General features: G+C 44.5%; 2 protein-coding genes across 2 annotated transcripts; both read right to left on the reverse strand.

Moving 5' to 3' along the window:
• Positions 1 to 3136: 3136 nt before the first annotated feature.
• On the reverse strand, positions 3137 to 22148 carry LOC121304307 (zinc finger protein 501-like). The gene is made up of 3 exons (XM_041235368.1): positions 22116 to 22148; positions 18392 to 18881; positions 3137 to 5434 (listed from the first exon to the last, which is right to left on the reverse strand). The coding sequence occupies exons 2-3, from the start codon at positions 18834 to 18836 to the stop codon at positions 4392 to 4394; spliced, it is 1488 nt and encodes a 495-aa protein (XP_041091302.1). The 5' UTR covers positions 18837 to 18881; positions 22116 to 22148; the 3' UTR covers positions 3137 to 4391.
• Positions 22149 to 47406: 25258 nt separating this feature from the next.
• LOC121304297 (butyrophilin subfamily 1 member A1-like) lies at positions 47407 to 69407 on the reverse strand. Its single transcript, XM_041235353.1, has 11 exons — positions 69372 to 69407; positions 62177 to 62253; positions 61631 to 61978; positions 59072 to 59353; positions 58187 to 58294; positions 58059 to 58085; positions 57910 to 57936; positions 55272 to 55301; positions 55123 to 55149; positions 54109 to 54693; positions 47407 to 49483 (listed from the first exon to the last, which is right to left on the reverse strand). The coding sequence occupies exons 2-11, from the start codon at positions 62247 to 62249 to the stop codon at positions 48933 to 48935; spliced, it is 2058 nt and encodes a 685-aa protein (XP_041091287.1). The 5' UTR covers positions 62250 to 62253; positions 69372 to 69407; the 3' UTR covers positions 47407 to 48932.
• Between the last annotated feature and the right edge of the window lie 2682 nt (positions 69408 to 72089).

Raw genomic sequence — 72089 nt, forward strand, 5'->3', positions numbered from 1 at the left:
TACAATTGAAGGAAGAATGGATGGAGCAAAATACAGGAAAATACTGCAAGAGAATCTGCTTCAGTCCACTAAAAAACTGAAGCTTGGGAGGAAATTCACCTTTCAGCAGGACAATGATCCCAAGCACAAGGCCAAAGCAACATTTGAGTGTCTCAAGAACAAAAAGGTGAATGTCCTACAGTGGCCCAGTCAAAGTCCTGATCTCAATCCCATTGAGAATCTGTGGCACTATTTGAAAATTGCGGTCCACAAGTGTCGTCCAACCAACCTGAACAACCTGGAGCAAATCTGCCAAGAAGAATGGGCCAAAATCACTCGACACTGTGTGCAAAGCTGGTACATACTTACCCCAAAAGACTTAAAGCTGTTATTGCAGCGAAAGGTGGCTCTACCAAATATTAATATGTGGATTTGAATACTTATGCAAGCAAGATATTTCAGTTTTTTATTTTTCTTAAAAATATTTTGCAACATAAAACCAATGTCACCTTACAATAATTGATTTTGAGTTTAAGTGTTTTAAAATAAAATATCGAACAGAATGAAATTTCAATGTACCATTTGTAATTCAGTAATATGAGAGAATTGGTCAGGGGTCTGAATACTTTTGCAAGGCACGGTGTGTGTGTGTGTGTTTAAGGATCCCAAATCAAATCACCAATGCTTACTTTAGTACTCATAACGGGCAAAATGAAAGTCAACACATACAAATGATTAAGTTTATTAAGGCTCACAAAAGTAAGACAAATATAAAAGTTAGAAGTCATGGTACCAGAATTAAGTCTAGAGAAAAGCAGGAGTAAAACATTTAAACACATGTTTTCATAAGCACACAGTAATACAGCATTTAAACACACATTTTCGTAAGTATGCAGGCTTCCGTATGGTTACGTGGAACAGGATTCACACACATTATACACAGTGACGTGTTAAGCAGCGACTGTTGTGTTGATTGGAATGAAGACTGCAGTTCAGTTTGGAAGCAGTTTCAATTGCCTTTAGTATTAAGTTGCAGAGCTGCTACAATTAAATCGAAAATCGATTTTTTCGATCAATTCCATTCCTCATTATATACATCGATATAATCGATTCAATAATTACATTTTTGTAATGCGCACAGTTAATAACATTATTTGCAAACTGCACCGAACGCGCTGCCTTGCTATATACAGTATTTCTACGACAAGCAGAGGGCGTGCTCTTCCTTTCCTGCTCATGTTAACTAGCGTCTGATTTGCTGGTGCCATCCTACCAGCGAATCAGTTTAGAAAATGCTTTATAAGTACACCCCTGTGTATTCACTGTTTAAACAAATAAACAAAAACAAAGCATGCCACCTTGTTTCCAGAGCAGGACGACAGGCTTTAAATACATTGTGCACATTGAAGAAAACTGACTGTATATAGTTTGAGCTTCTTCAGAGTTTCAAAATGAACAGTTATATAATGAATATTTAACAATATTCAATAACGGTAAAAAGAAATAAACAAATAACCAGTGATGCTCAATGCAATTTTGGAGTAACGATCAGCTTGACCTATAGCGAGTCTGCATGTTGTGGTAAGTAAATCAATTTATTTGTAATAATAATTATTACACCGTGTAACGAATTATTATTATTTTTTTTGTTCCTGGGTAGTAAGTGTTATTTCCTAATTGCTTATGCCTCAAAAGTATAGAAAATGGCCATTCCCCACAAACTTTGCTTTTGTGACCAGGACAGTGATAATTCAAAATATCACTATTTCCAATGGGAAAACGGGAAAATGTGTGTCTTTCCGTTCACATAAAGTCAGAAAAAAACAACATATAAATCCAAATTAACATGTATGTACACTAAAGTAATACAAAAATGACTACAAAAGATGTAGAAGTGAGTAGTTTTTCAAGATTTACGATTATACTGTATTTAGGGTCAGCTGTTTGAATACTTTGGTTAACAATCAGGTCTAATTTGGGCCAGCCCTGCCCAATATAAATCTGACTAACTTTCCCTTACCATCAGAGTGAAGTTGTCAGCACACAGGTTCTAGAGGCACATCATGCCACGATCAAAAGAAATTCCTGAAAACCTCTGGAAAAAAGTTGTTGATGCCTATCAGTCTGGAAAGGGATACAAAGCCATTTCTAAGGCTCTGGGGCTCCACCAACCCCTAGAACAACATCCACGGATCTGCAGGCCTCTCTCGCCTTGGCTAAGGTCAGTGTTCATGACACCACCATCAGAAACAGACTTGGCAAAAATGGGATTCATGGGAGAGCAGCAAGGCAGAAACCACTGCTCACTAAGAACATGAATGCTCTTCTCAAGTTTGCCAAAAAGCACCTGGATGATCCTCAAGGGTTCTGGAACAATGTTTTATGGACAGATGAGTCAAAATTGGAACTTTTTGGCCAACATGGGCCCCGTTACGTCTGGCGAAAACCACACTGCATTGCACAGTAAGAACCTCATACCACCGTTCAAGCATGATGGTGGTAGTGTCATGATTTGGGGATGTTTTGCTGCATCAGCACCTGGACGACTTGCCATAGTTTAAGAAACCATGAATTCTGGTCTGTATCACAGAATTCTACAGGAGAATGTCAGACCATCCGTCCGTGAGCTGAAGCTAAAGTGCAGCTGGGTCATGCAGCAAGACAATGAACCGAAACAAACAAGCAAGTCTACATCAGAATCGTTAAACAAGAAATTTAAAGTTTTGGAATGTCCTAGTCAAATTCCAGACCTAAACCCCATTGAGATGTTGTGGCAGGACCTGAAACGAGCAGTTTATCCTCGAAAACCCACAAATGTCACCGAGTTGAAGCACTTCTGCATGAAGGAGTGGGCCAAAATTCCTCCGTAGTGCTGTGAGAGACTGATCAATAACTACAGGAAGCGTCTGGTTGCAGTTATTGCTGCTAAAGGTGACGGATCCAGTTATTGAGTTACTGGGCGATTACTTTTTCACACAGGGGCATTGAGTGTTGCATAACTTCCTTTAGTATCAAAATTTGGTGTTATTTGTTCACTCAGGGTCCCTTTTATCCAATATTAGATTTTGGTTGAAGATCTGATAACATTCAGTATCAGAAATATGCAAAAATGCAGCAAATCATACAGGGGGCAAATACTTTTTCACGGCACTGTGTATATATATATCTTAATGGGGTTTGATCTTATTAATAAAAGAATGGTAAAATGCGATTGACATGTATCTGGGTAACAGATAACAGAGTGCTGATTATGTAAGTGGGATATGTATTCCCCATCAAGGATCACAGAAGAGAGGGAAAAAAGAAGAGGGGGGAGAGTGAAGAGATTAAGGGAAGGATGGGGGAGAGAGAGGGAGAATGAGAAAGGAAGTAGAGGGGTTTAGGGGAGGGGTAGAGAGAAAATCTGCCGTCGAGGTGCTTTTAGTGAAATAAATTTTTACCTTTAAGTGATTAACACAGATATGACCACAGACACAGATGTGAGAAGCCGTGACATTCCACACACTCTACAGAAAAAAAAATACTCAGTTAACATTCACTTAAAAATTGGACAAAACGTATTACCTGGTTTACAGTCCAGGTCGCGGATGCACCAACTAAAGCTATAGAACCCCCCAGCCCCACATTTATTTCCACTGCCACACTGAACTGTAGATTATTTTGTGCTCTGTAATGAAAGCTTCATCCATTAATAGTCCTAGCTAAGCTACATTTTCATTTGGAATTTGTCACCGAGTGCAAGACACTGCAAAAGAGCAACAGCGAGCCAGGGATAAAACCGCTATGGCTTTCTATACCAAAGATCCGTACGCATGCCTGCTATTACTCAGGGCACTTTACAAAACCATCACAAATACAAGCATGGACAATGCGCACTGCGAAGCAACACGTCACTCAATATTCAGCCATTCATACCATAATACAGGTAATGGGACACTAAGTTTTCATTCGTTTTTGAATCATGATGAATTTCCAAGACAAATCCTCCAGGTGGTTCCCCAGTAAGGACGCTGCTGTCTTGTCTCTGGGATGCTACATCAGGGGCCCGGATACTCATTCCCATCAATGTATTTATTTTTAAGTTAATGAAGCTTAAATGTTAAATCCTGAAACTCATTTCCCACACTGAGTTATTGATTTCTCCTGACTCGTCCATCAGATGAGGAGCGGAATAGTTTCCTTTCTGCCTATTCCCACTCCCAGATACTGACTGCATTGACAGCCCGGGTTAAACTGACAGCAGAGAAGCTTCTTGTGATGTGTTTGCGTCACCGCCCACTTTGACAGAGAGCAAGAGAGTTGATTTGCAAGTTTACAATTTAAATTGGATGCTCTTAAGAGTGATACACAAAACAGTAAATTACACAGGGATTCATAATGCAAGGTTTGAATTAAAAGTCCATTTGAACAGTCTAAGGTTTCTCTCTAGGAATTCGCTGGTGTTTTTGAAGGGCTTTTTTAAGACGGAAGCTCTTTTGACAGTCAGAGCAGCGACACAATTTCTCTCCTGTATGAGTTTGCTGGTGTGAAACAAGGCTGTCTGACCAACTGAAACTCTTCCCACAGTCACAGCAGTGATACAGTTTCTCTCCTGCATGAGTTCGCTGGTGTGTTTTCAGGGTTGCTGAGTAACTGAAACTCTTCCCACAGTCAGAGCAGCGATACGGTTTCTCTCCTGTGTGAGTTCGCTGGTGTCCTTTTAGGCTACCTAACTGACTGAAACTCTTCCCACAGTCAGAGCAGTGATACGGTTTCTCTCCTGTGTGAACTCGCTGGTGTTCTTTTAGGCTTCCTAACTGTCTGAAACTCTTCCCACAGTCAGAGCAGTGATATGGTTTCTCTCCTGTGTGAGTTCGCTGGTGTGAAACAAGGCTGCCTGACCGACTGAAATTCTTCCCACAGTCAGAACAGTGATATGGTTTCTCTCCTGTGTGAGTTCGCTGATGTGAAATAAGGCTGTCTGACCGACTGAAATTCTTCCCACAGTCAGAGCAGCGATACGGTTTCTCTCCTGTGTGAGTTCGCTGGTGTAAAACAAGGCTGTTTGATTGACTGAAACTCTTCCCACAGTCAGAGCAGCAATACGGTTTCTCTCCTGTGTGAGTTCGTTGGTGTAAAACAAGGCTTTCTGACCGACTGAAACTCTTCGCACAGACGCAGCAGTGATAAGGTTTCTCTCCTGTGTGAATTCGCTGGTGTTCTTTTAGGCTTCTAATCTTACTAAAACTCTTCCCACAGTCAGAGCAGCTATACGGTTTCTCTCCTGTGTGAGTTCGCTGGTGTAAAACAAGGCTGTCTGACCGACTGAAACTCTTCCCACAGTCACAGCAGTGATACGGTTTCTCATCTGTCTGAGTTTGCTGGATTTTGTTTAAATGCCCTAACTGTGTGAAACCTTTCTCCCAGTCAGGATATTCTCCACCGCCTGCTCTCACTTTAGCTGCTGGAATGGAACCTGGAAAATAAAAACAGAAAAGAAAGTAAGAGGGACTGCTTATAGGCTTAAGCTTGGTTCATAATCTCTGACATAATTTGTAGTCGGAGTCGAGGGTCTCTGACCCTGTGTGACAGGTCGCAATTACGTCACACACACACACTTGCGACATGTATCTTTTTTGGAAATTCGTGCAGCCTTTTCTCATCCGTCTGTGATCTGAAATCGCATGGGGTCTGCGTCGGATGTATGCAATGATGTATGAACCAACTCTTAGGGCATGTGCAGGGCCGAATTAACACATTGGCAAACTAGATACACAGATTTGCACCTAAACTAGATAAAACTTGACTTCTCTGACATTTGAACAGAGGCATGTATCTCAAAATCAAATTGTCCTGACGGGTGTTACGCAGATTTCTGTACCCCATAGAATTGTGCATCCTCTGTGCAGATGCAGTTTCTCAAAGATCACTAGATGCACATGCACGATATTTCTGTGCTCAAGCCCCACTGTGTTGACAGGCACTATCATGGAGTTCAACAAGACATGTAGCTCGGTGGAGGAGTGGATTAAAACGCATACTTAAAGTCATGGGGGCTTGAACGTGAGCCAACACCAGCTGGTCGAATTTCAATTTTTGTATCTCAGTCATCGCCCCAGGTTTTTTTATGTCGCAAGGTGTAGGGTGCACAACGATGTTGACAAATTTATTACACTGGACAGTAAGAAAAAGTCATGCTTTGTACAGTTTAGCGAACATGATGACAACTTTTTACATAACTTTAAAGTGTGTTTCAAATCTCTTTTTTAAAATGTCCACCTTAGTGCACTGATAATCAGGATTATTGCCAATATTATCAAACAGGTAACACAGAAATAACGATCCATGATGTGGTACAGAACAGAAAAAACAGAGCACTTAAGTTTTTTTGTTAGGGGTTGGAGTTTCGAATAATAAGATACTCAAATATACCAAGAATAAAAGTTTTGAATACTCGACCTCTAATTACTCATAACAGTGACAGGTCCTTAGAACGTATTAACAGCAACCACACATAGGGACAAATAGATAAATACATCAGCAGTAACAGTGAAAAAACAGCTAAGGCATCTAATGTAAAACATGATTTAACTATAATTAAGAAATAAGAATACACAGCAGAGGCATTTTCACTATAAAACTTTATAAAAAGGACCTTCAAAACTTAATTGCATTTTTAACACCCTTAGACAACTCGTATAAAACACACAACACGACTGCTCACTAACAAAGCACAACAAAATATGTTTGCTCAATAACATCGATGCTACATATACATAACATAAAAACAAGATGTACTGTACCCACACTGGCTGATTCCACAATATAATAATAATAATAATTTTTAAAAAGTCAGATTCCAGAATCAAGCTGATATCTGCAGGAGACCGATAACAGCAGCACTAAAGCAGCAAAGGTTTAACATTGCCCGGGTAGTTTGCAGTCAAAATCTAAATTAAAGGTCAGTTCTAAAACGGTACCAACACTAGACAGAGCGACTCGAGCAGAGTCGCTGAATGTCAGTCTTGCAAACGATCCAAAAGACTGGAAATAAATGCATGACCCCGCCTGTGCATTCCTATTGGACATACTAGAGATGGGCTGTCTTTACAAAACAGGTCTTGTTTTGATAAAAGGTTATCCTGACCTCCGGCAGTTCCGTTGTAAAATAATATAATGCCAAGAAAAAGTTTGAACCCCAATGATAATTATAGAAATTCCTTAGTTTTACCATGATAGCCTTCTTAATCAAAACCAGTCTTTTCTTAAATATCCAATAGGGTTTATATTAACCAATTCCATGTCTTTTGAAACAAAATGATGTAATGATGTATGAATTGGACAAACAATGAGTAATTAAGATTCAGGGTATGTGAAAAAGTAAGTGAACCCCTGGTTTTATCAGGTCAATTAAGGGGTTAATTAGAATCAGGTCTAATAATTAGGTAGATCTTCAGGGGTGAGTTTGGGAGGCCCCACCCTATAAAAAGATCAGAAACTTTGAGTTTGGTCTTTACCATACAGGTTTTATCAGAAAAACAGTTATTGATGCTCATCAGTCTAGAAAGGGTTACAAAACCATTTCTAAGGATTTGGGGATCCACCAATCCACAGTCTACAAATGGAGAAAGTTCAAGGCCACAGTCACTCTACCCAGGAGCAGTCATCCTACCAAAATCTCTCCAAGAACAAACCAGAAAATCATCAAGGAAGTCACAAAGAGCCCCAGAGTAACATCCGAAGATCTGCAGGCCACTCTTGCCTTGGCTAATGTGAGTGTTCATGACTCAACTATCAGAAAAAAAGACTGAACAAGAATGGTGTTCATGGAAGGATAGCAAGGAGGAAACCACTGCTCTCTAAAAAGAACATTGCTGCCCGTCTAAAGTTCACCAAAGAGCACAATCTGGAACAATGTTCTCTGGACATACGAGCCAAAGGAAAAACTTTTTGGCCTCAATGAGAAGTTTTAGATTTGGCAAAAACCAAACACTGCGTTCGAACAGAAGAACCTCATCCCAACCGTCAAGCATGGTGGTGGGAGTGTGATGGTTTGGGGCTGCTTTGCTGCCTCAGGACCTGGGCGGCTTGCCATCATTGACACAACCATGAACTCTGTATTGTGTCAGAAGATTCTAGGAGGAGAATGTCAGGCCATCCGTCTCAGCTGAAGCTGAACCAAAAGTGGGTCATGCAGCAAGACAATGATCCTAAACATACAAACAGATCTACAAAAGAATGGCTGCAGAAATTCTGCGTTTTAGAATGGCCTAGTCAAAGTCCAGACCTAAACCCCATCGAAATGTTGTGGCAGGACCTGAAGCGAGCTGTCCATGCAAGGAAGCCCTCAAACGTAACCGAGTTGAAGCAGTCCGGTAAGGAGGAATGGGCCAAAGTTCCTCAAAACTGATTGATTGTTTCAGCTGTGACACCTCATATCTCCACTGTGCACAGTAAAAGATGCACTGATTGACTGTTTCAGCTGTGACACCTCATATCTCCACTGTGCATAGTGAGAGATGCACTGCTTGCTTGTTTACTTCCCAGCACTGCATTGTTTTTAAAGATGCTATTTTCACTGCTCAGGTACTCCCTTTGCCAATACTAGAGCTAGGTAATGAAGAGCCCCGCCTCCTGTCCGTTATCAGTGAGGTGACAATTGTAGTGGCTGATCACTATTTAACTTGCTCCTCTGTTAAAATACCATGCCTGTTTTTTTAGGGTGTAGTTACCTAATTTTTCCACTTGTTTTAGAAACTAACGAGTACTCTAAACTCAAAGTATTAGAGTAGTAATTTTATTTAGAATACTCGATTACTCAAATATTCAGACTCACCCCTATTTTATGTATCTCTCTTCCTGCAGTGATTTATAGGACAAATCTCAAACCCCAGTGTATTAGAGGAACGATTTCTAAAACAGCTTTGCAACAGACTATAAAGTTATTTGTAAAAATTTGTCAGGATGTGAACAGTAAAAAGAACAATATAGGTACATTATTTAAACAGTTATAGTAACAATTGAGGACTTGTAACACTATATTTAAACAGTTGTAGTAACAGGTGGGGGTGTTAATCATTTAGTTTAAAATGTTCAATGTTTTTAATTTTGCTTAATCGTTTAAATTGTCAAAAATGTGCAGGTCAAATAGTAACAACAAGAGTTTGTCTGCAAATAACGGCTACTCAGTTTTCTTTTGTTGTCCATTTCCTACCTTTGTCACTTGCACCACTGTCACTGAATATTCACCTCCTAACGTCCCGCATGCTTTTGCTTATGTGACTATCAATGTGATCTTCGGGAGCTCGAAATAAGCAAAGCCCTGTCTGGGCATATTGTGATAAAAAGGGAGACTGTGCTCTGCAGAGCTTAGTTACAGCGGCAGTACAGGAACAATGTTAAAAAATATGAAAATACAACTGCTGGTGCTGGATCTAGTGAGGAGGTGGGGCCCACACAAACAGCAATGCAAATGCTTGTCTGGTAGTGCAGGAAATGTGATAAGACTTGGGCTGAAAACATAATACCGTGGTTGATTATTGAGATGATCACAACTGACTCACAAGGTTCCAACAGATACACAAAACATGTGTTTTGTTGATCCAGATTACAGATTGTTGTGATAAAGAAAAAAATCAAACGTGGGAGTATTTTTTTTTTTTTTTAGTTTGCACCCTCTACAGCGATGCCAGATTAGTTTGCACTGCTATTCTGGGACCGAGACTCGAGAGATGTTTAAAACGTTTTTTTAAAGAAGAGAGAAGATTGCTTCCATATTATGTTTGTTGGTCTTCTTTTTTCTTACTGCTCCCAGTGAAAAGTAAAAAGTAATGCCATTAATACATTTTTTTAACAGAAAATTGATCCTGCAAATGTCACAAGTTTTTAATTGAGTTAACATGATCCTGTACTTGGAATAAAGTAAGTGTGAACATAACTAGCTATTGTCTCTTACATATAGTAAGTAGGCTAGATTAGCGATTTGGATTCTAGCGCTGTCTGAATAATTAGACTGCATAACATTTCTGTAACATGCGATCAATGCGATCATGTTTTCATATTGCTGCACTTTTTATACATTTATTTATATACAGGGCTTAATTTAGTAATTTATTTTATTTTTTCCGTCAAACAACTTAGTGGGCTTTTAAATAAGCCAAGACTACATTTTTCATTTCCAAGCAGAATGTGCAAACAAGGTCATGGCATGTTAATAAGAGACTAATCTTCAATAAAGCAGTGTTGTAATTGTAATTGAGACTTGAGTCGAGTCCATGACATGCCAAGCTCGAGTCGAGTCACCATCTGGCTTGAGTCAATTCGAGTCATTAGTTCTGACAGATCAAGACAGTTTGATTTAATCAGATTTGTTTTACAGGAGATTAGCAATCTACAAGCAAAAAGAAAAAAGAGAATTGCAATTAAAAGTACAAAATTGAGATGCACAATAATGTGGTCATATTTGCCCCACTGATGTTCACCATTAAAGGTTCATGGTTTCTGCTTGTGGTTTGTCTCTCCACTGCAGTGAATTCAATTCTTTGGCCTTTTTATAAGCAGGTTTTGTTTTTGACCAGACCTATGCTCAGTTTGGTAGGATGTACAGTAATGGCTACCACAAAACAAAAGAAAGCATTGAACCATTTATTTACAATTTTACTGATGGCAGCCTGAGTGTTTTTCACCTTCTCAGTGAAACTCCTGGATAGTTTTCTTCAGATACCTTAATCATATGGAAGGAAATCAAGTGCATCTCTCGGGGTGATGGTCCAGATCAGGATGAAACGCACCTCTCGGAGTGATGGTACAGATCAGGATAAACACACCTCTCAGAGTGATGGTACAGATCAGGATGAAACGCACCTCTCGGGGTGATGGTACAGATCAGGATGAAACGCACCTCTCGGGGTGATGGTCCAGATCAGGATGAAACGCACCTCTCAGAGTGATGGTACAGATCAGGATGAAACGCACCTCTCGGGGTGATGGTACAGATCAGGATGAAACGCACCTCTCGGGGTGATGGTCCAGATCAGGATGAAACGCACCTCTCGGGGTGATGGTACAGATCAGGATGAAACGCACCTCTCGGGGTGATGGTACAGATCAGGATGAAACGCACCTCTCGGGGTGATGGTACAGATCAGGATGAAACGCACCTCTCGGGGTGATGGTCCAGATCAGGATGAAACGCACCTCTCGGGGTGATGGTACAGATCAGGATGAAACGCACCTCTCGGGGTGATGGTACAGATCAGGATGAAACGCACCTCTCGGGGTGATGGTACAGATCAGGATGAAACGCACCTCTCGGGGTGATGGTACAGATCAGGATGAAACGCACCTCTCAGAGTGATGGTACAGATCAGGATGAAACGCATCGTTATCATTTGATCCTGCCAGCGTAAATGCTCTGATCAAATGACCTCTCGGGGAGATGGGGTGATGGTACAGATCAGGATGAAACGCACCTCTCGGGGTGATGGTACAGATCAGGATGAAACGCACCTCTCGGGGTGATGGTACAGATCAGGATGAAACGCACCTCTCGGGGTGATGGTACAGATCAGGATGAAACGCACCTCTCGGGGTGATGGTACAGATCAGGATGAAACGCACCTCTCGGGGTGATGGTACAGATCAGGATGAAACGCACCTCTCGGGGTGATGGTACAGATCAGGATGAAACGCACCTCTCGGGGTGATGGTACAGATCAGGATGAAACGCACCTCTCGGGGTGATGGTCCAGATCAGGATGAAACGCACCTCTCGGGGTGATGGTACAGATCAGGATAAACACACCTCTCAGAGTGATGGTACAGATCAGGATGAAACGCACCTCTCGGGGTGATGGTACAGATCAGGATGAAACGCACCTCTCGGGGTGATGGTACAGATCAGGATGAAACGCACCTCTCGGGGTGATGGTACAGATCAGGATGAAACGCACCTCTCGGGGTGATGGTACAGATCAGGATGAAACGCACCTCTCGGGGTGATGGTACAGATCAGGATGAAACACACCTCTCGGGGTGATGGTACAGATCAGGATGAAACGCACCTCTCGGGGTGATGGTACAGATCAGGATGAAACGCATCGTTATCATTTGATCCTGCCAGATCAGGATGAAATGCACCTCTCGGGGTGATGGTACAGATCAGGATGAAACGCATCGTTATCATTTGATCCTGCCAGCGTAAATGCTCTGATCAAATGCACCTCTCGGGGTGATGGTCCAGATCAGGATAAACGCACCTCTCGGGGTGATGGTACAGATCAGGATGAAACGCACCTCTCGGGGTGATGGTACAGATCAGGATGATGGTACAGATCAGGATGAAACGCACCTCTCGGGGTGATGGTACAGATCAGGATGAAACGCACCTCTCGGGGTGATGGTACAGATCAGGATGAAACGCACCTCTCCAGGTAAATGTGATGGTACAGATCAGGATGAAACGCACCTCTCATTTGATCCTGTGATGGTACAGATCAGGATGAAACGCACCTCTCGGGGTGATGGTACAGATCAGGATGAAACGCACCTCTCGGGGTGATGGTACAGATCAGGATGAAACGCACCTCTCGGTACAGTGATGAAACGCACCTCTCGGGGTGATGGTACAGATCAGGATGAAACGCACCTCTCGGGGTGATGGTACAGATCAGGATGAAACGCACCTCTCGGGGTGATGGTGAAACAGATCAGGATGAAACGCACCTCTCGGGGTGATGGTACAGATCAGGATGAAACGCACCTCTCGGGGTGATGGTACAGATCAGGATGAAACGCACCTCTCGGGGTGATGGTACAGATCAGGATGAAACGCACCTCTCGGGGTGATGGTACAGATCAGGATGAAACGCACCTCTCGGGGTGATGGTACAGATCAGGATGAAACGCACCTCTCGGGGTGATGGTACAGATCAGGATGAAACGCACCTCTCGGGGTGATGGTACAGATCAGGATGAAACGCACCTCTCGGGGTGATGGTACAGATCAGGATGAAACGCACCTCTCGGGGTGATGGTACAGATCAGGATGAAACGCACCTCTCGGGGTGATGGTACAGATCAGGATGAAACGCACCTCTCGGGGTGATGGTACAGATCAGGATGAAACGCACCTCTCGGGGTGATGGTACAGATCAGGATGAAACGCACCTCTCGGGGTGATGGTACAGATCAGGATGAAACGCACCTCTCGGGGTGATGGTACAGATCAGGATGAAACGCACCTCTCGGGGTGATGGTACAGATCAGGATGAAACGCACCTCTCGGGGTGATGGTACAGATCAGGATGAAACGCACCTCTCGGGGTGATGGTACAGATCAGGATGAAACATGGTCCAGATCAGGATGAAACGCACCTCTCGGGGTGATGGTACAGATCAGGATGAAACGCACCTCTCGGGGTGATGGTACAGATCAGGATGAAACGCACCTCTCGGGGTGATGGTACAGATCAGGATGAAACGCACCTCTCGGGGTGATGGTACAGATCAGGATGAAACGCACCTCTCGGGGTGATGGTACAGATCAGGATGAAACGCACCTCTCGGGGTGATGGTACAGATCAGGATGAAACGCACCTCTCGGGGTGATGGTACAGATCAGGATGAAACGCACCTCTCGGGGTGATGGTCCAGATCAGGATGAAACGCACCTCTCGGGGTGATGGTCCAGATCAGGATGAAACGCACCTCTCGGGGTGATGGTCCAGATCAGGATGAAACGCACCTCTCGGGGTGATGGTCCAGATCAGGATGAAACGCACCTCTCGGGGTGATGGTACAGATCAGGATGAAACGCACCTCTCGGGGTGATGGTACAGATCAGGATGAAACGCACCTCTCAGAGTGATGGTACAGATCAGGATGAAACGCACCTCTCGGGGTGATGGTACAGATCAGGATGAAACGCACCTCTCGGGGTGATGGTACAGATCAGGATGAAACGCACCTCTCGGGGTGATGGTACAGATCAGGATGAAACGCACCTCTCGGGGTGATGGTACAGATCAGGATGAAACGCACCTCTCGGGGTGATGGTACAGATCAGGATGAAACGCACCTCTCGGGGTGATGGTACAGATCAGGATGAAACGCACCTCTCGGGGTGATGGTGGTCCAGATCAGGATGAAACGCACCTCTCGGGGTGATGGTACAGATCAGGATGAAACGCACCTCTCGGGGTGATGGTACAGATCAGGATGAAACGCACCTCTCGGGGTGATGGTACAGATCAGGATGAAACGCACCTCTCGGGGTGATGGTACAGATCAGGATGAAACGCACCTCTCGGGGTGATGGTACAGATCAGGATGAAACGCACCTCTCGGGGTGATGGTACAGATCAGGATGAAACGCACCTCTCGGGGTGATGGTACAGATCAGGATGAAACGCACCTCTCGGGGTGATGGTACAGATCAGGATGAAACGCACCTCTCGGGGTGATGGTACAGATCAGGATGAAACGCACCTCTCGGGGTGATGGTACAGATCAGGATGAAACGCACCTCTCGGGGTGATGGTACAGATCAGGATGAAACGCACCTCTCGGGGTGATGGTACAGATCAGGATGAAACGCACCTCTCGGGGTGATGGTGAAACAGATCAGGATGAAACGCACCTCTCGGGGTGATGGTCCAGATCAGGATGAAACGCACCTCTCGGGGTGATGGTACAGATCAGGATGAAACGCACCTCTCGGGGTGATGGTACAGATCAGGATGAAACGCACCTCTCGGGGTGATGGTCCAGATCAGGATGAAACGCACCTCTCGGGGTGATGGTACAGATCAGGATGAAACGCACCTCTCGGGGTGATGGTCCAGATCAGGATGAAACGCACCTCTCGGGGTGATGGTCCAGATCAGGATGAAACGCACCTCTCGGGGTGATGGTCCAGATCAGGATGAAACGCACCTCTCGGGGTGATGGTCCAGATCAGGATGAAACGCACCTCTCGGGGTGATGGTCCAGATCAGGATGAAACGCACCTCTCGGGGTGATGGTACAGATCAGGATGAAACGCACCTCTCGGGGTGATGGTCCAGATCAGGATGAAACGCACCTCTCGGGGTGATGGTACAGATCAGGATGAAACACACCTCTCGGGGTGATGGTACAGATCAGGATGAAACGCACCTCTCGGGGTGATGGTACAGATCAGGATGAAACGCACCTCTCGGGGTGATGGTACAGATCAGGATGAAATGCACCTCTCGGGGTGATGGTACAGATCAGGATGAAACGCACCTCTCGGGGTGATGGTCCAGATCAGGATGAAACGCACCTCTCGGGGTGATGGTCCAGATCAGGATGAAACGCACCTCTCGGGGTGATGGTCCAGATCAGGATCAAACGCATCGGTATCATGTGATCCTGCCAGTGTGCTCAAGTTCCGGTATGCATCACGCCGCAGTGACCTTCTTGGTTTTGATTTTCTTTAAAATAAAATACTGTTCAAGTTAACAATAAATAGCGTGTTCATTTTTGTTGACAAATTTATTGTGTTTTTTATTTTTATCACAACGGCACAATTTTGTTATTTTAAGACCTATTAGAACGTTTTCCGTTTCGGATTGTATGCCTCTACTGTATGCTGACTTCACTTGTCTTTCTTGGGATGCCACGGATAAAATAAAACAACTGATTTTTTTTGCAGTTGTCTTATTTTATTTAAAGTGCTTTGGTATGCTTTACATATCAAGGTAGCATTTGTTTGAATCTACAAGCTCATGTGTATTATGTTTTTGACAACTAATCACAACTACTTGTTAACGTAATAGGTTTCTATTCTATACATTAACATGTTCTATACTTATTAATACGGTCGGTCGATCAGTTGCGACGTTTACTTGGCCCAGTATCACTTTATTAATAAGAATTCATTGTAATGTAACAAGCTCCCTTGAGAAAGATGTAATGCTGATGGAAATAATCCAGTGTTACATAAATGTAGAAAGTAATATACCAACATAATTCTATGTAGAAGATATTGGTTGAACTTAACAAGCTCTAAGGCTGCGGGAAAGCTGATCCTGATCAAATGGCAGTGGAAACGCAACACCACTGGATCCTGATCAAATGGCAGTGGAAACGCAACACCACTGGATCCTGATCAAATGGCAGTGGAAACGCAACACCACTGGATCCTGATCAAATGGCAGTGGAAACGCAACACCACTGGATCCTGATCAAATGGCAGTGGAAACGCAACACCACTGGATCCTGATCAAATGGCAGTGGAAACGCAACACCACTGGATCCTGATCAAATGGCAGTGGAAACGCAACACCACTGGATCCTGATCAAATGGCAGTGGAAACGCAACACCACTGGATCCTGATCAAATGGCAGTGGAAACGCAACACCACTGGATCCTGATCAAATGGCAGTGGAAACGCAACACCACTGGATCCTGATCAAATGGCAGTGGAAACGCAACACCACTGGATCCTGATCAAATGGCAGTGGAAACGCAACACCACTGGATCCTGATCAAATGGCAGTGGAAACGCAACACCACTGGATCCTGATCAAATGGCAGTGGAAACGCAACACCACTGGATCCTGATCAAATGGCAGTGGAAACGCAACACCACTGGATCCTGATCAAATGGCAGTGGAAACGCAACACCACTGGATCCTGATCAAATGGCAGTGGAAACGCAACACCACTGGATCCTGATCAAATGCACCGACGCAACTGATCAGGATCAGAAATGGCAGAGGAAAACACCTCCTGTTGTCACATGATCCTCTGACTCATGGGCTTATACGCATCAGTAGGGCTGTGGTTATTGAAAACGAAACTGACTGTGCAATTTATTTTATCATAAAGACTACGACTCGAGTCAAGTGGAGACTTCTGGGTCGGGACTCGAGTTGAGTCTTTTCTTATAGGGACTCGAGTCGAGACATTTGATGACATTGACTCGAGTCACTACAACTCTGCAATTAAGTATTTTATGCTGTACACACTATTAGAATTGTTATGCATGACTGTATTTACATAAAGATGAGTCGCTTCTGCATTGAAATAAAAAAGTAAGACTTACAATTTAAAAGCCCATTCAGTTGTTTCATAGAAAATGTTTCTCAGCTGTAATTGAGATACTCGGATCGCTTAACAGGATCAATTGCATATATATATCATATATATTAGGGGTGCACCAATGAATTGATGCATCGATTATTGATCATTTGTCCCTACATTTTCCTGAGCTTCAATTACATATTGGTGAATCGATGCATCAAATTCGTAGCCAGTTTGAAGTCTTGCCGGTTTAACCCTCGAGTGTGACAGTGCTGCTTCTAGTGCTGGTGCGGTAGATTCGCGCATTGCTAGGATACACACTTCAAGCCTTTACATTCACCTTGGATAAAACAAATCACAAGTTGGCCAAGTATTCACGTTTTCTTGATTTAAAAATTAAGGCAACACTTTTTTTAATCTATTAAATCTACCAATTACCTTTTGTTTCAAAGCATGTTGAGTTTGGATTATATGGCAATATAATACAAAAAGCAGCTGAATTTAGTACAACAGTTACATTAGTCAGGGTTTGTGAGATTAAAATGCTTTGCTTTTGGACATAAAATGTAAACAGTATTGAACAAGCACAGTTCAGAAATGACTTCTATTCAAATCTAGTACTTTTTATTATTGTTACAATGTTACTCTGATGCAGATGCATGCATATTCTTTTCAGTTGTTAAACTCAAGTCCTTTGTATTTTTTATTTTTTTTTATAATCCAAAGTGTTCTAACTTGAATGCAAGTCGTGCTTTTTTGTTTAACTAGTATGCACAACACTGTTTTAGTTATTAGAGCTTCTGCTAAAAAACAAACAACCTAACGTTTGTTTATTTTGAAAAATAAAACATCAATGCATGGATTACAGTTGATAAATGTCTACAATAATCGAATATGAAATCAGGGTGCCCATTGCACCTCTACTGAACAGGATCAACTGCATTTAAGGAGTAGAAAAGCTGAGGTAAAACACTGAAAAATCTCACCTTTTTACAGACATACAGGCTATGTGATAATTTATAGAAAGCTTTTTATTTAAAAAGATACTCTCAATGTTTTTACTTGAACGTTTAAACTACATATTTGTAAAAGTCTAAGATAAATTACGTTACACATGTACAATAATATCCCTCTATTTTTACACTGAACATTTCTAATGTTATATACAGTGCTTTAGTTCTTCTCTGGAATGCCAGTGTGAAAGGGGCTTATATCTTTATCTTAAGTTCACCAGTAGTGAGTCCTATCTTGAACTGGCTGGAGTGGTACAGGAAAAACAAATAGCTAGCAATGTAACCTAAATTCTCCTTCCCTCCCTTCAACCACACTGTGGATATCATGCAATCTACAATGACAATGTCACAGCTACTGGGAGTCACTCACCTGCCAGACTGCATTCTGAATGTGAGTGTCTGTCTTCCTGTCCACCTCCTTGTGTGCTGTTGGGAGAGCCTTCCTCTCCAGCGCCCTGCTCTCTTACGCAGATTCTCTCCCGCATCACGCTACACTCCCGCAGGCATACAGGCTCCAGCTTAGGGATGTTTGGTATGAAGTCCTCCGACTCTTTCTTAACTACTTCAGAGGGCTCCCGTTTAATATGGTCAGTTTCCAGCACCTCTTCTTGTTTAACAGGAAGGGGTTCTTCTGACTGAGAGATCTCCAATTCATTGTGCTCAGCTTTAATCTCACAGACCTCTGGCTGACTGCTGTCACATTGCATCTCACAGAGCTCCTGTTTAATGGGGAGGGAAGCCAGCCCACTGAACTCCACTCTAAAGGGGAGAAGTTCAGGTTCAGGGCACTCCTCTTTAATCTGGACAGATTCCATCTCCACACTGGCCACGGCAGCACACAGGATTCTGCTCAGTAACTGCTGAAAAAGAAATGCATTTATTTAAATCTAGTGCTTGTGACAGGGTAGCGTTGCGAGCCCAGAGAGTATCGGCAGGGTCAGAGACTCGGAAACAAGGAAAATGCGCTTTAATAAACAAAATAACACAAAGTGCAAACAAAACAACACATGGGCCAAAACAAAAGGTTAAACACAACTGCAAGCTCGGTAGAGCCTTCAGTGAACTTTATCAACACAGACAGACAGACAGACAGACGGACCAAACTAATTATTTTCTTCCTTTTTTATACCATGTGGCTGGAGCCTAATTATCATCAATTATTCAATCAGCTCCAGCCACATTATCTCGTGTATTTTGTCAGGGATAGGAAATTAACCCCATCCCTGCCAACCACGACCAAAACACCACAAAAAACAATATTATTTACAGGCAGGGCCCTGCCCTGCCACAGTGCTACTGAGACCATTCCAGGAACTGACAAAACCTGGCTTAAACAGCAGGGCTGGCTTTACCGTTGACAGAATATCATGTGATACGTTTATAATACCAGAGGATTTTATCTGTCTAATCCAGGGGTGGCCAACCCTGGCCCTGGAGAGCCACAATCCAGCAGGTTTTATGTGTAACCCTTAATCATCAATTTTTAAAGACTTGAATTTTGACTAGTTAAACAGTATTTTTTCATTGTAAATAATTTGTTCAATTAAGTAATTTAGAGATAATTTGGAACAAAAACCTGACCACCCTGCAGCTCTCATTGACCAGAGCTGACCTCTCCGGATTTAGTTGAACACTTTAACTTGCTAAATAGATCAACAAATTACATTCTTTACAAATTGATGATTAAGGGTTACCTATAAAACCTGCTGGACTGTGGCTCTCCAGGGGCAGGGTTGGTCACCCCTGGTCTAATCTCAAGAATGATGGATGTAAGTTACAATGTTTCTCTTTTCGTTAAATGGGTATGTTTACTATTTTATAATACTTTTTCTTAAAACAGACGATCAGCAAGGAGTCATTTTGTCCCGGGACTTTAAATTTAGATTTGTTCTCAAACAAGAAACACTCTCAAACTCTGCATATTTTTTAATATTTACACAAACATTGCAACATATTTGAGGCCTAGTTTCTTTTTTGAGGTGCAGGCAAAGTACTAATAATACTTCCAGGCTTGCATTGATCAAAGAGGCAGTCAATACACTAGATTTAGCATCGACAATATCTACATGTTTACACTGATCAGCAAATCAGTCAATACACTAGATTTACTGTGCTGAAACAAACACAATATTGCATAAGAAATTGTGACTCTGTATAAGTCTGTTCCTAAACACATTGTTCTAGCTGCAAATTCACCACAGAGGTACAACAGCGGGTAGTAAATACAGTAAAATACTGTAATATATTAAACATAAAAACACTGTTACCTGATTTATTTATTCATCTTGTTGATGATGTCGTGCCTGGTTCATTTTGCAAGTCTGAGTCTTGCTCAGGCTGCACCTGAGCGTCACAAACTACTGAACTTAAATTTAAACAAAATATAACCTGCTGTACTATCATCCACATTGAAATAATAATACAAAGAAGCTGGTGCGTGATGTCACTCAACTCCACCCACAGACAGACATCTGTGCAGATTCTGCACAGCTCTGAGACGTTACTGTGGGAGGCTGGCTGTGGCCATGAGCCACAGAGACGATGCAGAGATTGTGAGTGAGCTGCTAATCGGAATGCAAATAACACTGAAACTACTGCTGTTAGTGGAGGCGATATCTTATCATAAGAAAGGTTACAAACGAGAGGAGGCCATTGCATCTTGCTCGCTCACTTGGTTGTTAGTAGTTTATTGTTCCTTTTAGGAGGCTGTGTGGTCCAGTGGTTACAAAAAACAGGCTTGTAACCAGAAGGTCCCCGGTTCAAATTCCAGCTCAGCCACTGACTCACTGTGTGACCCTGAACAAGTCACTTAACCTCCTTGTGTTCCATCTCTTGGGTGAGACGTTGTTGTAAGTGACTCTGCAGCTGATGCATAGTTCACACACCCTAGTATCATATCTCGTAAAGCGCTTTGTGATGGTGGGCGATTAAGATAAACTTTGATCACAGGAGCTTTCATAGCGGACCACCATCACAAAGCGCTTTACAGGATAAAAATAAATATACAAAAATAAAGACTTATCTTTAGAATCAGTTTTTTGAAGGATCCCAGGGTGTCGCTTCAACAACATTACTGGGGAGTGCTACTGCTACTGCTATTTTCTCTTCCAAATAGCCCTTTATCTAATCTCCACACACATACATAATTTAATGAGATGTAAAACATTAACATGAATTACAAAAAAAATAAATCCCTAGACAATTCTGTTTATTTATTACCTTAAAATAAGTACTACATAAATAAATAGTGTGTTGTCATGGCAATTGGTGATCAAAGAAATAATAAAGTAAAATGAAACAAAATAAAATTAATGTATAATAATGTCACAGCCTCAAAGAGGTTACTTTCTAGAGGTTCTAATGCACTGCAAATGTTATTAGTGGATGCTGTACTGTGTTTTCAAGAGCGTCGCTGCAGGCAGAAAGGTTTGGTGACGTTTCTCTAGAGCTGCGTGTGACGTCAGAAAGCAGCATCCAAAAAGAGCAGCAGGCGCGCGATCCGCAACAGAACGAAACAAATATTTACCCGCGAGCTCAGGGGTGGCCAACCCTGGTCCTGGAGAAGCACAATCCTGCAGATTTTTTTGTGTAACCCTTAATCGTCAATTTTTAAAGACGTGAATTTTGACTAGATAAGCAGTATTAATAATTTGTTCAATTAAGTAATTTAGAGATAATTTGGAACAAAAACCTGACCACCCCGCAGCTCTCATTGACCAGAGCTGACCTCTCCGGATTTAGTTGAACACTTTAACTTGCTAAATAGATCAACAAATTACATTCTTTAGAAACTGATGATTAAGGGTTACCTATAAAACCTGCTGGACTGTGGCTCTCCAGGGGCAGGGTTGGCCACCCTTGCGCTAGAGCGTTTCAGAACAATGCAAATTTCTCCGGAAACCCGCCAATCTGGCATTCACCGCGGCACGCGGACTGCAACTGGGGATGAGAATAACAACAAGCGCGCTGCACAGCCACGCCGCTTCACAAACACAAAACACGCACAAAAACAACCCGGCCCGTTCAAAACAATACAAGATGACAGCTTTCTGTAGTTTAAAACACACTGTGCACCTCAACAAGCACTCGCTCACCTCCTCTCCGCTCCCCCTCAGTGTCTGAGCGGCTCTGCCTCCCACAGAACAGGGAGGCGCTGCGGAACCACGAATATACCAATCCCAAAATACACGCTGTGCAGAGCGGTGTGCCAATTCACCGAGTATGGACCGCAAGGGAATTGCGATACTGGCGATCCTTTAAGTAAAACCGAATAATACTTTGTATTTTGACATCGTAAAGGAGCTGTTTGTAGCTCATTCAGTTTTTCCAGCGATTACAATTTGAATTCAGGTAACCCCCGCGCCAGTGCCAGAGTTGGTATAGTCCTAAATTATCCACCAGGATGAGACAGGACTATACCAACTGAATCAGCAGCGCCGGTGCAGCGAGTTTTTCGCAGATATATAAACTGTTTTGTGTACTGACATTTCTCGTCGTCTTCTTCGGCATCAGACGTTAAAATACTAACCCTATACCCTGATAATGTTTTTTAGAAGTATATCAGGTTAATTCAGAGGTTGAGCGCTGTTGTCGCAAAGGTCCACAATGGCGTGGGCAGGGCGCAGTTTCACCGCTTTCTCTTCGCTAGTCTCGGAGGGGTCAGGGCGGGCGATCTTGTTTCTGGTAAATACAGCACAGGGGAGCAGAAAGGTCAGAGCAGCGCTGTCCCCGGCGTGTCTCATTGCTGGGGACTCTGCTGCCTGGTTCAGTTCGCAGCGCAGTCTGAGGAAGAGTCTAAATCTGTGCCGCTGAACAGCAGGGAGGGATACTGTCCCGTATAAAGAATAGGAGACAATAACACAGTTTAAGAGAAAGTAAATAAAAGCATGTGGTAGGAATAGCAGAGGCTACTGCCTGGAAGTTTACTCGTAAAGAATGACCTTTCTGCTCCCCTGTGCTGTATTTACCAGAAACAAGATCACCCGCCCTGACCCCTCCGAGACTAGCGAAGAGCAAGCGGTGAAACTGCGCTCCTGCCCACGCCATTGTGGATCTTTGTGACAACAGCGCTCAACCTCTGAATTAACCTGATATACTTCTAAAAAACATTATCAGGGGTATAGTGTTAGTGTGGTGAGTGTGTGGGTACAGTGGGTAGTATGTAGGGTGTATGGGGAGTGTGTGGTACAGTGTATAGGGTGTGGGTAGTATGTAGGGGGTGTTGAGTGTGTGGGTACAGTGTGTAGTGTGTGTGGGGGGGGGGTGTGGTGAGTGTTTGGGTACAGTGTGTAGGGATGGGGAGTGTTTGGGTACAGTTTGTAGGCGTGGGGAGTGTATGGGTACAGTTTGTAGGGTGTCAGTACACTGTAGGGTGTGGGGAGTGTGTGGGTACAGTGTGTAGGGTGTGGGGAGTGTTGGGGTACAGTGTGTAGGGTGTGGGGATAGTTGGGGTACAGTGTGTAGGGTGTGGGGAGTGTTGGGGTACAGTGTGTGGGGAGTGTTGGAGTACAGTGTTTAGAGTGTGTGGGTACAGTGTGTATTCTGTGGGTAGTATGTAAGGTGTGTGGGTAAAGTATGTAGCGTGTGGGGATACAGTGTGTAGTGTGTGGGTACAGTGTGTATTGTGTGGGGACAGAGTGTGTAGGGTGTGTGGAGTGTGGGTGCAGTGAGTAGGGTGTGGGGAGTGTGTGGGGATACAGTGTGTAGGTACAGTGTGTATGGTGTGGCAAGTGTGGGTACAATGTGTAGGGTGAGGAGACTGTTGGGGTACAGTGTTTAGAGTGTGGGGAGTTGGTGGGTTGAGTGTTTGGGTACAGTGTGTGGGTACAGTGAGTAGGGTGTGGTGAGTGTGTGGGTACAGTGTGTAGTGTTTTTGGCACCGTGTGTGGGGAGTTTGTGGTTACAGTGTGTAGGCTGTGGTGAGTTTGTGGGTACAGTGTGTAGGGTGTGGGGAGTGTTTTCATACAGTGTGTAGGGTGTGTGGAGTGTCTAGGTACAGTGTGTAGGGGTGGGAAGTGTGTGGGTACAGTGTGTAGAGTGTTGGTACAGTGTGGAGTGTGTGGGTAGTATGTGGGTACAGTGTTTAGGGGGTGGGGAGTGTGTGGGTACAGTGTTTAGTGTGTAGGTTCAGTGTGTATGGTGTTGGGAGTGTGTGGGTGCAGTTTCTAGGGTGTGGTGAGTATGTGCGTACAGTGTGTAGGGTGTGGTGAGTGTGTGGGTACAGTGTTTAGGGTGTGGTGAGTGTGTGGGTACAGTGTGTAAGAACATAAGAAAGTTTACAATGAGAGGAGGCCATTCGGCCCATCTTGCTCGTTTGGTTGTTAGTAGCTATTGATCCCAGAATCTCATCAAGCAACTTCTTAAAGGACCCCAGGGTGTCAGCTTCAACAACATTACTGGGGAGTTGATTCCAGACCCTCACAATTCTCTGTGTAAAAAAGTGCCTCCTATTTTCTGTTCTGAATGCCCCTTTGTCTAATCTCCATTTGTGACCCCTGGTCCTTGTTTCTTTTTTCAGGCTGAAAAAGTCCCTTGGGTCGACACTGTCAATACCTTTTAGAATTTTGAATGCTTGAATTAGGTCGCCACGTAGTCTTCTTTGTTCAAGACTGAACAGATTCAGTTCTTTTAGCCTGTCTGCATATGACATGCCTTTTAAGCCCGGAATAATTCTGGTCGCTCTTCTTTTCACTCTTTTAGAGCAGCAATATCTTTTTTACAGCGAGGTGACCAGAACTGCACACAATATTCAAGATGAAGTCTTACTAGTGCATTGTACAGTTTTAACATTACTTCCCTTGATTTAAATTCAACACTTTTCACGATGTATCCGAGCATCTTGTTAGCCTTTTTTCTAGCTTCCCCACATTGTCTAGATGAAGACATTTCTGAGTCAACAAAAACTCCTAGGTCTTTTTCATAGATTCCTTCTCCAATTTCAGTATCTCCCATATGATATTTATAATGTACATTTTTATTTCCTGCGTGCAGTACCTTACACTTTTCTCAATTAAATGTCATTTGCCATGTGTCTGCCCAGTTCTGAATCTTGTCTAGATCATTTTGAATGACCTTTGCTGCTGCAACAGTGTTTGCCACTCCTCCTACTTTTGTGTCGTCTGCAAATTTAACAAGTTTGCTTACTATACCAGAATCTAAATCATTAATGTAGATTAGGAATAGCATAGGACCTAATACTGATCCCTGTGATACACCGCTGGTTACCACACTCCATTCTGAGGTTTTTCCTCTAATCAGTACTTTCTGTTTTCTACATGTTAACCACTCCCTAATCCATGTACATGTGTTTCCTTGAATCCCTACTGCGTTCAGTTTGAGAATTAATCTTTTGTGTGGGACTTTGTCAAAAGCTTTTTGGAAATCCAAATAAACCATGTCATATGCTTTGCAATTATCCATTATTGATGTTGCATCCTCAAAAAAATCAAGCAAGTTAGTTAGACACGATCTCCCTTTCCTAAAACCATGTTGACTGTCTCCCAGGACCCTGTTACCATATAGGTAATTTTCCATTTTGGATCTTATTATAGTTTCCATAAGTTTGCATATAATAGAAGTCAGGCTTACTGGTCTGTAGTTACCTGGTTCTGTTTTGTTTCCCTTTTTGTGGATCGGTATTACGTTTGCAATTTTCCAGTCTGTCGGTACCACCCCTGTGTCAAGAGACTGCTGCATGATCTTGGTTAGCGGTTTGTAAATAACTTCTTTCATTTTTTTGAGTACTATTGGGAGGATCTCATCTGGCCCAGGGGGTTTGCTTATTTTAAGAGCTCCAAGTCCCTTTAACACTTCTGCCTCAGTTATGCTAAAGTTATTTAAAACTGGATAGGAACTGGATGACATGTGGGGCATGTTGTCAGTATCTTCCTTTGTAAAAACTTGTGAAAAGTAATCATTTAATATATTTGCTATTTTTTTTTTCTTCATCTACGATTTTGCCATTTGTATCTCTTAAACATTTAATCTCCTCTTTGAATGTTCTCTTGCTGTTGTAATATTGGAAAAACATTTTGGAATTGGTTTTAGCTCCCTTAGCAATGTTCATTTCTATTTCTCTCTTGGCCTTTCTAACTTCCTTTTTGACTTGCGTTTGCAGTTCTGTGTACTCTTTCTGCGTACTTTCTTTTTGGTCCTTTTTTAATGCTCTGTAAAGTGCCTTTTTTCGCTGAATATTTTTTTTTAATTGATCTATTAAACCATTTTGGCAATTTAGTTTTACATTTAGATTTGTCTACTTTAGGGATGTAATTGTTTTGCGCCTCTAGTACTACATTTTTGAAGAACAACCATCCTTCTTCTGTGGGTGTTTTCTCTATTTTACTCCAATCTACTTCTGTTAGTCTCTGTTTCATACCTTCATAGTTTGCTTTTCTAAAATTGTAAACCTTAGCTTTAGTCTTTACTTTTGGGGTTTTAAAAAACACTTCAAATGAGACCATGTTGTGGTCTGAGTTTGCCAGTGGTTCTCTGACCTCTGTTTTAGTTATTCTGTCTTCGTTATTTGAAAAGACTAAATCAAGACATGCCTCCCCTCTAGTCGGTGCCTTGACAAATTGTGTTAGGAAGCAGTCATTTGTCATTTCCACCATTTCAATTTCATCCTTCGTGCTACCCACCGGGTTTTCCCATTTTATATGGGGGAAGTTGAAATCCCCCATTAGTATGGCTTCTCCTTTGCTACACACATTTCTAATGTCATTGTATAACAGATTATTGTGCTCACCGTCTGAATCTGGCGGTGTATAGCATGCTCCTATTATTATGCCCTTTGAATTTTTGTCCATTATTCTGACCCATATTGATTCAGCTTTATTTTCTTTGTCCAGGTTTAACACCTGGGCTTCAAGACTGTTTCTTATGTATAGCGCTACCCCTCCACCTCTTCCGTTCTGCCTGTATTTCCTATACAGTGTATACCCACAAATATTATATTCGTCCCCATCACTCTCAGACAACCAAGTTTCAGTAACACCTATCACATCATAGATACTTGTTAGTGCAGTAGGGTGTGGTGAGTGAATGGATACAGTGTGTAAGGTGTGGGGAGTGTGTGGGTATAGTGGAGAGTGTGCAGGTACAGTGTGTAGGTGTGCAGAGTGCGTGGGTACATTGTTTACTGTGTAGGTACAGTGTGTATGGTGTGTAGGGGTGGGGAGTGTGTGGGTATAGTTTCTAGGGTGTGGTGAGTGTGTGGGTACGTGTATGGTGTGGGTAGTGTATGGGTACAGTGCGTAGGAGAGTGGAGTTTCTTTGTACAGTGTGTATGGTGTCGGGAGTGTGTGGGTACAGTGTGTAGGGGTGGGCAGTGTGTGTGGGTACAGTTTCTAGGGTGTGGTGAGTGTGTGGGTACATGTATGGTGTGGGTAGTGTATGGGTACAGTGAGTAGGGGTGTGGAGTTTCTTTGTACAGTGTGTGGTGTTGGGAATGTGTGGGTATAGTGTGTAGGGGTGGGGAGCGTCTAGGTACAGTGAGTAGGGGTGGTGAGTGTGTGAGTACAGTGTGTATGGTGTGGTGAGTGTGTGGGTACAGTGTGTAGGGGTGGGGAGTGTCTGGGTTCAGTGTGTATGGTATGGTGAGTGTGTGGGTTCAGTGTGTAGGGGTGGGGAGTGTGTGGGTACAGTGTGTAGGGGTGGGGAGTGTGTGGGTACAGTGTGTAGGGTGTGGGTTCAGTGTGTAGGGGTGGGGAGTGTGTGGGTACAGTGTGTAGGGTGTGGTGAGTGTGTGGGTTCAGTGTGTAGGGGTGGGGAGTGTGTGGGTTCAGTGTGTATGGTGTGGTGAGTGTGTGGGTACAGTGTGTAGGGGTGGGGAGTGTTTGGGTTCAGTGTGTAGGGGTGGGGAGTGTGTGGGTACAGTGTGTAGGGGTGGGGAGTGTGTGGGTTCAGTGTGTATGGTGTTTGGGTTCAGTGTGTGGTGAGTGTGTGGGTTCAGTGTGTATGGTGTGGTGAGTGTGTGGGTTCAGTGTGTATGGTGTGGTGAGTGTTTGGGTTCAGTGTGTATGGTGTGGTGAGTGTGTGTGGGTTCAGTGTGTATGGTGTGGTGAGTGTTTGGGTTCAGTGTGTATGGTGTGGTGAGTGTGTGGGTTCAGTGTGTAGGGTGTGGTGAGTGTGTGGGTACAGTGTGTATGGGTGGGGAGTGTGTGGGTTCAGTGTGTATGGTGTGGTGAGTGTGTGGGTTCAGTGTGTATGGTGTGGTGAGTGTTTGGGTTCAGTGTAGGGGTGGGGAGTGTGTGTACAGTGTGTAGGGTGTGGTGAGTGTGTGGGTATGTACCACACAGACACACACACCCATGTACACATCCCACACCCCTCACACACACCCAGTCACACATACCACACCACCCACACACCCATGTCACACATCCCCACACCACTCAAAGAAACATGTCACACACACCCCCACACACCATGTACACACATACCCACCACCATGTCATCATACCCCAAAAGATGTCACTCATGTGGGGAGTGTGTGGGTTCAGTGTGTAGGGGGTGGGGAGTGTGTGGGTACAGTGTGTAGGGGTGGGGAGTGTGTGGGTTCAGTGTGTAGGGGTGGGGAGTGTGTGGGTGAGTGTGTGGGTACAGTGTGTATGGTGTGGTGAGTGTGTGGGTTCAGTGTGTATGGTGTGGTGAGTGTGTGGGTTCAGTGTGTATGGTGTGGGGAGTGTGTGGGTTCAGTGTGTAGGGGTGGGGAGTGTGTGGGTTCAGTGTGTATGGTGTGGTGAGTGTGTGGGTTCAGTGTGTAGGGTGTGGTGAGTGTGTGGGTTCAGTGTGTATGGTGTGGTGAGTGTGTGGGTTCAGTGTGTAGGGGTGGGGAGTGTGTGGGTACAGTGTGTAGGGGTGGGGAGTGTGTGGGTTCAGTGTGTATGGTGTGGTGAGTGTGTGGGTTCAGTGTGTAGGGGTGGGGAGTGTGTGGGTTCAGTGTGTATGGGTGGTGAGTGTTTGGGTTCAGTGTGTAGGTGTGGGGAGTGTGTGGGTACAGTGTGTAGGGTGTGGGGAGTGTGTGGGTTCAGTGTGTAGGGGTGGTGTGGTGAGTGTGTAGGGGTGGGGAGTGTCAGTGTGTATATGGTGGGTGTGGGAGTGTGTGGGTTCAGTGTGTATGGTGGGGAGTGGTGGGTAGTGTGTGGGTTCAGTGTGTATGGTGTGGGGAGTGTGTGGGTTCAGTGTGTATGGTGTGGTGAGTGTTTGGGTTCAGTGTGTATGGTGTGGTGTTTGGGTTCAGTGTGTGGTGTGGTGAGTGTGTAGGGGTGGGGAGTGTGTGGGTTCAGTGTGTAGGGGTGGGGTGGGTAGTGTGTGGGTGGGGAGTGTGTGGGTACAGTGTGTAGGGGTGGGGAGTGTGTGGGTACAGTGTGTATGGTGTGGTGAGTGTTTGGGTTCAGTGTGTATGGTGTGGTGAGTGTTTGGGTTCAGTGTGTATGGTGTGGTGAGTGTGTGGGTTCAGTGTGTATGGTGTGGTGAGTGTGTGGGTTCAGTGTGTATGGTGTGGTGAGTGTGTGGGTTCAGTGTGTATGGTGTGGTGAGTGTGTGGGTTCAGTGTGTATGGTGTGGTGAGTGTGTGGGTTCAGTGTGTAGGGGTGGTGAGTGTGTGGGTTCAGTGTGTATGGTGTGGTGAGTGTGTGGGTTCAGTGTGTATGGTGTGGTGAGTGTGTGGGTTCAGTGTGTATGGTGTGGTGAGTGTGTGGGTACAGTGTGTAGGGGTGGGGAGTGTGTGGGTTCAGTGTGTATGGTGTGGTGAGTGTGTGGGTTCAGTGTGTATGGTGTGGTGAGTGTGTGGGTTCAGTGTGTATGGTGTGGTGAGTGTGTGGGTTCAGTGTGTATGGTGTGGTGAGTGTGGGGTTCAGTGTGTATGGTGTGGTGAGTGTGTGGGTTCAGTGTGTATGGTGTGGTGAGTGTGTGGGTTCAGTGTGTATGGTGTGGTGAGTGTGTGGGTTCAGTGTGTATGGGTGGGGAGTGTGTGGGTACAGTGTGTATGGTGTGGGGAGTGTGTGGGTTCAGTGTGTATGGTGTGGTGAGTGTGTGGGTTCAGTGTGTATGGTGTGGTGAGTGTGTGGGTTCAGTGTGTATGGTGTGGTGAGTGTGTGGGTACAGTGTGTAGGGTGTGGTGAGTGTGTGGGTTCAGTGTGTAGGGTGTGGTGAGTGTGTGGGTTCAGTGTGTATGGTGTGGTGAGTGTGTGGGTTCAGTGTGTATGGTGTGGGGAGTGTGTGGGTTCAGTGTGTAGGGGTGGGGAGTGTGTGGGTACAGTGTGTATGGTGTGGTGAGTGTTTGGGTTCAGTGTGTAGGGGTGGTGAGTGTGTGGGTTCAGTGTGTATGGTGTGGTGAGTGTGTGGGTTCAGTGTGTATGGTGTGGTGAGTGTTTGGGTTCAGTGTGTATGGTGTGGTGAGTGTGTGGGTTCAGTGTGTATGGTGTGGTGAGTGTTTGGGTTCAGTGTGTAGGGGTGGGGAGTGTGTGGGTTCAGTGTGTAGGGGTGGGGAGTGTGTGGGTACAGTGTGTAGGGGTGGGGAGTGTGTGGGTTCAGTGTGTAGGGGTGGGGAGTGTGTGGGTTCAGTGTGTATGGTGTGGTGAGTGTTTGGGTTCAGTGTGTATGGTGTGGTGAGTGTGTGGGTTCAGTGTGTATGGTGTGGTGAGTGTGTGTGGGTTCAGTGTGTATGGTGTGGTGAGTGTGTGGGTTCAGTGTGTAGGGTGTGGTGAGTGTGTGGGTTCAGTGTGTATGGTGTGGTGAGTGTTTGGGTTCAGTGTGTATGGTGTGGTGAGTGTGTGGGTTCAGTGTGTAGGGTGTGTTGGTGAGTGTTGTGGGTACAGTGTGTATGGTGTGGTGAGTGTTTGGGTTCAGTGTGTATGGTGTGGTGAGTGTGTGGGTTCAGTGTGTATGGTGTGGTGAGTGTTTGGGTTCAGTGTGTAGGGGTGGGGAGTGTGTGGGTACAGTGTGTAGGGGTGGGGAGTGTGTGGGTACAGTGTGTAGGGGTGGGGAGTGTTTGGGTTCAGTGTGTATGGTGTGGGGAGTGTGTGGGTACAGTGTGTATGGTGTGGTGAGTGTGTGGGTTCAGTGTGTATGGTGTGGTGAGTGTGTGGGTTCAGTGTGTATGGTGTGGTGAGTGTGTGGGTACAGTGTGTAGGGGTGGTGAGTGTGTGGGTTCAGTGTGTATGGGGTGGGGAGTGTTTGGGTTCAGTGTGTATGGTGTGGTGAGTGTTTGGGTTCAGTGTGTGTGGTGTGGTGAGTGTGTGGGTTCAGTGTGGTCACACATCACCCACCCCCCCTGTAACACACCCATGTCACACATGTCACCCCATACCAATACACAAACCCAAGTCACACATAAAACCACTCACACACCCAAGTCACACATCCACACCACTCACAAACCCAAGTCACACAGTCCACCCCTCACAACCACCAGTTGTGTAGTGTCACACATACCACCACCTCACACACCCATGTCACACATGTTTGGGGATTCACACACCCAAAGTCACACATCCCACACCACTCACACACCCAAGTCACACATCCCACCACACCCAACCCATGTGTAGGTGTACATGTCACAGTGGAGTCCCTACCATGGTGTGTGGTGAGTGTGTGGGTTCAGTGTGTATGGTGGTGAGTGGGGAGTGTGTAGGGTGGGGAGTGTGTGGGTTCAGTGTGTATGGTGTGGTGAGTGTGTGGGTTCAGTGTGTATGGTGTGGTGAGTGTGTGGGTTCAGTGTGTATGGTGTGGTGAGTGTGTGGGTTCAGTGTGTATGGTGTGGTGAGTGTTTGGGTTCAGTGTGTATGGTGTGGTGAGTGTGTGGGTTCAGTGTGTATGGTGTGGTGAGTGTTTGGGTTCAGTGTGTAGGGGTGGGGAGTGTGTGGGTATGTGTAGTGGGGAGTGTGTGGGTTCAGTGTGTAGGGGTGGGGAGTGTGTGGGTACAGTGTGTAGGGGTGGGGAGTGTGTGGGTTCAGTGTGTATGGTGTGGTGAGTGTGTGGGTTCAGTGTGTATGGTGGGATTTGTGGTGTAATTATTTTGAGTGTGTGGGTACAGTGTGTAGGGGTGGGGAGTGTGTGGGTTCAGTGTGTAGGGGTGGGGAGTGTGTGGGTACAGTGTGTAGGGGTGGGGAGTGTGTGGGTACAGTGTGTATGGTGTGGTGAGTGTGTGGGTTCAGTGTGTATGGGGTGGTGGAGTGTGTGGGTTCAGTGTGTATGGTGTGGTGAGTGTTTGGGTTCAGTGTGTATGGTGTGGTGAGTGTGTGGTGTACAGTGTTTATGGTGTGGTGAGTGTGTGGGTTCAGTGTGTATGGTGTGGTGAGTGTGTGGGTACAGTGTGTATGGTGTGGTGGAGTGTGTGGGTTCAGTGTGTATGGGTGTGGTGAGTGTGTGGGTTCAGTGTGTATGGTGTGGTGAGTGTGTGGGTTCAGTGTGTATGGTGTGGTGAGTGTGTGGGTTCAGTGTGTATGGGTGGGGAGTGTGTGGGTACAGTGTGTATGGGTGTGTGTGGGTTCAGTGTGTATGGGTGTGGTGAGTGTGTGGGTACAGTGTGTAGGGTGTGGTGAGTGTGTGGGTGGGGAGTGTGTGGGTACAGTGTGTAGGGTGTGGTGAGTGTGTGGGTACAGTGTGTATGGTGTGGTGAGTGTGTGGGTTCAGTGTGTATGGTGTGGTGAGTGTGTGGGTTCAGTGTGTAGGGGTGGGGAGTGTGTGGGTTCAGTGTGTAGGGGTGGGGAGTGTGTGGGTTCAGTGTGTATGGTGTGGTGAGTGTTTGGGTTCAGTGTGTCGGAGCACACATTTGAAAAGGAGAATACAAGAACTACCACAACCACTCACCTACAAACACCCCAGTACACGTACCAACCATACACACCCATGTGTGTGGGTACAGTGTGTATGTGAGTGTGGTGTGGTGGGTTCAGTGTTTATGGTGTGGTGAGTGTCATACAGTGTGTAGGGGTGTGGTGAGTGTGTGGGTTCAGTGTGTATGGTGTGGTGAGTGTGTGGGTTCAGTGTGTATGGTGTGGTGAGTGTGTGGGTTCAGTGTGTATGGTGTGGTGAGTGTTTGGGTTCAGTGTGTAGGGGTGGGGAGTGTGTGGGTTCAGTGTGTATGGTGTGGTGAGTGTTTGGGTTCAGTGTGTAGGGGTGGGGAGTGTGTGGGTACAGTGTGTAGGGGTGGTGGAGTGTTTGGGTTCAGTGTGTATGGTGTGGTGAGTGTGTGGGTTCAGTGTGTATGGTGTGGTGAGTGTGTGGGTTCAGTGTGTATGGTGTGGTGAGTGTGTGGGTACAGTGTGTAGGGGTGGTGAGTGTTTGGGTACAGTGTTTATGGTGTGGTGAGTGTGTGGGTTCAGTGTGTATGGTGATCGACACATACCACACCACTCACACATGTACATGTCAACACATCCCCACCCTCACACACCCAAGTCACCACATCCCAAGTACCACAACCAATGTCACACACACCACCACTAACGCACAACCCATGTCACACATCCCCCACACACACACAGTCACACATACACAACACGACAAACCCAAGTCACACCATACCCACCACTACACACCCATGTCACACATCCCACACCCTACACACACCATGTCACACATCACAACATTCACACCCACACACACTCACCAACCCAATCGACACACCCAAGTCACACATACCCACTCTCACACCCCAAGTCACACATCACACCCTAACACACCCATGTACCACACCCATCCCTCACACCACTCACCACACCCATGTCACACATCCCACACCCACTCACAAACCCAAGTCACACATTACCACACCACTCACACAACCAAGTCACACAACCACTGCACACACCCTGTCACACATACACACACACTCACACACACCATGTCACACATACATGTGTGGTGAGTGTGTGGGTTCAGTGTGTATGGTGTGGTGAGTGTGTGGGTTCAGTGTGTATGGTGTGGGGAGTGTTTGGGTTCAGTGTGTATGGTGTGGTGAGTGTGTGGGTTCAGTGTGTATGGTGTGGTGAGTGTTTGGGTTCAGTGTGTAGGGGTGGGGAGTGTGTGGGTACAGTGTGTAGGGGTGGGGAGTGTGTGGGTACAGTGTGTAGGGGTGAGGGAGTGTGTGGGTACAGTGTGTAGGGGTGGGGAGTGTGTGGGTACAGTGTGTATAGGGGTGGGGAGTGTGTGGGTACAGTGTGTAGGGTGTGGGGAGTGTGTGGGTACAGTGTGTAGGGGTGGGGAGTGTGTGGGTTCAGTGTGTATGGTGTGGGGAGTGTGTGGGTACAGTGTGTAGGGGTGGGGAGTGTGTGGGTTCAGTGTGTGTAGTGTGTACCTGGTGTGGTGAGTGTGTGGGTTCAGTGTGTATGGTGTGGTGAGTGTTTGGGTTCAGTGTGTAGGGGTGGGGAGTGTGTGGGTACAGTGTGTAGGGGTGGGGAGTGTGTGGGTTCAGTGTGTATGGTGTGGTGAGTGTGTGGGTTCAGTGTGTATGGGTGTGGGGAGTGTGTGGGTACAGTGTGTAGGGTGTGGGTGAGTGTGTGGGTTCAGTGTGTAGGGGTGTGGGGAGTGTGTGGGTAGTGTTTGGGTACAGTGTGTAGGGGTGGGGAGTGTGTGGGTACAGTGTGTAGGGTGTGGTGAGTGTGTGGGTACAGTGTGTATGGTGTGGTGAGTGTTTGGGTTCAGTGTGTATGGGTGGGGAGTGTGTGGGTACAGTGTGTAGGGGTGTGGTGGAGTGTGTGGGTTCAGTGTGTAGGGGTGGGGAGTGTGTGGGTTCAGTGTGTAGGGGTGGGGAGTGTGTGGGTTCAGTGTGTGTAACACCATCCCCACCCCCTCATCAGTCACACATACCCACACACCACTAACAAACCCCAAGTCACACATACACACACACCACACCACTAACACAACATCAAGTACAGGTACAGTGTGTAGGGGTGGGGAGTGTGTGGGTACAGTGTATAGGGGTGGTGAGTGTTTGGGTTCAGTGTTGTAGGGTGTGGGGAGTGGTGTGGTGAGTGTTGAGTGGGTTCAGTGTGTATGGTGTGGTGAGTGTGTGGGTTCAGTGTGTATGGTGTGGTGAGTGTGTGGGTTCAGTGTGTATGGTGTGGTGAGTGTGTGGGTACAGTGTGTAGGGGTGGGGAGTGTGTGGGTACAGTGTGTAGGGGTGGTGAGTGTGTGGGTTCAGTGTGTAGGGTGTGGGGAGTGTGTGGGTTCAGTGTGTATGGTGTGGTGAGTGTGTGGGTACAGTGTGTAGGGGTGGGGAGTGTGTGGGTACAGTGTGTAGGGGTGGGGAGTGTGTGGGTACAGTGTGTAGGGGTGTGGTGAGTGTGTGGGTACAGTGTGTATGGTGTGGTGAGTGTTTGGGTTCAGTGTGTATGGTGTGGTGAGTGTGTGGGTTCAGTGTGTATGGGGTGGTGAGTGTTTGGGTTCAGTGTGTATGGTGTGGTGAGTGTTTGGGTTCAGTGTGTATGGGGTGGTGAGTGTTTGGGTTCATTGTGTATGGTGTGGGGAGTGTGTGGGTTCAGTGTGTAGGGTGTGGGGAGTGTGTGGGTACAGTGTGTAGGGGTGGGGAGTGTGTGGGTACAGTGTGTAGGGGTGGGGAGTGTGTGGGTACAGTGTGTAGGGGTGGGGAGTGTTTGGGTTCATTGTGTAGGGGTGGGGAGTGTGTGGGTACAGTGTGTAGGGGTGGGGAGTGTGTGGGTACAAGTGTGTAGGGTGTGGGGAGTGAACAGTGGGTACAGTGTGTAGGGGTGGGGAGTGTGTGGGTACAGTGTGTAGGGGTGGTGAGTGTGTGGTTCAGTGTGTAGGGGTGTGTGGGGAGTGTGTGGGTTCAGTGTGTATGGTGTGGTGAGTGTGAGTGTGGGGTACAGTGTGTATGGTGTGGTGAGTGTGTGGGTTCAGTGTGTATGGTGTGGTGAGTGTGTGGGTGTGTGTATGGTGTGGTGAGTGGTGGGTGAGTGTGTGGGTTCAGTGTGTATGGTGTGGTGAGTGTGTGGGTTCAGTGTGTATGGTATGGTGTGGGGTGAGTAGGGGTGTGTGTGGGTAGTGTGTGTAGTATAACAAACACATTCACACATCCAACCACTCACACACACCACACCACTCCATGTCACACAGTACCACATCTCCAACCCCAAGTCATCACATCCCACCCCACTGTCACACATCACACCACCAACTCACAAACCCAAGGTCAACATACCACCACTCACAAACCCAAGTCACACATCCCCACCCCTCACAACACCCAAGTCACACCATCCCCACCCCTGACACACACCCATGTCACACATAAGCACCCCACGTACAGTGTTTATGGTGTGGTGAGTGTATGGGTTCAGTGTGTATGGTGTGGTGAGTGTTGTGTGTTCAGTGTGTGTGGGGGGGGGGGGTGTGTGGGTACAGTGTGTGGGGTGTGGGGAGTGTGTGGGTACTGTGTGTAGGGGTGGGGAGTGTGTGGTGAGTGTGTGGGTACAGTGTGTATGGTGTGGTGGGTGTGTGGGTTCAGTGTGTATGGTGTGGTGAGTGTGTGTGTACAGTGTTTATGGTGTGGTGAGTGTGTGGGTTCAGTTTGTATGGTGTGGTGAGTGTGTGGGTTCGGTGTGTATGGTGTGGTGAGTGTGTGGGGAAGTCACACATCCCAACCCTCACACACCCATGTGACACATCCCACACCACTCACACACCCAAGGCAAATATCCCCACCCCTGACACACACAACACACATACCCACACTCACACACCCACACACACCACACCAATCACACACCATGTAACACACCCCACCCCTCACACACCCATGTCACACATCCCCACCCCTCACACACATGTGTCACACACATACCACACCCACCCTCACAAACCCAAGTCACACATCCCACACACTCACCCACACAATACCCAGGGAGTGTGTGGGTACAGTGTGTATGGTGTGGTGAGTGTGTGGGTACAGTGTGTATGGGGTGGTGAGTGTGTGGGTTCAGTGTGTATGGTGTGGTGAGTGTTTGGGTTCAGTGTGTATGGTGTGGTGAGTGTTTGGGTTCAGTGTGTATGGTGTGGTGAGTGTGTGGGTTCAGTGTGTATGGTGTGGTGAGTGTTTGGGTTCAGTGTGTAGGGTGTGGGGAGTGTGTGGGTACAGTGTGTATGGTGTGGTGAGTGTGTGGGTTCAGTGTGTAGGGGTGGGGAGTGTGTGGGTTCAGTGTGTAGGGGTGGGGAGTGTGTGGGTTCAGTGTGTATGGTGTGGTGAGTGTGTGGGTTCAGTGTGTAGGGTGTGGGGAGTGTGTGGGTTCAGTGTGTATGGTGTGGTGAGTGTGTGGGTACAGTGTGTAGGGGTGGGGAGTGTGTGGGTTCAGTGTGTAGGGTGTGGTGAGTGTGTGGGTTCAGTGTGTATGGTGTGGTGAGTGTGTGGGTTCAGTGTGTATGGTGTGGTGAGTGTGTGGGTTCAGTGTGTATGGTGTGGTGAGTGTGTGGGTTCAGTGTGTATGGTGTGGTGAGTGTGTGGGTTCAGTGTGTATGGTGTGGTGAGTGTGTGGGTTCAGTGTGTATGGTGTGGTGAGTGTTTGGGTTCAGTGTGTATGGTGTGGTGAGTGTGTGGGTACAGTGTGTATGGTGTGGTGAGTGTTTGGGTTCAGTGTGTATGGTGTGGTGAGTGTGTGGGTTCAGTGTATATGGTGTGGTGAGTGTGTGGGTTCAGTGTGTAGGGTGTGGGGAGTGTGTGGGTACAGTGTGTAGGGGTGGGGAGTGTGTGGGTACAGTGTGTATGGTGTGGGGAGTGTGTGGGTGAGTGTGTAGGGTGTGGTGAGTGTGTGGGTACAGTGTGTAGGGGTGGTGAGTGTGTGGGTTCAGTGTGTATGGTGTGGTGAGTGTGTGGGTTCAGTGTGTATGGTGTGGTGAGTGTTTGGGTTCAGTGTGTATGGGTGTGGTGAGTGTGTGGGTTCAGTGTGTATGGTGTGGTGAGTGTGTGGGTTCAGTGTGTATGGTGTGGTGAGTGTGTGGGTTCAGTGTGTATGGTGTGGTGAGTGTGTGGGTTCAGTGTGTATGGGGTGGTGAGTGTGTGGGTTCAGTGTGTATGGTGTGGTGAGTGTGTGGGTTCAGTGTGTGGGTGTGGTGAGTGTGTGGGTTCAGTGTGTATGGTGTGGTGAGTGTGTGGGTACAGTGTGTATGGTGTGGTGAGTGTGTGGGTACAGTGTGTAGGGGTGGGGAGTGTGTGGGTACAGTGTGTATGGGTGGTGAGTGTGTGGGTTCAGTGTGTATGGTGTGGTGAGTGTGTGGGTGTGTGTATGGTGTTGACTGTGTGGGTATAGTGTGTGGTGTGGTGAGTGTGTGGGTTCAGTGTGTAGGGTGTGGGGAGTGTGTGGGTTCAGTGTGTATGGTGTGGTGAGTGTGTGGGTTCAGTGTGTATGGTGTGGTGAGTGTTTGGGTTCAGTGTGTATGGTGTGGTGAGTGTTTGGGTTCAGTGTGTAGGGGTGGGGAGTGTGTGGGTACAGTGTGTAGGGGTGGGGAGTGTGTGGGTACAGTGTGTAGGGGTGGGGAGTGTGTGGGTTCAGTGTGTATGGTGTGGTGAGTGTGTGGGTACAGTGTGTAGGGGTGGGGAGTGTGTGGGTTCAGTGTGTAGGGGTGGGGAGTGTGTGGGTACAGTGTGTATGGTGTGGTGAGTGTGTGGGTTCAGTGTGTAGGGGTGGTGAGTGTGTGGGTTCAGTGTGTATGGTGTGGTGAGTGTTTGGGTTCAGTGTGTAGGGGTGGGGAGTGTGTGGGTTCAGTGTGTAGGGGTGGTGAGTGTGTGGGTTCAGTGTGTATGGTGTGGTGAGTGTGTGGGTTCAGTGTGTATGGTGTGGTGAGTGTGTGGGTTCAGTGTGTAGGGTGTGGTGAGTGTGTGGGTACAGTGTGTAGGGTGTGGGGAGTGTGTGGGTTCAGTGTGTATGGTGTGGTGAGTGTTTGGGTTCAGTGTGTAGGGGTGGGGAGTGTGTGGGTACAGTGTGTAGGGGTGGGGAGTGTGTGGGTACAGTGTGTATGGTGTGGTGAGTGTGTGGGTACAGTGTGTAGGGGTGGGGAGTGTGTGGGTTCAGTGTGTATGGTGTGGTGAGTGTGTGGGTACAGTGTGTATGGTGTGGTGAGTGTTTGGGTTCAGTGTGTATGGTGTGGTGAGTGTGTGGGTTCAGTGTGTATGGTGTGGGGAGTGTGTGGGTACAGTGTGTAGGGGTGGGGAGTGTGTGGGTTCAGTGTGTATGGTGTGGTGAGTGTGTGGTGAGTGTGTATGGTGTGGTGAGTGTTTGGGTTCAGTGTGTATGGTGTGGTGAGTGTGTGGGTACAGTGTGTAGGGTGTGGTGAGTGTGTGGGTTCAGTGTGTATGGTGTGGTGAGTGTGTGGGTTCAGTGTGTAGGGGTGGGGAGTGTTTGGGTTCAGTGTGTATGGTGTGGTGAGTGTGTGGGTACAGTGTGTAGGGGTGGGGAGTGTGTGGGTTCAGTGTGTATGGTGTGGTGAGTGTGTGGGTTCAGTGTGTATGGTGTGGTGAGTGTTTGGGTTCAGTGTGTATGGTGTGGTGAGTGTTTGGGTTCAGTGTGTATGGTGTGGTGAGTGTGTGGGTACAGTGTGTAGGGGTGGGGAGTGTGTGGGTACAGTGTATAGGGGTGGGGAGTGTGTGGGTTCAGTGTGCACACACCCATGTAACACCATCCACCCCTCAAACACCATGTCACACATCCCACACCTCACACACCCATGTCACCATACCACCACCACTCACAAACCCAAGACACATACCACCACTCACCACCAAGTCACACACACACAACCCACACACTCACAACCCCAAGGTCACACATACCACCACCTCACACACTCACACACAGCCCCACCCCATCACAAACACATGTCCACAGTGTCCCACCACACCCACAGTAACACACCACACACCCCCAAGTCACACATACCACACCACTCACAACCCATGTCACACATACCACACCACTCACACACCCAAGTCACACATCCCCACACCACTTCACACACCCAAGTCACACATACACACCACCTGACACAACACCACACATCCCACCACTGACCACCCCACCAGTCACACACCCAACGTCACACAAACCCACCAACAACACCCACAACAAACCAAGGTCACAAATACACACACACACTCACACACCCAAGTCACACATCCCCACCCCACTCACACAACCCATGTCACAACAGACCACACCCACTCACACAACCCATGTCACACATCCCACTCAACACCACCCAAGTCACACCATACCACACACTCACAAACCCAAGTCACACATACCAACCACTCACAAAACCATGTCACACACATCCCCACCCTCACACCAAGTACACATTGTATGGTGTGGTGAGTGTGTGGGTTCAGTGTGTATGGTGTGGTGAGTGTGTGGGTTCAGTGTGTATGGTGTGGGTGAGTGTGTGGGTTCAGTGTGTATGGTGTGGTGAGTGTGTGGGTTCAGTGTGTATGGTGTGGTGAGTGTTTGGGTTCAGTGTGTATGGTGTGGTGAGTGTGTGGGTACAGTGTGTATGGGTGGTGAGTGTGTGGGTTCAGTGTGTATGGTGTGGTGAGTGTGTGGGTGAGTGTGTGGGTGGTCAGTGTGTAGGGGTGGTGTGGTGAGTGTGTGGGTTCAGTGTGTATGGTGTGGTGAGTGTGTGGGTTCAGTGTGTATGGTGTGGTGAGTGTGTGGGTTCAGTGTGTAGGGTGTGGTGAGTGTGTGGGTACAGTGTGTATGGGTGGTGAGTGTTTGGGTTCAGTGTGTATGGTGTGGTGAGTGTGTGGGTTCAGTGTGTATGGTGTGGTGAGTGTTTGGGTTCAGTGTGTATGGTGTGGTGGGTGGTGGGTTCAGTGGTGGGTGAGTGTGTGGGTTCAGTGTGTATGGTGTGGTGAGTGTGTGGGTTCAGTGTGTATGGTGTGGGGAGTGTGTGGGTACAGTGTGTAGGGGTGGGGAGTGTGTGGGTACAGTGTGTAGGGGTGGGGAGTGTGTGGGTACAGTGTGTAGGGGTGGGGAGTGTGTGGGTACAGTGTGTAGGGGTGGGGAGTGTGTGGGTACAGTGTGTATGGTGTGGTGAGTGTGTGGGTACAGTGTGTATGGTGTGGTGAGTGTGTGGGTTCAGTGTGTATGGTGTGGTGAGTGTGTGGGTTCAGTGTGTATGGTGTGGTGAGTGTGTGGGTACAGTGTGTAGGGTGTGGGGAGTGTGTGGGTACAGTGTGTAGGGGTGGGGAGTGTGTGGGTACAGTGTGTAGGGTGTGGTGAGTGTGTGGGTACAGTGTGTATGGTGTCACACACACACACACCCAAGTCACACATACCACACACCACCACCACTCACAAACCCCAGTCACACATACCACACCCCACTCACAACCCCCAAGTCCTACACATACCATACCACTCACACACACCAATGTCACAGAGGTTTAGTGTGTATGGTGTGGTGAGTGTGTGGGTTCAGTGTGTATGGGGTGGTGAGTGTGTGGGTTCAGTGTGTATGGTGTGGTGAGTGTGTGGGTTCAGTGTGTATGGGTGGGGAGTGTGTGGGTACAGTGTGTAGGGGTGGGGAGTGTGTGGGTGTGTTGAGTGTTTGGGTTCAGTGTGTATGGTGTGGTGAGTGTGTGGGTTCAGTGTGTATGGTGTGGTGAGTGTTTGGGTTCAGTGTGTAGGGGTGGGGAGTGTGTGGGTACAGTGTGTATGGTGTGGTGAGTGTTTGGGTTCAGTGTGTATGGTGTGGTGAGTGTGTGGGTACAGTGTGTATGGTGTGTGGTGTTTGGGTTCAGTGTGTATGGGTGGTGAGTGTGTAGGGTGTGGTGAGTGTGTGGGTTCAGTGTGTATGGGGTGGTGAGTGTGTGGGTTCAGTGTGTATGGTGTGGTGAGTGTTTGGGTTCATTGTGTAGGGGTGGGGAGTGTGTGGGTACAGTGTGTAGGGTGTGGTGAGTGTGTGGATTTAGTGTGTATGGTGTGGTGAGTGTTTGGGTTCAGTGTGTAGGCGTGGGGAGTATGTGGTTACAGTGTATAGGGGTGGGGAGTGTGTGGGTACTAGACATAAAACGATTGAAATTGCTATGATAGGAATAGTTGCATGCCCTCTTCACCATACACAGATTATCATGATAGTAGCTATTATTTTTCAATTACTTTTTTACCTGAATAAAAAGAAAAAACATAACAAGTTATTTCCTTTTTTACACTGTGGAATGTGGTCTGCAACTCAAAGATGCTACAGACTTTAAAAAAAGAGCAATATTCTAGCAAGAATGACAAAATTACTAGCACACACGTGGAAGCAAAATAATCTGAATGAAATAGTCCTTGTATTACCATATAGCAGCTGCAAAACATGATCCCTTTATTTAAGTCTCAAAATGGGACTGCAAGCTTTTTTCCTCCTGCTTTATTTACACCTTGTATTTATGTATTTAAATGTACTTAGAAACAGTACATAATTACAAAATATGAAGCATCTATATTTCTTTCAATACATTTAAAGTATTTGCTTTACACACATACTGCTAACTATTCTTGATTCTTTTTCAAATAGTCTGCAAAATAAATTAATCATTTTGTACTACACAACCTGTAAGTATGCAATAAAACCCTATGGGCATGATGTCCTTTATGCATATTCCTTTTTTGCCGTTATTTCATCTATAATTTAAGAAAACACATTTCAGTACCGTTATCAACTTGAGCCTGTTTTATTGCTGGCATAATAACCTATAACGTGTACATGTTAATGGACGTATTGAAATTATATACTGATAAATGAGAGTTGAACAGAAGACAGTATAGGGAGGACACCGCATTGGAAAAAAAAAGTTATTAAAGTGACCTTGCTTGTTGACTGCTGACGTTTTTTTTAACTCCGCCGGGTGCCGAGCACGGAAGGGCATGTTTGAAGTTATTCCTGCTTTCGTTGTTGTGCTTTTTCCACATTCTGTGGATTGGATGTAAATCCTATGGGACTGAATTTCCCTGCTATATATTTTTTGTAGTGAAAGTACACACTAGGACTGACAGTTAATCCTCAAAATAGCAATCGATTAATTGGGCACACAAAATATAATCGTTCTAGTAAATATCGATGATTTTCGGTGCATTCCTCTCCCCGTGACATTATTATTATAATATCATTGCTGTTTAGTAAAAGCTTGTGCACAACAACTGAATGCGAGGGGTACAGACATGAGTTTACGAAAAACACTTTTTTTTTTGTCTTTTTTTTAAAATTATTTTTTAATTCACCGATACCTGCATCATCACGCATTGCATTGTGTTAATACTGTACCCCCTAACCTTCACTATCTGTGAAATACAATGCGGAAAACCTGGCCTAAAATATAATAATACTAAAATACTAATAATAATGTCGCATTTTTTTATTATTATTATTATTATTATTATTATTATTATTATTATTATTATTATTATTATTATTATTTGCTTATTGAATACACAGAGGGGCGTACTTACAAATAATTTTCTCAAAACTGATTTGCTGGTAGGATTGGACCAGCAAATCAGATGCTAGTTTAACTAGTAGTTAACGAGAGCAGGAAAACAAGAGCACACCCAAGGTTTGTGTTGTAGAAATGTAAAACTAAATTGTCAAAATGGTTTAATACATCAATTAAAAAAATATTCAATGAAAAAAGGCACTTTACAGAGTGTTTAAAAGGGACCAAAAACAAAGTACACAGTAAGAGTACACAGAACTGCAAACGCAAGTCAAAAAGACCAAGAGGGAAATAGAAATGAACATTGCCAAGGGGGCTAAAAACAATTCAAAAATGTTTTTCCAATATTACAACAGCAAGAGAACATTCAAAGAGATTAAATGTCTAAGAGATACAAATGGCAAAATCATAGATGAAGAAAAAAAAATAGCAAATATATTAAATGATTACTTTTCACAAGTTTTTACAAAGGAGGATACGGACAACATGCCTCACATGTCATCCAGTTCCTATCCATTTTTAAATAACTTTAGCATAACCGAGGCAGAAGTGTTAAAGGGACTAGGAGCTCTTAAAATAAACAAATCCCCTGGGCCAGATGAGATCCTCCCAATAGTACTCAAAGAAATGAAAGAAGTTATTTACAAACCGCTAACCAAGATCATGCAACAGTCTCTTGACACAGGGGTTGTACCGACAGACTGGAAAATTGCAAACGTAATACCGATCCACAAAAAGGGAAACAAAACTGAACCAGGTAACTACAGACCAATAAGCCTGACTTCTATTATATGCAAACTTATGGAAATTATAATAAGCTCCAAAATGGAAAATTACTTATATGGTAACAGTATCCTGGGAGAGAGTCGACATGGTTTTAGGAAAGGGAGATCGTGTCTAACTAACCTGCTTGATTTTTTTGAGGATGCAACATCGATAATGGATAATTGCAAAGCATATGACATGGTTTATTTAGATTTCCAGAAAGCCTCTGACAAAGTCCCGCACAAAAGATTAATTCTCAAACTGAAAGCAGTAGGGATGCAAGGAAATGCATGTACATGGATTAGGGAGTGGTTAACATGTAGAAAACAGAAAGTATTGATTAGAAACCTTAAAATAGAGCGAGGAAACCAGTGGAGTAGCACAGGGATCAGTATTAGGTCCTCTGCTATTCCTAATCTACATTAATTATTTTAGATTCTGGTATAGTAAGCAAACTTGTTAAATTTGCAGACGACACAAAAATAAGAGGAGTGGCAGCAGCAAAGGTCATTCAAAATGATCTAGACAAGATTCAGAACTGGGCAGGCACATGGCAAATGACATTTAATAGAGAGAAGTGTAAGGTACTGCATGCAGGAAATAAAAATGTGCATTGTAAATATTATATGGGATATATTGAAATTGAAGAAGGAATCTGTGAAAAAGACCTAGGAGTTTTTGTTGACTCAGAAATGTCTTCATGTGGGGAAGCTATAAAAAAGGCTAACAAGATGCTCGGATACATTGTGAAAAATGTTGAATTTAAATCAAGGGCAGTAATGTTAAAACTGTACAAATCAATATTAAGACCTCATCTTGAATATTGTGTTCAGTTCTGGTTACCTCACTACAAAAAAGATATTGCTGCTCTAGAAAGAGTGCAAAGAAGAGCGACCAGAATTATTCTGGGTTTAAAAGGCATGTCATATGCAGACAGGTAAAATAATTTAATCTATTCAGTCTTGAACTAAGAAGACTATGCAGTGACCTAATTCAAGCATTCAAAATTCTAAAAGGTATTGACAATATCGACCCAAGTGACTTTTTCGACCTGAAAAAAGAAACAAGGACCAGGGGTCATAAATGGAGATTAGACAAAGGGGCATTCAGAAAATAAAGTTGACAAACTGGGATCCTTCAAGAAGCTGCTTGATGAGATTCTGGGATCAATAAGCTACTGTCAACCAAATGGGTTGAATGGCTTCCTCTCATTTGTAAACTTTCTTATGTTCTTAAATACTGCAAGGTAGGGCGTTCGGTGCAGTTTCACTTAAATAATTGTATTAACTATGTGCGTTACAAAAATGTAATTATTGATATTGCAGTATTTATATCCATGTATATAATGAGGAATGGAATCGATCGAAAAATAGATTTTTGATTTAATCGTAGCAGCCCTAGAACACACCGATGATTTTACCCATATTTGGAGAGAAAAGCATCTGTTCTGCTTCCAGCCACGTTTAGTGAGTATTTGACTCGTTTGCTACGATTATCGAATAATTAAAAAAATGTTAGCAATACAATTATCACAAATATTCGTAATCACTATAGATCGTGCTATCGAAAACTCGTTTCATCCCTATTGGGTACAGTGTGCAGGGTGTGGGGAGTGTGTGGGTACAGTGTGTAGGTTGTGTGGTGTGAGTAGTGTGTATGGTCTGTGGAGTGTGTAGGGTGTGGAGTGTGTAGGTACAGTGTGTGGGGTGTGGAATGTGCAGGTACTGTATGTAGGGTGTGTGGAGTGTGTAGTTACAGTGTGCATGGTGTGGGTAATATGTAGGGTGTGGGTAGTGTGTAGAGTGTGTGCAGGATGTTGGTACAGTGTGCAGGGTGTGTGTGGGTACAGTGCAGGTGTTGACAGGTTAAGTAGTTTATTAGTTAGATGTTTGTAGATGGGAGGTTCTGTTGTGCAGACCGGGTGCTTTTCCGCAGCATGTAAGTGCAGTGCAGCCCACTGCTAGCCTGACTCACAGGGTTACCTAGAGGGGTAAACCTGTTACAACACACCAATTGTAGCAACCCCAAGAACAAAGAAAATGACACTAGGGTGTTAACTTATGCATCTCTAAAGATGTAAGAGGTGTTTTACAAATATTGTGTGAAGAAATATGCCTCTATAGAGAAATGATAATTTCTAAATTGTATGTGTGTGTGTGTATGTTAACAATGTTTTTATATAGGAGTAGCAATATTCTTAAATTAATAATCAAATAATATGAATATGCAAGTAGGATAACTGTGTGAAGTAAATATTTAAATATACATTTCAGTGAAATCCGAGATATTACAAGAGCATAATTAATTCATCATCAATCTGTTGTTAATTATATTTCTTTTAATTCAAATCCACGGTACAGAACTTAACCCCCAATTCCCTTGTTATTTACTCCAGCCCCTTCACTCAATTTCTTGGATCACTATTGATTCTCTCTCTGTATACTTGTTAAATTACTCCCATACAATATTATTCCAGCCCCTTTGTTAATTGAAACAACGTGCTAGATATCACACACCCCTTTATTTCACAAGCACCAGCCTTTCTGCAAACATACATTCATTCCATTCCCCAATGTTCGAGTTTCATGTTGATTCTGTTTGTTTCACAGTGTTGATCTCTGGGGTGATGGGGCGACTCTTTTCTGTTCTAGTTTCTTGTTGATTCTATTTGTTTCACGGTGTTGATCTCTGGGGTGATGAGGTGACTCTTTTCTGTTCTAGTTTCTTGTTGGTTCTGTTTGTTTCACAGTGTTGATCTCTGGGGTGATGGGGCGACTCTTTTCTGTTCTAGTTTCTTGTTGGTTCTGTTTGTTTCACAGTGTTGATCTCTGGGGTGATGGGGTGACTCTTTTCTGTTCTAGTTTCTTGTTGGTTCTGTTTGTTTCACAGTGTTGATCTCTGGGGTGATGGGGCGACTCTTTTCTGTTCTAGTTTCTTGTTGGTTCTCTGTTTGTTTCACAGTGTTGATCTCTGGGGTGATGGGGCGACTCTTTTCTGTTCTAGTTTCTTGTTGATTCTCAGTTTGTTTCACAGTGTTGATCTCTGGGGTGATGGGGCGACTCTTTTCTGTTCTAGTTTCTTGTTGGTTCTGTTTGTTTCACAGTGTTGATCTCTGGGGTGATGGGGCGACTCTTTTCTGTTCTAGTTTCTTGTTGATTCTCAGTTTGTTTCAGTGTTGATCTCTGGGGTGATGGGGCGACTCTTTTCTGTTCTAGTTTCTTGTTGATTCTCAGTTTGTTTCAGTGTTGATCTCTGGGGTGATGACTTTGGCCGTTGTCCTGTTCAGGTCTTTGTTCAATAAGAAGATGTTTAACTCTTTAACTACTCTTACCGTCCTAAAGTTACTAATGCTGGCAGCTCCCAGATCTGCTAGATTCCACAGCTATATCACCATATTAAAGATGAGGGGAGAGGGAGGATGGAGAAATAGAAATGACAGGGGAGGACAGAGGGAGCAGATAGAGGGAGTAGATGACTGGAGTTGTTAGAGAAACATGCTCTTTTAAGATTATTTTTGTAGCTTGTGGCACATAACTACCACGCATGACAAATACTTACACACATTGTAATGACCATAGTAGCATGATAGTTTAGACTTGGGCGTATACAGAGTTCATACCCAGCGAAGAGGACAGCAGGTGGCTCGGGGTACCTCGGGGACGACCCTGTCATGGTAGGACCCCTCCCCATCTTTATTTCTAAAAGTGATGTATGTTGGATAACATGGAAAGAAGTTTAAATGCAATATGAGATACATGTTTGCAGGTTTGTACACTCTGTTAGTTTTAAAAGGAGACTATCAGAAGAGGTATAATAACTGGTAAATGCGAGATTGCAAGGTTGCATTTCATTGCACTGACGACGACCGTCTGACTACTGGAATAAACTGGAATAAACACAATCGCACACTGCTGGAGGAACCGATGCGCTCATACCACACCAAGATAACACCATCTTAGGCAGCATAAAGGATCAAAGGGTCACACAAAGATAACACCATCTTAGACAGTGTGAGCCAGGATCAGTTTTCTTTACGAAACATACATGAGACTCTCCACAGGGGGTTGCCCAGGGTGTTGAACCCACAAAGAGAAGAAAGGAGGGTGGGGCTGAGGTCAGTGGCTACTTAATCAAGGTACACTCAGCTCACTTCTCTCTTTCATTAAGACTAAATATTGGAGACTTGTCGATCGAGAAAGTCCTGGAGGATCAAACCTACAGTATTGCATTGTATTATTTTGTTCTGTTATGTTTTGTTTTGAACTTAAGTTTTGTACCGTGCAGTTTGCAGATGAAAGTGTGATCTGTACTGTTTTGCTTTGAGCTTACTTCTGGAATTAAACATGTATATATTGAATACACCAAACCTATAGCTGAAGAAAAGGACTGTGCATTTCTTACATCAAGAAACAATTACTCACTACTTCTAAAAAACCATATCTGGGGTGAGGAGAGGGAGGATGGAGGGCAAGGAGAAGAGCAGCAGATGAGAGAAGGAGAGTAGAGAGAGCAAGGGGAGAGAATAGAAAGAGCAGTGAGGAAAGAGATGGAAAGGAAATAGGGAGACAGGAAGGGAAAGTAGGAAAGGGGGTATAGAGAAATAAAGAGGAGGGGCTCAGGGTAAGAGGATGGAAGAGAGAGGATTTCTTCTTATCAGCCCAGAAGAATGCAGAGAGAGTGTCAGTGAAAGTGAACAGGACAGTGTCTGAGCTGTTTAATTTGCAGTGCTGACAGGGTCAGGGGACTCCAGCACAAGGTCTGTATGCTCATCCCTACTCCAGAAGAATGGATAGAGTTTCTCAATGGGATTGAACTCCATGTCAGTGAAAGTGTAGATGTGAGATCTGGTCTCCACATTGTAAAAGGAAAGCTGCCCTTCCTCATAATCCAGATACAGCCCTAGCTTCTGGGGCCCCAGGCTCGGTGGGAGGGGGGTCCGGGGGACAGTGAGAGCAGTGAACTCACCTCCACTCCACCACCACTCTACAGTCCAGTAACCTTGCTGGGGTGTCATGCTGAACTTCCCCTTTCTCTCGGCAGACTCTCTGCAGACTCCTACTCTCCACTCTGTATTCCCCCCCACCTGCAGCTGCCAGTAGTGTCTCCCTGAGGTGTAGCCCTCCCTGCCCACCACACATTCCCAGTTATCAAATCTCTCTAGATTGACAGGGAGATCCTGCTGTGTCGCACCCAGTCTCACTCGTTTCCCCTCTGCAGACAGGGTGAGCCGGAGGTGTGCTGTATCAGGGTCCAGAGTCACATCAACTGCGGAGCAGAGAGGAGACATAATAATAATAAGCATAATAATAATTATTATTATTATTAGTAGTAGTAGTAGTAGTATGAAAGAGGGAAGGTATGAATGACGGGGGTATGAAGGAGGAAAGGTATGAGTGAGGGAGGGTATGGAGGAGGGAGGATATATGTGAGGGAGGGTAGGAAGGTGGGAGGGTATAAAGTTGGGAGGGTATGAAGGAGGAAGCAGCGTGGAAAAGTACTGGCATCTTGCTCGTATCACCTTGTACGCTTTGTTTAAGATAAAGTTTTGCCTACATTGCAGCTGCAGCTGTGAGACAATGGATAATAAGATGAGCTAGACTTGTCTTTCTTTTTGCTATACACACAAAACAGCCATTCTGTTATTTGCTTGCTTAGCTATATCCTACATATGCACAGTTATAAATTGTTTCCCTTATATGTTAATATCTGAATCATCATTGGCTAGCCTTCTGCCTTACTGATAGTTTTAAGGTATATAAGAAACTGATCCAACTCTGTATGTTGGAACACTACTCGATGATTATCTAGCACCCTGTGTGCTGAGAGTGTTCACAGTTTGCAAACTTAAGAAATAAAGGCCTGTGTGTTTGGAACTCGCAGTCTCTCTTCCTTTATTAGAATTTCCACGACAAGAGTATGAGCGAGGGAGGGTATGAAGTAGGGAGGGATGGAGGGAGGTCGGAAAGGTCGGTTTTATAAAGAAATGTATTAAAGTGTTTTGTCTTGGTGTTAAATGTCAGGTAAACAACTTAGCTGTCCTGCTCAATGAGAGCTAGTTTTTTGTTTGTTTTTTTTGTGTTTTGAATAAAGTGCACAGAAGCGCTAAAAATCTAAGTTTTTATCTCTGGGTCACGTTTTTAAAGGGGCATGAACCCAAAGGTACAGTATATTAAAACACGAGACAGAATACATGATTAAATGTAACTGTAAACAGTCTCCGTCCTTTAAAAATGAATCGCCCGTCTCAGTGACATCACACACAAAAACAACCAGTCAGGCACTGAAGTTCAACTCTTCTCCTATCCAATGATATGCATGAACAAGCTGTATTGTAAAGTACGGTGGCCCAGCAAGTCAAAGAAACAAAGTGCTTTTTTACCATGTTTACCCATTCACAGGCCCAGGATGACACTTCAGTATGATTGTGTTACACCATCACATCTTTAAGGGTTAATGGCAGTGCCAGAGACAACAGCAAGAGTTTCTGACTGTTTAACTAGGAGTCCGGATTGCTGGTTATTACAATTTAATCATCTCACATTCTCCCTTTTATTTCAATATCCTACCACCACATTCCAGTCCTGGGGATTCAAAAGCAAGAAACAAAACAGTTCTTTTAAATGTATTAATGCTGCTAAACATGTTAGCTTGAATGCACAACAGTATTTATAGACGGATATAACTAAGGGAACAAAATATAATTAAGTAAAATGCTGAATGTATTTTTTTAAACTCATGTTTAAGTGCAACGACTCTCAAGCATTGACGACTCCTCTCATCCGTGCTCAGTCTGGGAAGAGAAGCGTCAGTGAGCTTTCACAATGTCACTCCCCGGAACTACATCCCTCTTCTCTGAATGGACAGCTAAATCGAGATCCCTGCTATCATTGGCTGTTTCAAGGGTCCAATAAAAGAAATTATTGATGTTTTGAACTGAAGTGATTCCACCTATTGCTCTTCATTTTGTTTTATAAAGTATTTTTAATACTAAAACGTGTTATTGGATTTACATTTACAACATTGCACAAGTAACCTTTCTTCACTTACCTAAGAAAATTGGAACACTGTTACACTTTGTTAAACTTTTTTAAACAAAACTACATTGATAATAAGTAGGCTATCCTGCTGCAGTCACGGGTCTGTACTAGACATCGGTCGTGTTCTTATAGCGCAGATTTCCGCAGTTCTGCACAGCACTGCACAGAATCGCGGAGATGCGCTGTAGACGTCACTCAACACCCACAGAAATCTGTGCAGATTCTGCAGAGCCCAGCGCAGCTTTGAAATGTTACTGCGGGAGGCTGGCTGCGGCTGTGAACCAAAGGGACAATCCAAAGATCAGGAATGACCTGCTAATCGTAATGCAAATAACTAAAACTACTGCTGCCACCTTGTTAGCAGAGACGAACGTCATTTTATCATTATACATGGAAGCAGCGAACAGCCTTGTCCACGCTATATTAAATAAATTAAAAAAAAATGTATTAAATCTGTGATAAGTTTTAAAATAAAGTTAATGTTAATCTATTACATTAAACTGACTGTTGATAATCCAGACAAATGCAAATATAGCAAGTTGAAAACGTGTGCTGTGCTGCAAGGTTTGGAGAATGTGTTTCTCTAAAAGCTGCGTGAGGTCAGAAAGACAGCAGCCGGCGCAGCAAGCTCTGGGTAACAGAACGCAGCAATTGAAACATGTGTTCTGTGTCACTGACCGTTTCCTTCAAAACAGTTATCAAAATATAGCATCACATCACAAAAAGATCTTCCTCAGACTAAGGCTGCAAGTACCATTGCTTAATTTTGAAGAAGAGTGTTTGCGGTTGAAAAAGTGTGTTAACTGGTGTATAACCGAATTACAATAACTGCGATTCAGAATAAAAGCAACGGTAATGTACCTAAACCACGGTAAACCAGTATACCGACCCATCCCTACCAGAGACTCAATAGAAAATCAGGAGGTTAGGCAGGTATGGGTCACAGCTAGATAATACGCACCTTCGCTGTCTGGATTAAAAATGCTTTCATGTTAAATGTACTGACGGTACACACTTGCATATATATTTTTTTTATTGGTGCGTATGCATACCTGTGTACCAGTTATCTGAACCCCTGCCTATCAGCACCCATAACATGTTTAGAACCATTTCAGAATGTTCAATTTAAAACGGAAGAGCTGCACAACTAAAGTCTCATCATTGTTATCTTTCAGACTCTTCACAGTGTGTAGAATGACTTGCGATCGTAATGAATATCACTACACTGTATCAGCATCATGTACATCCCTATTTAAAACAGAACATGTGAAGAGTCAGGCTGGTACACAGCTGGAAGCGTGATGCAATCCTTACACTGTGTGAAGAGTCAGGCTGGTACACAGCTGGAAGCGTGACACAGTCCTTACACTGTGTGAAGAGTCAAGCAGGTACACAGCTGGAAGTGTGATGCAATCCTCACACTGTGTGAAGTCAGGCAGGTACACAGCTGGAAGTGTGATGCAATCCTCACACTGTGTGAAGAGTCAGGCAGGTACACAGCTGGAAGTGTGATGCAATCCTCACACTGTGTGAAGAGTCAGGCTGGTACACAGCTGGAAGTGTGATGCAATCCTCACACTGTGTGAAGAGTCAGGCAGGTACACAGCTGGAAGTGTGATGCAATCCTCACACTGTGTGAAGAGTCAGGCAGGTACACAGCTGGAAGTGTGATGCAATCCTCACACTGTGTGAAGAGTCAGGCAGGTACACAGCTGGAAGTGTGATGCAATCCTCACACTGTGTGAAGAGTCAGGCAGGTACACAGCTGGAAGTGTGATGCAATCCTCACACTGTGTGAAGAGTCAGGCAGGTACACAGCTGGAAGTGTGATGCAATCCTCACACTGTGTGAAGAGTCAGGCAGGTACACAGCTGGAAGTGTGATGCAATCCTCACACTGTGTGAAGAGTCAGGCAGGTACACAGCTGGAAGTGTGATGCAATCCTCACACTGTGTGAAGAGTCAGGCAGGTACACAGCTGGAAGTGTGATGCAATCCTCACACTGTGAAGAGTCAGGCAGGTACACAGCTGGAAGTGTGATGCAATCCTCTCACTGTGTGAAGAGTCAGGCAGGTACACAGCTGGAAGTGTGATGCAATCCTCACACTGTGTGAAGAGTCAGGCTGGTACACAGCTGGAAGTGTGATGCAATCCTCACACTGTGTGAAGAGTCAGGCAGGTACACAGCTGGAAGTGTGACACAATCCTCACACTGTGTGAAGAGTCAGGCAGGTACACAGCTGGAAGTGTGACACAATCCTCACACTGTGTGAAGAGTCAGGCAGGTACACAGCTGAAAGTGTGATGCAATCCTCACACTGTGTGAAGAGTCAGGCTGGTACACAGCTGGAAGTGTGATGCAATCCTCTCACTGTGTGAAGAGTCAGGCTGGTACACAGCTGGAAGTGTGACAATCCTTACACTGTTTTGCCATCACCTTCATTCCACAATTCATGTGAATTCAAATACAAAACAACCAATATTATGTTGTAAAATATATCTTTTGAATACATTTAGCACAGGAGATAGCAATGGTAAGAGTGTGTTTGTTATAAACACGAGAGAGTGTTCTGTAACACTTTAACTATATACATTGCTGTTATTGTAACAATTGCAGACTTCATTACAACATGAACTTACAAATACTATAAAAATAACAAAACATGCATGACCCATGCTGCTATTATTATTATTATTATTATTATTATTATTATTAAAAACAATTGTTAGTTGTCTTTGTTGAAAACACTAATGGCTGTTCTGTAGCATTTCAAACCAGATGGGAATTACAGAAATGAATAATAAATCAACAAGCATATCAGCCTCTAACAAACAAGTAAAGTGAACCAGTACCTGATGCAGCAAGAATCCATTCCCAGATTAGAAGAAAGAAAGACCGGTCATTCACCTTCCCCGGGGACACCAGGGCAATGTCTGTTTTCTCGTCCCAAGTCCAGAAGAATGGATAGAGTTTCTCATTGGGATTGAACTCCATGTCAGTGAAAGTGTAGATGTGCGATCTGGTCTCCACATTGTAAAAGGAGAGCTGCCCTTCGTCATAATCCAAATACACCCCTAACTTCTCGGGCTTCAGGCTCAGGGAGAGGGGGGTCCGCGGGTCAGTAAGAGCAATGAACTTATCTTTATCTTCATCTTCATCCCACCCGACAGTCCAGTAGCCCTGCTGGGGGGTCATGCTGAACTCCCCCTTCCTCTGGGCAGATTTTCTGCTGACTCCCAGTCTCCAGAATGTATTCTCTCCCACCCCCAGCTCCCAGTAGTGTCTCCCTGAGGTGAAGCCCTCCCTGCCCAGCACACAGCGCCTGTAATCAAATCTCTGGGGATTGTCAGGGACATCTGTTCTTCTTACTCGTTTCTCATCCACAGGCAGGGTGAGCCGTGGGTGTGCTGTATCGAGGTCCAGAGTCAAACTGTCAACTGTGAAGAAGAGAGGAGACAATGATAATAATAATAATAATAATAATAATAATAATAATAATAATAATAATAATAATAATAATTTTAAAGTCAGTGTCTATAGTGTGTTAGTGGTAAAAAAACCAAAGTGGCAGCAAAGGGTTTTTTTTTTTTTTACTGGACTCCAGCAAAGAAACTCAAAAAATATAACTGTTTACCAAAATGAAAACAGTTTACTCAAAGTGTTCTGTCTCTATACAGTAGAAATCGCATGACTCAGTGTAGTATTCATATGAGGTCAATGCCATGACCTTTAGCATACAGGGCTGAGATGAACCTGCTAACATGAAGTCACTTTTTATTATAGATGTAAACACAGTGAGTGAGACGGAGCTCCTTGCTGTTCTTTTACCCTCCACTGTGAAAGGTATCCATTGAAGAGACACATACCTGCTGAGCTGAGGATCCACTTCCATTCTAGAACACAGAAATAAAGAAAGCATTCTTTTATAATCACTCCTCCTGTACTTTCTACAATTCAGAAGATGTGAGGCACACACACACCAGCAGGGCTGTGGATTTACAAACACTCTACATACCTGATTTAAGGACCTCTCGCTTTACAGACTCTGTGAAAAGAAGAGAGCTGGATTACATTCTACACACTGAGGTGTAAAATCTATTGCAGACTATTGTGTAGAGTTGCATGTAAATACAGTAGGTTTGCCAGGGGTGACACAGAAAACAAAGTGTGGTTCACCACATTCTCTTTTCAATAACATTGTCACAAGGTCTGTGTCACAAAAAAACATGAGTGACAATGGAGCCGCTCATAGAAGAGGCAGGCTTGTTCTAACAGCCCCCACCTCCCCGATAGCCAGCACACATCTCTCCAGAGAAATGAACTCCTCTGTCAGAGCCCTATAGAGTTCAGAAACATCCTCCTCCAGCTCTCTCATCGCCTCGCCAGTGCTATTTGTAGCATTCATAGTGTACTAGTGACAAAACAGTCAGGTCTGAACTTTACTCACGTCCCACCATTGCCTTATTGATAAAAAAAAACCCTTTCTGCCTCTCCATCATTCCCAAAAGAATTTAAAACATTTAAAAAATGACTACTTCTGTCTAGCTTGTCGTCAACTGTAGAATTAAAATCACCAGCTAATAAAACCACTTCTTCAGTCTGACTCTGGGCTATAACTCCATTGAGAGTCTGACTAAACAGTACCCTCTCTCTCCCATCGTTTGGTGCATAAATATTAACAAATACTAAATTTCTACCCTCTACAGATACTTGCACTTTCAACAAGCACCCCTTAATGTCCTCACTTACATTGACAGAGCCATACTTAAACCCCATCACAAATAACATGGCAACTCCAGCACTGAAATTCGTTCCAGGACTAAAAATAACCTCCCCTTCCCAATCCTGAAACCTCTCAGATTCATTATTATCATCTGTATGGGTCTCTTGGAGCATGGGAACATTAACTTTCTGTTGGTTTAAATATTCAAACAGAGCTGCTGTCTTTGCACAATCTCTACCTCCACTTATATTTAAAGAGATACACTGGAAAGTACAAACAATAGTAGAAACGTACAACAGAAAAGATGCTCGTGGAGACTTCTACATCATTCCTGTTTAGAGAGGCACGAACTTTGCTTATTATATTTTTTAACTGATCTCTTTCTCTTTGCTCCATGCCCAATACAGCTGCATTGCGTCTAACATGCTGCGCAGAATTTAAGAAGAATTTTAAATCAGGTAAGTGCTCAATTATTTAAATCCCTCTTTACCCTTTAACGAATCTTTAAAATGCCTGAATGTTTTCAGCACTATACCACCCTCTCACTTGCTGACCAGCCGACAGATCACAGCTAAATGGAGTCAGTATCACTGCCCCCGTCTTTGCTAAAATCACCACCACTGACCGCTGCGCTGTGTGTTTGAGCACAGTCCATTCTCACAGACAGCTCACTCTCCAATTCATCAGCCTGAATGGCCCCAGTCTCAGAAATAAGGCTGCATTTCGCTGTAATACTGTGTCTGTTTTTAGCCTTCTTTTCCCTTTGTTGAATTTAAACTCACCAGCTTCCGTCTTTTTCTCCAGCACTAAAACTGCAGCCTCATTCTGTTCCGTGACTCTCTCAATCTGTTCTCTCCCCTTACTACCCTGTCTATCACCTGACAACCCAACTCAGGTATCTCTTTAGCCCCGATCACAATCACAGCTTCTCCGTCCTCCTGTCTATTCCAGATGGTTCCTGCAACTCACTTTCACCTTCTACCACACCAGACTCAACCAAACCAGGTTGGAGCTTTTCAGCCTCTCGCTCCGCTCTTCTATCTACAGCGCTGTGATCTGAGAGTCCATCAACCTGGCTCCCCAGGGGCTTCTTCCCTCTCGCTTTCAGTTACTCTACAGTCCTCTTGCAATTCTTCGCAATATGCCCTTTACGGCCACTTTTAAAACATTTCATTGTTTTAGAAGAAGCAAAAACTATGTATCCACATGAAACCTGAAAGCTGCATTTCGCTCTCCATTCAGGTCGTTCAGAAGCATCTATAACTGTCTTCTGAAAGAAACTACGTGTTTTAACTCACGGGATTTACAACCCAGAGGAATCACTGTAATGCTTGACATTATTTTTCCATGACAGCTTAGCTCTCTCACTATAAGTTAGTTTTTCAGAAAAGGAGGAATTAGAACTTTTTTTTCCTAGCAGGAAGAGGCAGAACAGACACTAACACTCCGTCAATAACCAAACCTTGCTGAACAATTTCCAAGACTATTGTTTCATTACTCAGGAACACGACAACAAACTTGTTCATACTTGAAGCCGACTTGATATTCTCACACCTGATTACTTTTCCAAGTTCGACCACACATTTCTCACGACAGTTTTTATACCATTTCCCTGTGTAATATTTTCAAAATTGGGCCTTGATCCCCTAGAGTCCCCTCTGTCCCAACTTCACAGCCGTTAATTTAGAAAAGACCCAATTATTAATCTGTTTCTTTTTACAAAACCATGACATAAGAAATAAAGGATGAAAAGCGAAAAAGAAAAAAAAGCAGGGAGCCCCCCTCACTCACTCCGAGCTCTGCACACGCGCTGCAAGCACTCCCGACACACACAGCGACACACACATAGCACAAGTACATAGATATATAGAGAGATAGATAGATAGATTTAAAGTAATTCCACAAATACAGCTAGGAAAATAGTTCTTACCAAGTTCCTCAAGAAGGCGCTGAGCAGCTAAAATAAGAATCAGACAGAACAGTGTGTGGTTATTTCAGTTGTATTTCAGGTCCTGGTCTTTATGGGTGCAGAAACCTGGAATGGGTTTCCAACATCTCTTCATTAAGTGCTTTACTTACCCATAGGCTCAAACTTTCTCTCCATGGCTAGAAGAAAAACAGCAGTCCATGTTATTGTAAACCTGTCTGACATGTTTAAAATGCACAGAGCTATATGAAATGCCTCATGAGAATGATAACATTCATACCATCCATTCTTCTCCATTGGAACACCAGCAGAAGAATGGCTCCAATACCGAGAGCTAAAGTCAAGAAGAAAGCCACCATCCATCCAGAGACTCCTGGAAAAAAATCCCCTGGAAAACAAGACAGCAGCTCAACACACTGGAACACACACACCCCTCCCAACACTGACCACACCCCTTAGTGAGCATTCCACACACCACCCTCCCAACACTGACCACACCCCTCATAGTGAGCATTCCACACACCCCTCCCAACACTGACCACACCCCTCATAGTGAGCATTCCACACACCCCTCCCAACACTGACCACACCCCTCATAGTGAGCATTCCACACACCCCTCCCAACACTGACCACACCCCTCATAGTGAGCATTCCACACACCCCTCCCAACACTGACCACACCCCTCATAGTGAGCATTCCACACACCCCTCCCAACACTGACCACACCCCTCATAGTGAGCATTCCACACACCCCTCCCAACACTGACCACACCCCTCATAGTGAGCATTCCACACACCCTTCCAACACTGACCACACCCCTCATAGTGAGCATTCCACACACCCCTCCCAACACTGACCACACCCCTCATAGTGAGCATTCCACACACTCCTCCCAACACTGACCACACCCCTCATAGTGAGCATTCCACACACCCCACCCTCTAAATGGAAGGCTCCCTGAAAACTAGATATCACATATTGACTGGCTCACTAGTTCAAGTGTTTGATTCAGATATTGACTGGTCACTAGTTCATGTGTTTGATTCAGATATTGACTGGTCACTAGTTCATGTGTTTGATTCAGATATGTTGATGCCCCATCAAGATGACTAATCTATGGCCAGTGTCAGTCAGGCTCAATCCACAAAGATGTGATACTCACTGGATATGTGGAGTTTGGATTCCCAGTCTGGTTTTGGTATTTTACTTCTAACCAGACAGGAGAACATGCTGGACTGTTGTTTGACTTTGATGTAGCTGCTGACACTGCAGATCCCCTGACTGTCCCTCTGCACTGTTGTGTTGGACAGTGATGTCACATCGTTTCCATCCCTGTCTCTCCAGATCACTTCAGGCTCAGGGCTCCACCCCTCTGATCTGCACACCAGCCGGGTCTCGTCTCCTTGTGTAGAGTCCATAGAGATTGAGGGCTGAGTCCCCAGAGCTGTCAGGGAATAGAGACAGTGAGACACACACATATAGACACACCAGACAGGTCTGCTCTCCTTGCGTACAGTCTCCTTATGTTATAGACTGAACTACAGTGTCAGTGCTGACATTTTCAGTCCTGGGAGTATCCCAGCTCCCTGTATTATATTATGAGTTACTGTGTCAGGGCTGAAGCTACAGAGCCAGCGCTAGCACTGCCACAGCACCGGCACCTGTTCCAGGACTCGGGGCTGAAGCTACAGAGCCAGCGCCAGCAGTGCCACAGCACCGGCACCTGTTCCAGGACTCAGGGCTGAAGCTACAGAGCCAGCGCCAGCACTGCCACAGCACCAGCACCTGTTCCAGGACTCAGGGCTGAAGCTACAGAGCCAGCGCCAGCACTGCCACAGCACCAGCACCTGTTCCAGGACTCAGGGCTGAAGCTACAGAGCCAGCGCTAGCACTGCCAGCGCCAGCACTGCCACAGCACCAGCACCTGTTCCAGGACTCAGGGCTGAAGCTACAGAGCCAGCGCCAGCACTGCCACAGCACCAGCACCTGTTCCAGGACTCAGGGCTGAAGCTACAGAGCCAGCACTGCCAGAGCACCAGCACCTGTTCCAGGACTCAGGGCTGAAGCTACAGAGCCAGCGCCAGCACTGCCACAGCACCAGCACCTGTTCCAGGACTCAGGGCTGAAGCTACAGAGCCAGCGCTAGCACTGCCACAGCACCAGCACCTGTTCCAGGACTCAGGGCTGAAGCTACAGAGCCAGCGCTAGCACTGCCACAGCACCAGCACCTGTTCCAGGACTCAGGGCTGAAGCTACAGAGCCAGCGCCAGCACTGCCACAGCACCAGCACCTGTTCCAGGACTCAGGGCTGAAGCTACAGAGCCAGCGCCAGCACTGCCACAGCACCAGCACCTGTTCCAGGACTCAGGGCTGAAGCTACAGAGCCGGCGTATAGTCACTAGCACATGCACCGGCACCTGGCGCCAGCACTGCCACAGCACCAGCACCTGTTCCAGGACTCAGGGCTGAAGCTACAGAGCCAGCGCCAGCACTGCCACAGCACCAGCACCTGTTCCAGGACTCAGGGCTGAAGCTACAGAGCCAGCGCTAGCACTGCCACAGCACCAGCACCTGTTCCAGGACTCAGGGCTGAAGCTACAGAGCCAGCGCCAGCACTGCCACAGCACCAGCACCTGTTCCAGGACTCAGGGCTGAAGCTACAGAGCCAGCGCCAGCACTGCCACAGCACCAGCACCTGTTCCAGGACTCAGGGCTGAAGCTACAGAGCCAGCGCCAGCACTGCCACAGCACCAGCACCTGTTCCAGGACTCAGGGCTGAAGCTACAGAGCCAGCGCTAGCACTGCCACAGCACCGGCACCTGTTCCAGGACTCAGGGCTGAAGCTACAGAGCCAGCGCTAGCACTGCCACAGCACCAGCACCTGTTCCAGGACTCAGGGCTGAAGCTACAGAGCCAGCGCCAGCACTGCCACAGCACCAGCACCTGTTCCAGGACTCAGGGCTGAAGCTACAGAGCCAGCGCTAGCACTGCCACAGCACCAGCACCTGTTCCAGGACTCAGGGCTGAAGCTACAGAGCCAGCGCTAGCACTGCACCAGCACCTGTTCCAGGACAGGGCTGAAGCTACAGAGCCAGCAGCACTGCCACAGCACCAGCACCTGTTCCAGGACTCAGGGCTGAAGCTACAGAGCCAGCGCTAGCACTGCCACAGCACCAGCACCTGTTCCAGGACTCAGGGCTGAAGCTACAGAGCCAGCGCTAGCACTGCCACAGCACCAGCACCTGTTCCAGGACTCAGGGCTGAAGCTACAGAGCCAGCGCTAGCACTGCCACAGCACCAGCACCTGTTCCAGGACTCAGGGCTGAAGCGACAGAGCCAGCGCTAGCACTAGCACAGCACCGGCACCTGTTCCAGGTCTGCACACCTGGGACTGTGATTATTGTTTATTATGTTGGGAAACTCTTTGTTTGGGATTGCAAGCCCACCCTTAAATCCAAGATACCATTGCTGGTAGAGGGATAATTTAATAATAAACCGGTCACTTATTGTAAATATAACTTTGTTGTGCACATTCACTCCTTGTCACATCCTGACCCTTGGTAATTTGTATTCTATACTGTAGTATGTCATGATCATCAGCTTGTTCAGCATACTGAAAGTGTAGAATATTTAATATAGGGCTGTGGTGAGTTTTTTAATGGAGACAGGAGCTGGTAATACATTAGTAGTGGGTTCAACTTGTGTATTAATCATTACTGACCTGCAACTATCACTTCAGATTGTCCTTCTTCATTCCAACTTCCATCATCAGCTAAGCAGGTATAGACACCACTATCAGAGGGCTGAAGGTTTCTCAGATGCAGAGAGATATCACCTGTCTGCAGTGCAGAGGGAGAGAGAGCAGTGCGGCCCTGGTAAGCTCTGTCCTGTCTTCCTGGCTGATCCTTTTTATTTATATATAAATGAACAGGCGTGTTGAATCCGTCCCTGAACCACTTCACTTCCATGTCCACAGCACTGACTCTGGGTGAAATGTGACAGGGCACGATGGCATCATCACCAGGATAAGCAATGACAGGCTGATCAGAGCCAATGACAGTCCATTCATCTGAGAAAGAAAAGACGAGGTAAAGCAATTGCAAACAAATACTCTGTTTCTCAGAACAGGACTCTAGTATTACAAATAGTTGAGAGCTATTAGCTAAGTTCTGTGAGCCCATACATCAATGCAGGCAGATATATACAGGGCCCTGGAAATAACAGGGTGCATCTCAATGGATCAGTTTCATTTCTACAGTCCTCTCACCTGCCTGCGTAGAAACAGCTGGTAGCAAACTCAAGACAATGAGACAGGTCCTCCCCAGGAATCCCATCTTCATTTCTCTAGAAAATAACAATAAAGATCTCTTAGTTAAAGCTATGTGAGCTGAGTACTGTGTTTCTTTAGGGGAGTCTGTATCAGGACTATCTGCTGTTACTTGTGGTGTCCCCCAGGGCTCTATTCCTGGTCCCATATTATTTCAACATATGGCTAGACCTAAATGATACTACTGTGCATCATAAACAAACATTCTTGCAATGCCCCTGAATGGAAAGTGATAATTAGACTATCATTCAGCCCCAATAATACTACCGTTAAAATAATAGTATAATAGCATAAATATTAGGTTTTCTAAACTTTTTTTTTTTTTTTTTTTCCCCAATCATAAGAACATAAGAACATAAGAAAGTTTACAAACGAGAGGAGGCCATTCGGCCCATCTTGCTCGTTTGGTTGTTAGTAGCTTATTGATCCCAAAATCTCATCAAGCAGCTTCTTGAAGGATCCCAGGGTGTCAGCTTCAACAACATTACTGGGGAGTTGATTCCAGACCCTCACAATTCTCTGTGTAAAAAAGTGTCTCCTATTTTCTGTTCTGAATGCCCCTTTTTCTAAACTCCATTTGTGACCCCTGGTCCTTGTTTCTTTTTTCAGGCTGAAAAAGTCCCTTGGGTCGACACTGTCAATACCTTTTAGAATTTTGAATGCTTGAATTAGGTCGCCACGTAGTCTTCTTTGTTCAAGACTGAACAGATTCAATTCTTTTAGCCTGTCTGCATATGACATGCCTTTTAAGCCCGGAATAATTCTGGTCGCTCTTCTTTGCACTCTTTCTAGAGCAGCAATATCTTTTTATAGCGAGGTGACCAGAACTGAACACAATATTCAAGATGAGGTCTTACTAGTGAATTGTACAGTTTTAACATTACTTCCCTTGATTTAAATTCAACACTTTTCACAATGTATCCGAGCATCTTGTTAGCCTTTTTTATAGCTTCCCCACATTGTCTAGATGAAGACATTTCTGAGTCAACAAAAACTCCTAGGTCTTTTTCATAGATTCCTTCTCCAATTTCAGTTCTCCCATATGATATTTATAATGTACATTTTTATTTCCTGCGTGCAGTACCTTACACTTTTCTCTATTAAATGTCATTTGCCATGTGTCTGCCCAGTTCTGAATCTTGTCTAGATCATTTTGAATGACCTTTGCTGCTGCAACAGTGTTTGCCACTCCTCCTACTTTTGTGTCGTCTGCAAATTTAACAAGTTTGCTTACTATACCAGAATCTAAATCATTAATGTAGATTAGGAATAGCAGAGGACCTAATACTGATCCCTGTGGTACACCACTGGTTACCACACTCCATTCTGAGGTTTTTCCTCTAATCAGTACTTTCTGTTTTCTACATGTTAACCACTCCCTAATCCATGTACATGTGTTTCCTTGAATCCCAACTGCGTTTCAGTTTGAGAATTAATCTTTTGTGCGGGACTTTGTCAAAAGCTTTCTGGAAATCTAAATAAACCATGTCATATGCTTTGCAATTATCCATTATCGATGTTGCATCCTCAAAAAAATCAAGCAAGTTAGTTAGGCACGATCTCCCTTTCCTAAAACCATGTTGACTGTCTCCCAGTACCCTGTTACCATATAGGTAATTTTCCATTTTGGCTCTTATTATAGTTTCCATAAGTTTGCATATAATAGAAGTCAGGCTTACTGGTCTGTAGTTACCTGGTTCAGTTTTGTTTCCCTTTTTGTGGATCGGTATTACGTTTGCAATTTTCCAGTCTGTCGGTACCAACCCTGTGTCAAGAGACTGCTGCATGATCTTGGTTAGCGGTTTGTAAATTACTTCTTTCATTTCTTTGAGTACTACTGGGAGGATCTCATCCGGCCCAGGGGATTTGTTTATTTTAAGAGCTCCTAGTCCCTTTAACACTTCTGCCTCAGTTATGCTAAAGTTATTTAAAACTGGACAGGAACTGGATGACATGTGGGGCATGTTGTCAGTATCTTCCTTTGTAAAAACTTGTGAAAAGTAATCATTTAATATATTTGCTATTTTTTTTTCTTCATCTACGATTTTGCCATTTGTATCTCTTAAACATTTAATCTCCTCTTTGAATGTTCTCTTGCTGTTGTAATATTGGAAAAACATTTTGGAATTGGTTTTAGCTCCCTTAGCAATGTTCATTTCTATTTCTCTCTTGGCCTTTCTAACTTCCTTTTTGACTTGCATTTGCAGTTCTGTGTACTCTTTCTGTGTACTTTCTTTTTGGTCCTTTTTTAATGCTCTGTAAAGTGCCTTTTTTCGCTGAATATTTTTTTTAATTGATCTATTAAACCATTTTGGCAATTTAGTTTTACATTTAGATTTGTCTACTTTAGGGATATAATTGTTTTGCGCCTCTAGTACTACGTTTTTGAAGAACAACCATCCTTCTTCTGTGGGTGTTTTCTCTATTTTACTCCAATCTACTTCTGTTAGTCTCTGTTTCATACCTTCATAGTTTGCTTTTCTAAAATTGTAAACCTTAGCTTTAGTCTTTACTTTTGGGGATTTAAAAAACACTTCAAATGAGACCATGTTGTGGTCTGAGTTTGCCAGTGGTTCTCTGACCTCTGTTTTAGTTATTCTATCTTCGTTATTTGAAAAGACTAAATCAAGGCATGCCTCCCCTCTAGTCGGTGCCTTGACAAATTGTGTTAGGAAGCAGTCATTTGTCATTTCCACCATTTCTATTTCATCCTTCGCGCTACCCACCGGGTTTTCCCATTTTATTTGGGGGAAGTTGAAATCCCCCATTAGTATGGCTTCTCCTTTGCTACACACATTTCTAATGTCATTGTATAACAGATTATTGTGCTCACCGTCTGAATCTGGCGGTCTATAGCATGCTCCTATTATTATGCCTTTTGAATTTTTGTCTGTTATTCTGACCCATATTGATTCGGTTTTATTTTCTTTGTCCAGGTTTAACACCTGGGCTTCAAGACTGTTTCTTATGTATAGCGCTACCCCTCCTCCTCTTCTGTCCTGCCTGTCTTTCCTATACAGTGTATACCCACAAATATTATATTCGTCCCCATCACTCTCAGATAACCACGTTTCTGTAACACCTATCACATCATAGTTACCTGTTAGTGCAGTAGCTTCAAGTTCTAGAATTTTGTTTCTGATACTTCTAGCATTTAGATAAATACATTTAATGGTTGTCATAACCTACTGCATAGTAGTAGTTTCTGCATGTGAGTTGTATTGTACTATTTGTAGTTAAAATAATATAGGCTACTTATTGATTACTAAAAAAGATATACTAATAACGTGCATCATCTCACATTTTAAATATTCTAATAAACTTTACTGTGATCATGGAGTTTTGCTTTTGTTGTCATTGTTCTGATAATGTAAAAAAAAAAAAAGGAAAAATAAAAACAAAATTAAAAAAAAAAAAAAAAAAAAAAAAACACAAATAAATCCAAACCACCAAAAAAGCTGTCAGTTTGTCATCTTTGGCAGGTTATGCTCGCTTTGCTCCAAGACTGGAGCATTTAAAAAAAAAAAAAAAAAAAAACTGGTCAATTATTACCTCTCTACACATGTATGAAACAGAAGACAAGTATTAGCGGCTCCTTGAGTAGCTCATGCAATTTCGGATTCTTGCGTATGCGCATCAAATATGTATATTTCCGACCGTGAATGAAATTATTATATCGTAATAAATGCAGAAAGATGCTCTTAATGACTTTTGATTGAGATTTAAACACATTTCATATCCAAATAGTATGTTAGGCCAGGACACTGCTACTGCATATGCATAATAATAATAATAATAATAATAATAATCGTTCGTTGTTATTATTAACAACAATATATTGGTGGCAATATAAAACAAAGAGGTTGTTTTCCATAAGCATGTAAATACACTAAATTGCCCTCAAAAGTAAGCATTCGTTTAAAATTTATTATATATATATATATATATATATATATATATATATATATATATATATATATATATATATATATACATATATATACATACACATACATACATACACACACACACACACATACATACATACATACACACACACACACTTGTTCATCGTTATACCGCGCCCCTTTATAACACCACTCTCGTATACCTCAAACTATTCTCTGAACAAAATGGCACTAATATAAACAGAGCTATTTTTACAGGTTATAGCGCCACCTTGCTGTCCAACACCCGCCAACTTCCCAAGCCAAGCAAAAGAAAATCAAAGCACTGTAGTTTCCTTCACTGTAGCGCCAGCAAAATAATCATGGCCAATTAAAACAAAGAAGCTATGCAGTTAACCTAAGAACATAAGAAAGTTTACAAACGAGAGGAGGCCATTCAGCCCATCTTGCTCGTTTGGTTGTTAGTAGCTTATTGATCCCAAAATCTCATCAAGCAGCTTCTTGAAGGATCCCAGGGTGTCAGCTTCAACAACATTACTGGGGAGTTGATTCCAGACCCTCACAATTCTCTGTGTAAAAAAAGTGTCTCCTATTTGCTGTTCTGAATGCCCCTTTTTCTAAACTCCATTTGTGACCCCTGGTCCTTGTTTCTTTTTTCAGGCTGAAAAAGTCCCTTGGGTCGACACTGTCAATACATTTTAGAATTTTGAATGCTTGAATTAGGTCGCCACGTAGTCTTCTTTGTTCAAGACTGAACAGATTCAATTCTTTTAGCCTGTCTGCATATGACATGCCTTTTAAGCCCGGAATAATTCTGGTCGCTCTTCTTTGCACTCTTTCTAGAGCAGCAATATCTTTTTTATAGCGAGGTAACCAGAACTGAACACAATATTCAAGATGAGGTCTTACTAGTGCATTGTACAGTTTTAACATTACTTCCCTTGATTTAAATTCAACACTTTTCACAATGTATCCGAGCATCTTGTTAGCCTTTTTTATAGCTTCCCCACATTGCCTAGATGAAGACATTTCTGAGTCAACAAAAACTCCTAGGTCTTTTTCATAGATTCCTTCTCCAATTTCAATATCTCCCATATGATATTTATAATGTACATTTTTATTTCCTGCGTGCAGTACCTTACACTTTTCTCTATTAAATGTCATTTGCCATGTGTCTGCCCAGTTCTGAATCTTGTCTAGATCATTTTGAATGACCTTTGCTGCTGCAACAGTGTTTGCCACTCCTCCTACTTTTGTGTCGTCTGCAAATTTAACAAGTTTGCTTACTATACCAGAATCTAAATCATTAATGTAGATTAGGAATAGCAGAGGACCTAATACTGATCCCTGTGGTACACCGCTGGTTACCACACTCCATTCTGAGGTTTTTCCTCTAATCAGTACTTTCTGTTTTCTACATGTTAACCACTCCCTAATCCATGTACATGTGTTTCCTTGAATCCCAACTGCGTTCAGTTTGAGAATTAATCTTTTGTGCGGGACTTTGTCAAAAGCTTTCTGGAAATCTAAATAAACCATGTCATATGCTTTGCAATTATCCATTATCGATGTTGCATCCTCAAAAAAATCAAGCAAGTTAGTTAGGCACGATCTCCCTTTCCTAAAACCATGTTGACTGTCTCCCAGTACCCTGTTACCATATAGGTAATTTTCCATTTTGGATCTTATTATAGTTTCCATAAGTTTGCATATAATAGAAGTCAGGCTTACTGGTCTGTAGTTACCTGGTTCAGTTTTGTTTCCCTTTTTGTGGATCGGTATTACGTTTGCAATTTTCCAGTCTGTCGGTACCACCCCTGTGTCAAGAGACTGCTGCATGATCTTGGTTAGCGGTTTGTAAATTACTTCTTTCATTTCTTTGAGTACTACTGGGAGGATCTCATCCGGCCCAGGGGATTTGTTTATTTTAAGAGCTCCTAGTCCCTTTAACACTTCTGCCTCAGTTATGCTAAAGTTATTTAAAACTGGATAGGAACTGGATGACATGTGGGGCATGTTGTCAGTATCTTCCTTTGTAAAAACTTGTGAAAAGTAATCATTTAACATATTTGCTATTTTTTTTTCTTCCTCTATGATTTTGCCATTTGTATCTCTTAAACATTTAATCTCCTCTTTGAATGTTCTCTTGCTGTTGTAATATTGGAAAAACATTTTGGAATTGGTTTTAGCTCCCTTAGCAATGTTTATTTCTATTTCTCTCTTGGCCTTTCTAACTTCCTTTTTGACTTGCGTTTGCAGTTCTTTCTGCGTACTTTCTTTTTGGTCCTTTTTTAATGCTCTGTAAAGTGCCTTTTTTCGCTGAATATTTTTTTTAATTGATCTATTAAACCATTTTGGCAATTTAGTTTTACATTTAGATTTGTCTACTTTAGGGATGTAATTGTTTTGCGCCTCTAGTACTACATTTTTGAAGAACAACCATCCTTCTTCTGTGGGTGTTTTCTCTATTTTACTCCAATCTACTTCTGTTAGTCTCTGTTTCATACCTTCATAGTTTGCTTTTCTAAAATTGTAAACCTTAGCTTTAGTCTTTACTTTTGGGGATTTAAAAAACACTTCAAATGAGACCATGTTGTGGTCTGAGTTTGCCAGTGGTTCTCTGACCTCTGTTTTAGTTATTCTGTCTTCGTTATTTGAAAAGACTAAATCAAGGCATGCCTCCCCTCTAGTGGGTGCCTTCACAAATTGTGTTAGGAAGCAGTCATTTGTCATTTCCACCATTTCTATTTCATCCTTCGCGCTACCCACCGGGTTTTCCCATTTTATTTGGGGGAAGTTGAAATCCCCCATTAGTATGGCTTCTCCTTTGCTACACACATTTCTAATGTCATTGTATAACAGATTATTGTGCTCACCGTCTGAATCTGGCGGTCTATAGCATGCTCCTATTATTATGCCTTTTGAATTTTTGTCCGTTATTCTGACCCATATTGATTCGGTTTTATTTTCTTTGTCCAGGTTTAACACCTGGGCTTCAAGACTGTTTCTTATGTATAGCGCTACCCCTCCTCCTCTTCTGTCCTGCCTGTCTTTCCTATACAGTGTATACCCACAAATATTATATTCGTCCCCATCACTCTCAGATAACCACGTTTCTGTAACACCTATCACATCATAGTTACCTGTTAGTGCAGTAGCTTCAAGTTCTAGAATTTTGTTTCTGATACTTCTAGCATTTAGATAAATACATTTAATGGTTGTCTTACCTGAGTTGTTGTTCTTGTTTTGATGCGGTCTCCCTTCTGTTTTTTTGTTGATTTCTCCCCCCTTCCTTTCTAGTTTAAATGCTTCCGAACCTGCTCGAGGATCTTTTCTCCAAGTAGACTAGTTCCCTTGTTATTTAAATGCAGTCCATCCCGTCTATACAGATAGTCCTCGTTGTAGAAACCTGTTTAAGGCTTCATGTGTTCCCCTGCATAAGAAGTCGACACAAATCCAGACGGGAAACAAAACAACTTAGACTTTATTACGCAGAACTTTTTTGCTGGGTATCTACAGTACTCCAGCCATGTCCTGTGCGACCCCTATTTCCCCCGCCCATGAAAACAGTAACACACCACAATAGGTTCCGCACATATTGCTACATAACCTTTGACTCGCTTAAGTTAAGGGAACGTTCAAACCAAAGTCATCAACACTCCCGCAGCCAAAGCAAAGCAGAAACTGTACTTGGTGACAACTTTATTATAGGTCTCATTTAAATAAGCACTAAAAATTTAATATTATAGCAATAACTTTTTTAAAAACTTAATAGAATAAACTTAAGTCTAAGGATGACTTAAATAAAAATAAATAAAAAAAAAAACAACATCACCAAAAATGTAAAATATTCTGTATACGACACAGGCTGGGGACACAGTGGGGATTATAGTAAATCTTGTTATTTAATAGGGCAGAGGGTTGATTGTTCACTGAGGGCTGCACTCACAGCCCAGCGATTTGCCCGCTCCACTGAAGCTGCAGGTTCATCTCCCCTGTCTAACACACAATTTACAATATAGGTTTAAATAGAAAGGAATTGCAGGTTTGTGGCATTCAGAATTGTAAATATCACTGTTATTGTCATGCTTTTCAGATAATCTGACATCAGATCAGACGCTGTGGAACAAGGACACCCTGGCCGATGCATCTGTCTAGATAGTTACAACACATATGTTCTGTCAGAAAAAGTTTATGGGGTGGAATTACTGTATCAACAATCCTATCAGCTTTAACCCAGAGACTGAACTGCATGGTGTATCTATGAATCAATACTGAACTGTGAAAAAGAACCAGTGGTTAATATGCTGGTGATGGCAGGTGATGTCCCTGCTGCACAGGGAGAGTGAATCTACACTGTGAAGGTTTTACTGCAGTGAAGTGAGAGGCAGTGGTTAATATGCTGGTCTTGTCCCTGCTGCACAGGGAGGGTGAATCTACACTGTGAAGGTTTTACTGCAGTGAAGTGAGAGGCAGTGGTTAATATGCTAATGATGTCCCTGCTGCACAGGGAGAGTGAATCTACACTGTGAAGGTTTTACTGCAGTGAAGTGAGAGGCAGTGGTTAATATCCTGGTGATGTCCCTGCTGCACAGGGAGAGTGAATCTACACTGTGAAGGTTTTACTGCAGTGAAGTGAGAGGCAGTGGTTAATATGCTGGTGATGTCCCTGCTGCACAGGGAGAGTGAATCTACACTGTGAAGGTTTTACTGCAGTGAAGTGAGAGGCAGTGGTTAATATGCTGGTCTTGTCCCTGCTGCACAGGGAGAGTGAATCTACACTGTGAAGGTTTTACTGCAGTGAAGTGAGAGGCAGTGGTTAATATGCTGGTGTCTTGTCCCTGCTGCAGAGGGAGAGTGAATCTACACTGTGAAGGTTTTACTGCAGTGAAGTGAGAGGCAGTGGTTAATATGCTGGTCTTGTCCCTGCTGCACAGGGAGAGTGAATCTACACTGTGAAGGTTTTACTGCAGTGAAGTGAGAGGCAGTGGTTAATATGCTGGTGTGTCCCTGCTGCACAGGGAGAGTGAATCTACACTGTGAAGGTTTTACTGCAGTGAAGTGAGAGGCAGTGGTTAATATGCTGGTCTTGTCCCTGCTGCAGAGGGAGAGTGAATCTACACTGTGAAGGTTTTACTGCAGTGAAGTGAGAGGCAGTGGTTAATATGCTGGTGATGTCCCTGCTGCACAGGGAGAGTGAATCTACACTGTGAAGGTTTTACTGCAGTGAAGTGAGAGGCAGTGGTTAATATGCTGCTGATGGCTGGTGATGTCCCTGCTGCACAGGGAGAGTGAATCTACACTGTGAAGGTTTTACTGCAGTGAAGTGAGAGGCAGTGGTTAATATGCTGGTGATGTCCCTGCTGCACAGGGAGAGTGAATCTACACTGTGAAGGTTTTACTGCAGTGAAGTGAGAGGCAGTGGTTAATATGCTGGTCTTGTCCCTGCTGCACAGGGAGAGTGAATCTACACTGTGAAGGTTTTACTGCAGTGAAGTGAGAGGCAGTGGTTAATATGCTGGTGATGTCCCTGCTGCACAGGGAGAGTGAATCTACACTGTGAAGGTTTTACTGCAGTGAAGTGAGAGGCAGTGGTTAATATGCTGGTGATGTCCCTGCTGCACAGGGAGAGTGAATCTACACTGTGAAGGTTTTACTGCAGTGAAGTGAGAGGCAGTGGTTAATATGCTGGTGATGTCCCTGCTGCAGAGGGAGAGTGAATCTACACTGTGAAGGTTTTACTGCAGTGAAGTGAGAGGCAGTGGTTAATATGCTGGTTATGTCCCTGCTGCACAGGGAGAGTGAATCTACACTGTGAAGGTTTTACTGCAGTGAAGTGAGAGGCAGTGGTTAATATGCTGATGATGTCCCTGCTGCAGAGGGAGAGTGAATCTACACTGTGAAGGTTTTACTGCAGTGAAGTGAGAGGCAGTGGTTAATATGCT

Source organism: Polyodon spathula, chromosome 37 (genome assembly GCF_017654505.1).
Source record: "Polyodon spathula isolate WHYD16114869_AA chromosome 37, ASM1765450v1, whole genome shotgun sequence".
Classification (NCBI taxonomy): domain Eukaryota; kingdom Metazoa; phylum Chordata; class Actinopteri; order Acipenseriformes; family Polyodontidae; genus Polyodon; species Polyodon spathula.

What these genes read in the sequence shown, in the direction of transcription:
- LOC121304307 (XM_041235368.1), bottom strand. Translation starts at nt 18,836, where the DNA reads ATGGAATCTGTCCAGATTAAAGAGGAGTGCCCTGAACCTGAACTTCTC. An exon ending in TTCAGAATGCAGTCTGGCAG is followed by an intron (nt 5,435 to 18,391) that starts GTGAGTGACTCC and finishes TTTATTTTCCAG; the next exon opens with GTTCCATTCCAGCAGCTAAA.
- LOC121304297 (XM_041235353.1), bottom strand. Translation starts at nt 62,249, where the DNA reads ATGAAGATGGGATTCCTGGGGAGGACCTGTCTCATTGTCTTGAGTTTG. An exon ending in AGCTGTTTCTACGCAGGCAG is followed by an intron (nt 61,979 to 62,176) that starts GTGAGAGGACTG and finishes TTTCTTTCTCAG; the next exon opens with ATGAATGGACTGTCATTGGC. An exon ending in GCGAGAGGTCCTTAAATCAG is followed by an intron (nt 55,150 to 55,271) that starts GTATGTAGAGTG and finishes TCTGTGTTCTAG; the next exon opens with AATGGAAGTGGATCCTCAGC.